Source organism: Camellia sinensis, chromosome 5 (genome assembly GCF_055761805.1).
Source record: "Camellia sinensis isolate YWXY chromosome 5, ASM5576180v1, whole genome shotgun sequence".
Classification (NCBI taxonomy): Eukaryota; Viridiplantae; Streptophyta; class Magnoliopsida; order Ericales; family Theaceae; genus Camellia; species Camellia sinensis.
In genome coordinates, this window is record NC_138965.1 from 149,625,034 (window position 1) to 149,697,122 (window position 72,089).

Here is a 72,089-nt window from a genome sequence, read left to right on the forward strand (position 1 = left end):
TGGACAGCCATGTCGGGTAGTGAACTTCTCGGATGGCCCTGGCCTCCAGAAGTTTGTCTACTTCTTCTTCTACTGCTTCGACGTGCATCAACGTCAGTCTTCTGGCTCGTTGAATCACAGGTTTTACTGACCTGTCGACATTCAGTCTGTGGCAAGTGACCTCAGGGTCAATGCCAGGCATTTTATAAGGTACCAGGCGAACACCTCAATGTTGGCTCTCAAAAAATCTTCCAGTTCTCTTTCCTCTTCTTCGGCTAAGCCTGAATTGAGAAGAAAGAAGCGTTCTTCGTCGCCCTCCTGGACAAGGATTTTCTTTAGTGTCTCTTCACTCTTTTCGGTTGGCTTTTTGCCGACATCATCTAGGACCTCCATGTCCTCGTCTTCAATCTCTGCCTCTTTTGGCTCTCGAATGCTGCAAGTAGACTTCGTTGTTGCCATGGAGCAACTTTTTGCCTGCAGTTGATCTCCTTAAACTTCCTCAATCCCATGCTCTGTGGGGAACCGTAGTAGTTAATGCAATGTTGAGGGAACTGCCCCCATTGCATGCAACCATGGTCTTCCCAAGATGATGTTATATGGCGAGGGTGTGTCAATCACCATAAATTCTGTCTTGATCTTCTTAGTTCCAGCTTGTACTTCCACGCTTGCTGCGCCCAGTGGCCATGTCGGCGTTCCATTGAAGCCGACCATAGGGTTGCTGGATTGTTCTAGGTCGTCAGGATGAAGGCCTAGCTCTTTGTAACATCTGACGTACATGATGTCACAAGAGCTGCCTTGATCTATTAGGATGCGTTTTACTTGGCACTCCCCAACCTGGAGGGATACTACCAAGGCATCATTATGTGGATGCTGGACCATCTCTAGGTCGGCTTCAGTGAAGGTTATCATCGGTCCTTGGCTTTCTTCAGGCCGAGGTCTTTTGTGTCCGACCTGGTTTACGTGCTGCATGTGTTTTACTCTTTGGGTTTCTCCCCGAATGTCATTTTCGCTCACTCTTGAGTGGATGACATTAACCACCCGTGGTCCCACTGCCTGTGGTTGTTGTGCTAGGGGAGGCGGAGCTGCAGTTGCTTGAGGTAATCTTGCCTGTTCTTCTCTTGTCCTGGCCTCATCAACAAGGTCCCTCAGATGGCCTTGCCTTACTAGATCTTCTAAGTGTGCTTTTAAGGCTCTGCAGCCCTGAGTTGGGTGTCCTTCTTCATTGTGGTAAGCACAGTGCCTACCAACGTTTCTTCCTATAAATTCCCCTGGTGCTCTTGCTGGTGTCCTGAAATAGGGCTGGTTTCATATTTGATCCAGGACTTTATGGATAGGGATTCGAAACACCGTCGTCACTGCTTGTTTACCCTTCAATTCTGTTTCATGTTTGGTCGGCCCGTTTCCTCGGCTCTGGCGTACTTCTCGATTCTCGCCATGAGTTCTTCCATGCTTTTTGGCAATGTTTTTGCCAAAGACTTCCGTAGTGGGCAGTCATCTTTCAGGCCATTCTTGAAAGACACGACCGCCACTTCTTGGTTGCATTCGGGTATTCGATTGAATACCTCGTAGTACCTCTTCGCGTAGGACCTAAGGCCTTCTTCCTTGGTGATTCTTAAAGCCATCAGGGCGTCAACCCTCAAGGGCTGTAGTTTGTTCGTCACAAACCTGGCCACAAACAACTCGGCCAGGCCTTCCCACGTCTTTACGCTTCCCTTCGGTAGTTTATGGAACCAATCGGATGCAATTTCCCCAAAGGATGAGGGGAATACTTTGCAGAGCAATGGCTCGTTCCCACTATATAACGCCATTGAATTTAGGTATAGTCCAACATGAAAGTTGGGATCTGACTTACCATCATAAATTTGGAATCTCGACATACAAAATCTCTTTGATGCTTCAAATTTGTCCAGTTCCACCGAGAATGGTGTTCTCGGCTTAACTGTGGAAGTCACCTCGGCTTCAACATTCTGCTGCCTCCTTTTGAGGTAATCCCTCAAATCTTCTTTACTCCTACCTGGAGCTCGGCTATCTCTGGACTTCAATCTTTTTGGCACACTACTTTCGGCCTCGTGGTGGGCCCGTTTCGATCTTTCTCCATGGGTTGTGTCAAAGCTGAGTGCTTGCCCTTGAACATGGCGATGTTCTTTGGGCTCTGGATCCTTCGTGTGATACGTCCTTCGGGACTCTTCTTGTCTCGGCTCCTCTCGTCCGCCTTCCCTAGAAGGTCGGTGAGAATGCCTTCTGCTCCTGGTGTGCTGAGGGACTTCAGGGATTGTTGTTCTTCTTCCCTTCTGGGCACTGGTTGCTGGCATCGGTGTGTTCTGCAGCGGGTATGGTGGCTGCATGACATTATTTTGCATCATGAAGTTGACGACCGACTGTAAGTCCACCAACTTGTTTGCCAAGTCTTTTACTTCCTCATCCCTCCGTAGGCACCTATCCCTCCATACCTGAAGGTTATCTTTGTTATAGTACTTGCCTTGGTCTGTCTTCTTTGAAGTGTTGCCCTCCTGGCCGACGTCTTTCTCTCCGTGGCCCTGGCCATGAGTTTCTGTGTTGTGGTTGTCTCCTTCAAAGTCAAGATCAATTGGTCTGCCACTCCCAGCAGGAGTGTCGCCCCCAATGTTTTCCCTCTGTCCGTCACTGGCCATCTATTCTTCTAAGTTCCCACAAACGGCGCCAAATTGTGTGAGTAATTTTCTGATCACACTGCCCGCCTAGTAACCAGCTGGAAAAGCACTGGCAGAATAGATGGCCTCTAGCTAACCTGCAACAGAAAGAGAAGTCTCCGGCGGTGGTTTAACCACCCGGGGGCACTCCGACGATCAAGTCAGTATATCTCTCAAAGATAATCAAGTGCTAAACTCACAAGGTTAAGCATAAAAAGCATACCTTAGACTCATGGGGGTGCCTCTCTTTTATAGCCAACATAAACCTAGTCCCAATAGAAGCCTAACTTCTATGGACTCAAGATTACTACTAATCTTGGACTCTCAGTAAGATTAGGATAAACTCTCTAAGAGTCTTATCTTAATACAAATTGAAGTCTTTTCTCATTCTAGGACTCTTGTCCCTTATCCGCTTGTCTCGGATTCCGATATCTTCGGAGATAACCTCGGCCTTGCCGAGATCACCTCGGCATCACGACCAGGACACGTGGCACCTCGGCTGACACGTCGGCGTCATCTTGCCATGTGTTGGTGCTCAGAAAATATATCCCCACAATTATGATTTTTCATTCACTCTTATATGCTATACCAATTGATTACACAATTAATTGTGTTTGAAATTTTAAAAGTTATGATGTTTTGTTAATGTTGTTATGATTTTTGGAACAAAATTACAATCAACGTGCTATGTTATGATTTATTGATAAAAGTTATGATATTTTGTTAATGGTGTTATGATTGTGGGAAAAAAGTTACAATCAATGTGTTATGGTTATGATTCATTAGTAAAAGTTATGATTTGTTATGGTGAATCATAATAAAAAATGTTACGATTCAAATGTTACGATAATGTGTTGGAAATAATTACATTTGTTATGAGTTGTTGTCATATTGTTATGATTGATAGTGTCTTTGTTATGACACCGTAGTGTATATTATGACATTGTTATGATTTATTATAAAAATTGTTATGATGTTCAAAAAAAGTTATGATTCTTTTATGTCACCTATTAAATAATCTGTTGAGCACGTTATTTTTTATGATGTGGCACAATATAGACCATACAATAAGTGCATATCATATGCCCTTTTAGAAGGTGCACATTGTAGACTTTTCCAATAATATTCTTCCATTGTTGCGATGAAGCTTTGTATTCCTCCATTGTCACTTGTGTTTGAAGTTCTGTATTCGTCCATTGTTACTCTGTATTCGAAGCTCTATATTTTTCTATTGTTGCAAGTCGAAACTCTGTTTATGTTCAGTCAATTTTGTTACAAAATATTCTTCAAAGGTGGGTTTGGTTTGATTTAGATTGGTAGAATGGTGAAATTACATAGATTGTTAATGATAATGATAATGAGAAAGATAGTAATGACAATGAGGATGTGAATGTGGTGATATTTTTTTTGTTTATGTGATTGAGTTTTTTTTTTTTTTTTGTGATTTCTAATTTTATTACTGTCATTGTTTCTATTTTTTTGTTAATCAGTGTGAATGTTCACATTTCACATTGTTTGACAATTTGAAAAATAAGTGTTGGAATACAAATATGGACATAATTTTATATTTTGCGAGATGTGAATGTTCACATATCATTGATTATTTGTTGCTATACTTGTTGTTTGAACAATCATTTTTTTGTTACCATTAAGGTCTCGCTTGGGAACAAACTATTTTAGTAACTTTTTGATTTTTTACGAAAATATGTGTAAAAAAGTAGACAAAGTGATGCGACAATTTATAGTAATTTTTTGACTTTTTGTCCAAAATAATTACTCCCCAAATGAGGCCTAAACAATTGAAATAGTCTTTTTTTTTTTCTTCTTTCAATTTTTTTTCATGTTGCAGTGTGAATGTTAACATTGACATGAATTTAGTTTTTCTAAGATTAGTTGTATGTTAATTATAAATTGTGGACATTCACATTGTTTTTTGATGAGTTTTTTTTTATGTTTTTTTTTAAAGTTTTTTTTAACAGTTAGCTATATTTTGTTATTTTTTTTATTGTGCTTGCTGGTTGAACAATCATTTTTGTTAGTATTGAATAATTAAAATAGTCGATTTTCATTTTTTTAAATTTTTAGTTTATATTTTCACGTTGCAATGTGAATGTTCACATTAGTATGAGTTTATTTTTTTTTTTTTAAAACTAGTTATATATTATTTGTAAATTTTGAACATTCACATTATATTTTGGTATAAATTTCATTTTTTTGAATATTAATTGTATGTTTGTTATTTTTGTTACTATGCTTGTTAGTTGAACAATTATTTTTATTACCATTAAACAATTGAAATAGTCGATTTTTATTTTTTTCAAAATTTTTTTAAATTTTCACGTTGTAGTGTAAATGTTCACATTTGTATGAGTTCTGTTTTTTTAAGGCTAATTGTATATTAATTATAAATTGTGAACATTTACATTATATTTTGGTATGAATTTTATTTTGCGAATATAGTTGTATGTTTGTTGTTTATTGTGAACATTCATATTGTACTTTAGTATGTGTGTGTGTGTGTTTTTTTTTCATAAGTTAGTTGTATGTTTGTTATTTACTGTGAACATTCACATTATATTTTGATTTTTCATTCAAATTTTTTGTTGCATTATTTTTAAAATTTTCAAATTATAAAAAGGTTCAAAGTTTATAATTTGAGATTTTCTACATGAAATGTGTGAGAGATTTTCTACTTAGAATAAAAGACAAATTTTCTCTATGAAATAAGAGAAAGATTAATTTTCTCTTAGGGAGAGATTTTTTTTTTCATAAAATGAGAGACTTTTGTTATGTATTAGTTTTAAATTAGAAACAAGTACAAAAAATTAGAAAGGATGATTTGATCATATTACATCAAACAGGGCTTAATAGAATATTCAAAAAGAATATGAATTAGATAGAATAAAATATTTAGAAAGAAAATTTATCAAAAAATGATTTTTTTGTTTTTTTTTTTTTTTTGGGTTTAGTACATTTTTAAGTTGACACTAATACCCTTAGGTCACGTGTTAAAATATGATAAAAATTTAAAATCTAAACCTTGTGATTCTTCGAAACCAAATCATTTATGGAAGGGAAAATTATGCAAATAATCCCTATAGTTTACACAATGTGTCAATTTGGTCCCTATACTTTTAATTTGCTCAACTTTGCCCCTTAATTTAATGGATTATGTCATTTTAGTCCAATAAATAACAGTTATTAGGTTAATTTAACGGAAAGTCAAACAATGTGTCAATTTGGTCCATGTATTTTTCACAAATTGTCAATTTAGTCCTTGTCAAAATCGAGAAAATTGAAACTACATGGACCAAATTGACACATCGTGTAAAGTACATGGACTAAATTGACACATTGTTTGACCTTCCATTAAATTAACTTGACAGTCGTTATTTATTAGACTAAAATGACACAATCAGTTAAATTAAGGGGCAAAATCGAGTAAATTGAAATTACAATGACCAAATTGACACATCGTGTAAACTACAGCTACTATTTGCATAATTTATCCTTTATGGAAAGTTAAAAGTTAGTTTTGAACTCCCAAGTGAGAAAAAAAAATATGATTTTAGTTTTTCATCATTTTATTTGAATGAACTGGAAGAAAAAAAAAATTATATGTATCTGTGGATGTTGATTAATGACCACACAACCAAACAGAGAACTTAGCTGGAGAGCACTAGCCGAATAGATTAAGCCCAACAACTTGTACAAGAAGGTAAGAATCCGGCAGTGGTTCGTCCACCTTGGGGCACTCAAACGATCAAGTTAATAATCAATATCTCTCAAAGATAGAAAATTGTGCTTAAACTCACAAGAAAAGAACTTACCCCAGACCCACGAGGATGTCTTGTTTTTATAACCAGCAATGACCTAATCCCATTAGAAGCCTCACTTCAACGGACTCAAGCTCAATGTTCATCCTGAACCGTCATCTAGATAGAGATAAACTCTTCTTAAGCCTTATTTTTATCCAGACTAAGATCCTCCTCTGTTTTAGGACTCTTGTCCCTTATCCACTCATCTCGAATTTCGGTATCTCCGCAGATAACCTCAGCCTAGCCGAGATCACCTTGGTGCACGATCAAGCCACGTGGCACCTTGGATGACACTTCGACATCACCTTAGCCATTTGCTGTCACTTACAAAATACGTCTCCATAACTGCCCCCTAAGTTCTATTACCTCGGCAATCTGAGGTGATGGAACCTACATAGCATGTCGGCTAACAATCCATTCTTTTCTTCGACCAAAAAAATTTGTGTTAACTTCAAGTACCCAGGACTTAAATGTCTACTTTACCAAGGATCAAGAACCAAGAATCAAGTTCTTTAAACTTCCCAGCCGAGGTCGTTCTTATAGCCGAGGTTATTGCCTCATTACTTCAAGAATTTCAAGAGTCTTAACTACGTATGAGCTGTCACGCATGGCTCGTTTCAACCGTGTCTTCCACATGTCCCATAGCTATTGGTTCGTACTTGACACACGCTATCAAGTCGCGTCGTTTCTGTCCACGCCGCTTGACAAGTATGTCGTCCTAGGCATTTCATTATGGTTTGCCGCCTTTTCGAATTTTTAACAAAACTCCCCATTCTCTCTCTTCATCTTTTCACTTCTGTCACGACCCAAACTCGTCCCTATAGGTTTAGCATCATAATCGACCAGTAATCATAGATTACCTACGGCCTCTACACAAATAAACCTTTAATGTAGTGTACGGGGCATAATGGAAGTCTAAAATGTCATAGAATTCATCCATTGAGCCGTGCATATATGAGGAGAGTGAATATGTTAAGCAAGGTTTTGTTTCAAAGTTACATCCAACATAAGTACAAATTTATGTCTTACAAAATACAACCCCAACTATATACAAATACAAAACCATTAAACAACACAAAAGGGGGTTCGACAAGCATGGCTCCACCCGAGCCTGATTACTTCACTTGGAAGCTCCACAAAAGGCTGACTTGGGTAAACTCGAGGCTATCTAACTCTGATGTTCAGCTTGCCCACCTACATTTACATATATGAATAAATAGTGAGCTAGAGTCCAATGAGTAATAACAGAATAAAGAGGTTAAATAAATGAAGTTCGACAATAATACAAAAACATGCCTTACAATTTCGAAATGAATCTTAAATCATTTTCAAAGGGAGGCATTTTCCATATTAGATCAAATTCACAACAAAACATTTTGATTAGCAATAATAGCATCTCGTACAGTAACAAAAGCCATTCGTAACATTATATGTGGTACATCCATAAAGTGACAATAATATCCCAATGATAACGGATCATACTAGCCATGGTATTGTTACCCCCAGGTAAGGGCCTAGCCATGGTATTATTACCCCCTGGCAAGGGCCTAGCCTCAATGGATGCCATAACTACATTTCGAAAGTGAACTTCATTCATCATTATAAAACAACTTATCGATGTTCATCCAATCATTCACATGTTGATTTCCAGAATAATAACAATTTCAAAATTAATATTACTTGAACATATCTTTATAAAGTTACTACTCACAGTTGTTTGTGTCGTCTCTAAGCTTCGAATGCCCACCTAAACAAAACATATAATAAGGCACACTTGAAATCGCATTTCATTTTGATTTAATTCTCTTTATGTGTCCCTAACTTATTGTATGATTATATGAGTCCAACAGGTGCCTATGAATGCTTGGAGAGTGGCATAGGGATGCAAATATGCACTTAAAAGAGTTTCTTAAGATTTGCTAAAAACAAGGTCTCCGCTCGAGCGTGCCTTCCTACGCTCGAGCGGGGGTTCAAAAACAAAGGTGGTCGCTCAAGCGTAACTTCTGTCACTCGAGCGGTCTGTAAAAGTACTGGTTACATGAAATTCCTGCTCAATGGTCGTTCGAGCGGAAGATTGAGAAAAAGGGTCCTCGCCTGGGCACCACTTTGGTCGCTCGAGCGGACTGTAAAATTTCAGAAACTTCTGGGAGCCCGATTTCTACGCTCGAGCGTGGCTTCCCTCACTCGAGCAGACAACACGAATTCTGGAATTTTCAGAACTGTGTTTGAAGTTCAAACATGGTACTCAAAGCTTCAAATCTTATGTTTTTGGTATAAAAACATGGAGAATCACTATATAACATGAAAACACTTCCAATTTGAACCCATTTATTCAAAATCATGGTAATTTCCCAACCAATGACTCCAACCTCAATTTATAAAATAAGTTTAACTCAATTTGAGTGTACATTTCTTCAAAACATGTTCAAAATAGGATCAAGTGACATGAGAAGTATGAAAACATGAAGGATTCTCCAAATTAAGGCGTAAATGTGCCATGCATGTACATGTTTAATTCTTAACTTCCAAATTCAAGGTGATAGAAGCTTTTATTTAACAATTCCATGCAAATGAACTCAAAACGTTGATGAATACAATTTCTCCATGACTTGATTCCAAGAATTTAGAATGAATTACATACCTAATGTGTGAATTCAAGTGTATTATGGCTCCAATCTTTGAATCTTCCACCAATTCTCTACAAATCTCCCATTTCTCTCTCTAGATGTTGAATTCTCCTCTCCTCTTTCTCAATTCTCAGCTAAGTGTTATGAAAATGAGCCTATAAGCTTAATTAGAGTCTTATATAGGGAGTGATTAAGTTAACCTAATCAAATGTGGTTCAGATTAATTAATTCTAACTAATTCAATCAGTTTATTCTAATTATTTTGATCTAAATCAAATTTCAATTAAAGTTGCCATAAAATTCTAAATATTTTCATTAGCCTATTAGGTTAGTCAATACCAGTTTCTGAAGTCGTTTAGGCTCTCAATTTTCGACTCTAAGTTGTCAATTTAAACAGATATTCCATATATCAACAGATAATTATAGAATTAAACATGTAATCACATAATTAAGCACATAATCATACAATTAAACTCATTTAAATTATATAATGTACTAGTTTGGAGGTCAGGGTCGTCACAATTTCGCATCCTCGCATTCTTTCTTTTGCTCAAGATTTTCTCTCTCTACATTCCCAAAAACCTCCATTGTTGCGTTCATGAGCTCTCTGTACCCATTCCGTTCACTGCTTTCGGCAAGGCATTCCCTATTCTGATTCTTTTATCGTCGTCATCAAACTTCGGCGATTATTGCTTCATCGTCGTTTCCCCAACTTCACTCGGTAAGTTCTTTGATTTTCTCATTTCTTCTTTCAATTTTTCGTTGTTCTTGAGTGTGACATTATTATGAATCTTGTTTTGCATATCTCTTGCTGCTTGAATTTTTTTTATCCATTCCCTAACTCCAATTGCCATTTTTAGATATTGCAAATCAATTTTGGTTCTTAAGTTTGTTTTACCGTTCTTCGTTACTTTGGCTTTATATTGTATATGTGTGTTGCCATTTGAATCAGTGTTGCCTCTATACACTTTCTATGTTCTTGCATCTTTGTTTCTTTCTTGATTCTGAATCATGTTTTTTTCTTTCTATTGTTTTTGCTTTGTTTCCAGATTCTTGCCATTTGAATCTTATTTTGATAGATTTAGGTTTGAGATTTGCTAGAAATTATATTCTTAGGAAAACTGAAACAAATTCTCCTTAGATCTTCAAAACCCTTGCCCCAGTGCCCATTTAGGGTTTAGCCGAGGTCTTCAAGTCAATACCACTCACTTTTTACTGAAATCTTGCACTAACTTCATTAATTCGACATCATGGGTATGTTTAGGTGGAGAGTAGACACCTTGACCAAACTAGAGTACTTCCGACAAGCGTTCTCTATCCCAGCCGACGTTCAACTCAGGTTGGCTGGAGAAGAGGACTCTATCATAGCTGATGGACATTCCATGCCCTTCCCAGTAGTTACCTTCATAGAGTGTGGACTCAGGTTTCCCTTAGACACCCTCTTTAGGGAAGTCCTCCACTACTACAAACTCAACCCTATGCAGCTAGCCATTAGTTCCTATTGGGTTATCAACGGTATAATCGCCCTAGCACGCTGAGAAAAGGCTAGGATTACACTAGCCGACATCTAATTCTGTTACACAATGTGCGGTCTTAAATCTAAAAAAGACTACATATATTACTTCAAGCCCAGCTCCACTACCTATAAACTCATAGCCAACCTCCCAAACTCCAACAAGGGTGTTGGAGAAAATTACTTGATTGTCTCGGGCAACTGGGAGTTTGCGATTGATGATGATCTTCATCTCTTTCTTCTGCGTCGAGTAGTGTTTAAAGAAGGTGACGGTAAGAACTAGGTCACCTCATAACTCACCTTTACTAAGACTGGCTAGTTCATCTATCTGTACTAATGTCTTCTTTTTGTTTCTGTTTTGCAGCTCTTCCCCAGCCATTAAAGGATTTCTGCCAAATCTTCCGCCCCAGTCCCGATCTGAAAAGGCTTCTAGGTTTGGATATTAATAAGCGCAAAGCCCTTTTGCTGCTTGATTATATCTCGACCTACAAGTCTGTTTTGCCTGACACTCCCCGTTGAAGTAAGACTCCCCCATCAGTAACCACCCCACCAGTTGCCTCATCGCCAAGGCCAGGCCAGGCCTTTTCTTCAGATCCAGTTGAGCTGCCATCCACCTTTGCCCCCCAAGTTATCCCGACATCCCAGCTTTGACGTTGACGTCGTGCCCCAGCAAACGCACCAGCTGGTAGAACTCAGAGTCCAAGACGCTGAGAATCAGAGACATTAGCCTACGATCCAGCTAACCCTCCTATAGCCTTTCTTGCTATCCACTTCGGCACCAAGGTTACCGTCGCTGCCACTGCCGAAGACATGGACTGCAACAAAGCCGTTGTTGAAGACCTCCTGGCCGATTTGCCAGGAGTTGTTACAGTTCAATCCTCTTCTCCGTCTCAATCCCAACCCAATCCAAAACCAAAAAGGGTGAAAAGGACTAAGGTAAAAGCCTCTGTCACCCAAATTGACACTGAAGACACTGTACCGATCTCGAGATTGGCAGAGGCTGAGAAGATCGCCTCTACCGCAGAGAAGAGACCTATCGAGGCCGAGCCATCCAATACTGCTTAGCTGAAGAAGTCGAGGTCCAAAGCCACAGCAAGCGCAAGTGCTTTCAAAGTCGATGAACCCTAGGCCCCTGCCATCATGATTGGTGACAAGCTAATGAAGGTCGGTGACAGTGCCATCGATAGTATCAAGGTCGGTGCCGCCCTTTCCACTGCCGTGCTCCTGCCAACCGATCTGAACTGTATGGCCGAAATCAATGAATATGAAAACTTGGCATTGATGATGCAGCATTTCGTCTTGGTAAGTTTTCAACACATGTCATTATTTCACTTCAGTTTCCTGCCCTTACTTAACTAATTCTAATTTGTTTGTTTCTATCTTTTAAGGCCATCCAGCATGTTCACTCCTTTACGATGAAAGTTGAGGACATCAAAAAGGAGTTGGTTCAAAAGACCAAGGAAGCTACTGGCTTCCTCTCTTCCCTCAACAATGCCGATGCCAAGATCAGAGCCCTGATAGATTTGGCTAAGGCTGCCAAAGCTGCTCAAGACAAAGCTGAAAAAAGAGCTAATGCGGTGGAGGCTGTGGCAAAGGTATTTAAAGTCGATGCAAAGGAAGCTGAGGCAAAAATCACCGAGGTCAAGATGGAACTCCAGGAGGCCTTTGGTGACTAAGGAAGCCGAGATCAAGGTGGCAGACGAGAAGGCATTTTCAGAGGAGCAGGTCGTCGTTTGCGATGCCTACAAAGCCCAAGTTAATCAAGCCTGTAACAGAGGCTTTTATCTCAGCTAGACAGCCGCTCTCAATAAACTCTCTGTCTCAATGGATTCCCCCCTCAAAGATATCAGCCAACTCCAAGTGTCTTTTCCCCCGTCTCTCAACGAGTCCGAGGACGAGGACACCGAGGCTGATGATGTTGATAAAGAAGAGGCTGCTACTACGGCCATGTCTCCCATTCTGAACGAGTAAGTCATGGACTTAATGCAAGATGAAGAGGACGAGGTCTCCAAGAGTGCCTCACCTGAGGAGATAGCATCTGAGGCTGAGGTCCACATAACTAAGAAAAGCCTGGATGAGGCCTTGTTGGAAATTCATGCCGAGATAGCCATAGAGAAGGAGGCATTAATGCCAATTGAGGCCAACACAATGCTAATAGTTGAGGTTCAACAATCAGAGATCAATACCAATCTTTTATTCTGAACAGTTGTAATCTTTTTTTGAACAATGTTAGTTTTTGTTTGGCCGATTTGTCCTTGACTGTAAACCAAAACTTCATTTTTGAATGCAAGTCTTCTTTTTCTCTAAGTGTTGGATGTTCCTCTTCATGTATGCTTACTTCTTTGCTTCTATGCCTTGCATGTTTCCATACTTAGAACATTATTTCAATCCTTCCAAGTGCACCTTAATTGTGTAATGACTTCGGGTTAGAACATATCTAACATGTATTATCTCAGATATTCTTCATCTCAGGTGCAACCTTAGTTGGTCACCTCGGACCAACTTACCTCGGAGTTCACATTTCACTTTGATCTCGGGTAAACAACAATAAAAAATATGTTATTTTACAATTGTTTTCTCTTTACTTGTACCTGCTGTCTTCTAGTAAGACCTCACCCTTCTAGGTCCAGCACCTTGGCTGGGTATCTTGGTCAATTATACTTCGGGCATAAAAGTAGTATTCGTATCTCGGATTAACTTATCTCGGATAGTTCCATCTGTCGACGACCTTAGACCAACTTTTAAAAAATTTCTCACGTGTTATTCATAACTTCAACTTCAAATTTCTGAAAATTTCACAAGTGTTATGCTTTTATTTCATTCCCACTTCCTGCCCCCTAATGTGAACCTGAGTACAACTTATGTTCACATTAAGCATGCAACTCCAATTCTTGTCGAGGTTTGGTTCATACGAAAATTTGTCGAGGTTTCTATCGAGGTTTCTATGTTAATCTATATAGATTAAACTGAGTTTAACTCTACTGTCGTGGCAAGTCTAAGTTATTTATCGTGTTTTATTCGAAAATATTTTCAACTTAGTTCAACTCTATCGTATGGCAAGTATAATTGACCTCTACCATATGATAAGTCTAAGTTATTCGTTATGTTTCAATCGGAAACATCGCAAACTTAGTTTAACTCTATTGTATGGCAAGTATAATTGAACTCTACCATATGATAAGTCTAAGTTATTCGTCATGTTTCAATCGGAAACATCGCAAACTTAGTTCAATTCTATCGTATGGCAAGTATAATTCAACTCTACCATATGATAAGTCTAAGTTATGCGTCATGTTTCAATCGGAAACATTGCAAACTTAGTTCAACTCTATCGTATGGCAAGCATAATTCAACTCTACCATATGATAAGTCTAAGTTATTCGTCATGTTTCATTCAGAAATATCGTCATAAGACTACTTCAATCCTATCGCACAAATATCACCAACAGTAAAAACCAAATCAAGCTAGTGTTTTATTAAAACTTCGGCTAATATTGCATAATTCTCAAAAAATAAAAACTAATGATAAAAAAACTTTAGATTGCAAGTGTTCTAGGGTCGTGGCAACTCTTTGCCATCAGTGTCTTCAAGCCGATATGCCCCATTGTCGGCAGCCGAGATGATTCTATAAGTCCCCTCCCAGTTTGGGCCAAGTTTGCCCTTCTTAGGATTCTTCTTGTTGCCAACAACTTTTCTCAAGACGAGGTCCCCAACCTTGAGTTCTCTTGGGTTAACCTTCTTGTTGTAAGCCCTAGCGAGCTACTGCTGGTATGCCTCCAGTCGAATTGCTGCTCTCTCCATTTTTTCTTCTAACAGGTCCAGATCTCGAGCCAAGAATGCCTCGTTAGTTCTATTCTCCACTCCATGGGTTCTAATTCTAGGGATGCCGACTTCTAGTGGGATGATTGCTTTAGTGCCATAATCTATGACAAAATGAGAGTTCCCAATTGATCTTCTCAGCGTAGTCCGATATGCCCACAAAACATTGGGCAATTCTTCCACCCACTTTCCCTTGGCTGCTTTCAGCCTCCTCTTGATCCCATCCAAAATAGTCTTGTTGGATGCTTTTGCTTGACCATTACTATGATAACCCTGTTCTGTGTTATGTTAATTAATCTTATTTATGATTGTGATTATGTGTTTGATATGATTTTGAGTGCCATTTATATAATTATATGTGTTTTTAAATTTCTATATGTTCACCGTGGAAAAATCTGTTTGATCTTCTGCTATGAAATTTAATTAAAGGCCGTAGAATTGACAGAAACTGAAATTGACTGTATTTTTGCACTTAGCATGATTTTAGAGCCTACGGTGAAATTTAATTAAAAATCAATTCGGATCAAAATAATTAGATTAAATCAATTAAATTATGTGCAATTGGTTAACCTTAATTGAGATGGATTAGTTTAAGTTAATCACTTAGTATATATATGGGTTAAACACAGTTAGGCTCCTCATTTTGACCTCACGAATCTAAAAATACACTCTAGAGGGAGAGAGTGAGCTGAATTAGAGAGAGAGTGAGCCAAATTAGAGAGAGAGGGAGCTTAACCTTGGGGATTTGCAAGTGAATTCAAGAAAATAGGAGGATTAGTGCAAGAATTGGCTATAATTGGAAGAGTTGAAGCTCCTAGGTGAGTAATTGAGCTCAAATTCATGAGTTTAAGTTTATAACGAAGTGAATCCAAGCATGATATGTGACTAAGAACAAGAATTGAGTTGAATGTAAAGAAATTAGAGTTATACATACATGCATGTTTGCATTCACCATGATTATGTTCATTTGAGCATGAAACATGAAGAATTGAGTACCAAATCATACATGCAAACATAGTTTTGTTGAGCATCATGATTATAAGCAACATTTGTATCATTTGAAATGGAATTAGAGTCAATGAGTTACATGCATGCATGATTCATGAAGGTATGTGACTTGATTGCATGAGTTTTGAAGAACTTGAAATATTTTGAGAAATTTGGGAAATGGACCATGATTTTGGGACAATTGGTTTCAAATTATCTAAGTTTTTATGTCACATAATGTTTTTCTACGTTTTGGCATCTATTGCAAACTTTGGAGCCTTTGGGGTTGTGTTTTGAAGCTGAAATATCTTGCTGGAAAACACAGAATTCGGCCTATCCACTCGAGCGAGGAAAGTGTCACTCGAGCGTGAAAGTCAAACTTTCAAAAGTTTTGCAGAGATTTCTACTGTAGCTCGAGCGACAAAGCGTGCGCTCGAGCGAACCCTACTTTGCAAGGCTCCTCGCTCGTGCGTCAAAAGTCTCGCTCGAGCGTAAAATGCGTGCAACTAGTACTTTTACAGAGTTTTGCAGGCCGCTCGAGCGACCAAAGCTGTGCTTGAGCTGAGGACCCTGTTTCAGAAATTGTGAAAAGTCGTTTTATGTTTCGTTTTCTATTCTCTTTCATTTCTAAGCACTCTTAGGCATGCATTGAACATTGTAAATGAACTAAAGGGATAAAAAAGAGACCTAAGAGAAATAAACAAATTAAGAAAGAATTAAATCGCTTGTGACCCAATATGTTATGAAATGTGTAGGGTCAAGTGCAAGAGCAAATCCATCGGCAGAACACTGTGAATAATATCTTAGTAAAGATATTTTCAAGTATGTTACTTTCCAACTATTACTTCCGTATGAACTCCATGGATTTGTTGGTTTGAATTATGAATGAGAATTCTATATGCCAAATTCTTGTATAAGGTATGCGAAGAACATGAATTGGCCCCAAGGCCGTTTGATATAATTTAATTGGGCCTAAGGCCGTTTGTCATACTTGGGCCTAAGGCCGTTTGATATATTTATATTTGATAAGGATGTGAATAGGCCTAAGGCCGTTTGAATACAAATATGTTGGGCCTAAGGCTATTTGACTATGAATATGATTATGATTGCAAATATGAAATGTGCATAAATATGAAAGTGAAATTAATGGGCCCAAGGCCATATGATATGATTGGGCCCGAAGCCGTCTGACATGAATACATTGGGCCCAAGGCTTTTTGATATGAATGAATTAGGCCCGAGGCCATTTGACATGAATGAATTGGGCCCGAGGCTGTCTGACATGAATGAATTAGGCCTGAGGCCATCCGACATGAATGAATTGGGCTCGAGGTCATTTGATATATTTGGGCCTGAGGCCGTTTGAGGTATTGGATAGAAATATGAATGGGCCTAAGGCCGTTTGATATGTTTGTTAAGAATTTCATTTATGTAACTTCTTTATTTTGATATTATTCACTAGGCTTTCGCTCACTCTCATTTATATATATGTAGGTAAGCAAAGAGATGTTCAAACCCAGCCTTAGTAAAGGGTGTGAGAGGAAGTCAAGTTTGTGGAGTCAGCCTAAACATCTCATGCACGAAACTTTGTTTCTTGTACTTGTCATTCTGTTTTGCACCTTACTATCTTGGTGGTTCCGTTGGATCAGTTATGCATATAAACTTTTGGTTTGGCTGACTATGAGTTTGAATGATCTTGTATGTACAAGATTCTAAGTTTGTTTTTCAGTGTGAGTTATTAATAAATATATGTGAGATGTTTTGATATGCCATGTAAGTGCAACTCTTTGGGAAAAAATTTTAAGTTTGCTTCCGTTTTGGCCCATATATTTCTATTGAATCATGTTTAATCAGGTTTGAGGCAGTAGGCAATCTCATGATTACTGGCCGGTTATGACCTTAATCCATAGGGGCAGGTTCGGGTCATGACAATTATTCTGGAGGAAACTAGGAGTAAAATAATAATTCTTAATTTTGCAAAGAAGCTCTTGATCAGCTTACTGTCAAACTGAGTGCCATTGTCTGCTATAATGGCCCTCGAGATCCCGAATCTAGTTATTATGTTTTTTTAAATGACGTTCTTCACATCGATATCTCGAATCTTTGCGAGGGGTTCAGCCTCTACCTATTTTGTAAAGTACTCTGTGGCTACTAAAAAGAACCTTCTTTGTCCGGTTGCCTGTGGTAGTGGTCCCACTAGGTCCATGCCCCATTGGGCAAATGGCCAAGGGCTGGACACTGGGTTCAGATCTGCTGTTGGTAAAGGTGCGAACCTTTGACACTTCTCACACTTTTTGACATATGCTTCAGTATCTTTTTGCATGTAAGGCCACCAGTATCCCTAGGTTATGGCTCTATGGGCAAGTGACTCCCAGCATGGCTTCCACATACTCCTTTATGTATTTCATACAAGAAATCCTCAACCTGGGATGGATGTACACATCTTAAAAGGGGCCTAGTGAAGGATCTTCTGTAGATATTGCCATCTGCTGACAAACAGGACCTGGCCGACTTCAACCTAGTCTTATGCGCCTCTCTTCGGTCATTCGGAAACTTGCAATCCCTTAAAAACATTACTATTACATCCATCCAACTTGAACCCATCTTCACACACATTGCTTCGTATTCTGTGATCAATGGTTTTACAATTGGGCCTGACAAATAATCAACCATTATTGTTCTTACCTTTCCTAATTTCATTGCACTAGCCAAGTTAGCCAAGGCATCGGCATGATTATTATTTTATTGGCTAACCTGCTGCAGTCGGCAATTCTAGAACAATGCTAGTAATTTGAGAACCTCTTTGACATAGGCTATCATTCGTTCATTTCGGGCTGCATACTCGCTCGTTGCCTGATTCACAATAAGTTGGGAGTCGTAAAAGACTACTACCTCATCGGCTTCCATTGTTACTGCTAACTTCAACCCTGCAATCAGTGCCTCGTACTCTGTTTTATTGTTTGAGGCCTTGAATCCCAAACAAATAGATTTCTCCAACATTCGCCCTTCTGGCGACACTAACACTTCTCCTACCCCCGCTCCTTGACGGTTTGAACTTCCTCAACAAACAGGCGGAAAGAGTCGCCGATGTAGATGTAGTAAGGCTTTGGTTTCTCTTCTTTCTTCTGTTTTGCTAGAGTGGGATTATTGGGCCCCAATTGGGTTTCTTCCGGCTTCCCTGGGCATCCCAAGCTGTGGCTTACCAGACTCCAAAGTGAGATGGCGCCAAGGGTGAACTCGGCCACAAAGTTGGCCAGAACTTGGCCCTTAATTGTTGTTCTGTGCCTAAACTCCAAGTCATATTGGCCCAACACTATTGCCCATCTGGCTATCCTACTTGTCAGATCTCCTTGCTACAACTAGGACTTCAAAGGATGCTCAGTTAGCACCACAATCTTGTGGGCTTGGAAGTAGCGATTCAGTTTTTTCGAAACCATCACCAAGGCTAGTGTCAATTTTTCTAAGGGCAGGTACCTGGTTTCTACATCTGCTAAGGTCTTACTTACATAGTATACTGCCGTTTGTTCTCCTTCCTCTTCATGGATTACTATCGCGCTTACTGCGTGTTCTAAAACTGTCAAGTATAAGAACAATTCTTCTCTAGGTACTTGATTCGACAAGACTTGAGCTATTTTCAGGTACTTTTTTAAGTCGGCCAAGGCGATTTCGCACTCTTTTGTCCACAAAAAATCTGTGGCCTTCTTTAACAAACAAAAAAATTGTTCTGAGCTTCGGCTAATGAACCTGTTCAGGGCTGCTACCTTGCCGATCAAAATCTAGACCTGCTTGGCTGATGCCAGGCTCTTTAAGTCAAGAATGGCCTTGATTTGATCCAGGCTTGCCTCAATGCCCCTTCTGGTAACCAAGTATCCCAGGAACTTACCAGATCTGACTTCAAACACACATTTCAAAGTATTGAGTCGGAGCTGATGTGTTCTTAGGATATCAAAAACTGCCTTCAAGTCGGCTAGATGATTGCCAAGTTCTTTGGTCTTCACGACCATGTCATTAATGTACACTTCTACTGTCTTACCAATCATATGTCTGAACATCTTGGTCACTAAACTTTGGTAGGTTGCTCCTGTATTTTTCAACCTGAAAGGCATCATTTTGTAGTAGTACAGCCCTTTTGGGGTGATGAATGTGGTCTTCTCCTCATCAGAGGGATACATTGCTATCTGGTGGTATCACTTGTAAGCGTCTAGGAAATCCTTCTCTGCCTTGAAGTGGCATCTACTAGCTGATCAATTTTGGGGAGAGGGAAGCTGTTTTTAGGACAAGCCTTATTCAGGCTTGTGAAGTCCACGCAGACCCTCCACTTCCCATTCTTTTTTTTCACAACTACTGTGTTGGACAGCCAGGTTGGGTAGTTCACTTCCTGAATAGCCTTGGCTTCTAACAGCTTGTCCACTTCATCCTCTACTCCCTCTACATAAATCAACGTCGGCCTCCTTGCCCATTGAATGATAGGTTTAGTTGACCTGTCTACATCGAGCCTATGGAAAATGACCTCGAGGTCAATGCCAGGCATCTCATATGGTATCCAGGAAAATACTTCTATGTTTGCTCGCAAGAAAGCCTCCAACTCCCTTTCCTCCTCCTCGGCTAAACCTGAGTTGAGGAAGAAGAAGCGCTCTTCATCATCTGCTTTTACTAGAATCTTCTTCAAGGCTTCCTCACTCTTGTCGGCCGACTCTTTGTTGACGTCATCCAGGACCTCTATGTCCTCATCTTTAATTTCTACTGTTTCTACCTCTTGCACATTGCAGGTGGATTTTATTGCTTCCATGGAGCAATATTTTGCCTGCACCTGGTCTCCTCTGACCTCCTCAATTCCATGCTTCGTTGGGAATTACAACAGTTGGTGCAGCATTGAGGGAACAGCCCTCATTACGTGCAATCTCGGTCTTTCCAAGATAACATTGTAAGGGAAGGGAGTGTTAATTACTGTAAACTCTGTGCTTACCTTCTTCGTGCCTGCCTGTACCTCCAAATTCGTGGCTCCTAGAGGTCACGTCGGCGTTCCGTTGAATCCAACCATCAAGCTGTTGGATTGTTCCAGATCATTTGAGTAAAGGCCAAGCTCCTTGTAACATCTAACATACATGATATCACACGAACTGCCTTGATCAACTAGTGTGCGCCTTACCCGACACTCGTCAATCTTCAGCGTTATCACCAAGGCATCATTATGTAGATGCTGTACCATATCTAAGTCTGCCTTAGTAAAAGAGACCATTGGTCCCTAGTACTCATCGGTTCTAGGCTTCTTTTGTTGGACCTGGTACACATGTTGCAGATGCTTCACTCTCTAAGTCTCCCTACGTACCTCATTCTCATTGACCTTTAAGTGAATCACATTGATCACCTGAGGTCCATCTGCTTGTTGTGATGGTAGTGGTGGAGGTGGTGTTACCGGTACCTAAGGCAGCCTTGTCTACTCTTCCCTTGTTCTGGCCTCATCTACTAGGTCTCACAGATGACCCTGTCTGACCAGATCCTCCAAGTGTGTCTTTAAAGCCCTGCACTCTTGAGTCAAGTGCCCATTCTCGTTATGGTAGGCACAGTGCTTCCCAAGGCTCCTTCCTATAAACTCGCCAGGGACCTTCTCTGGCACTCTATAATACGGCTGGTTCTTGATTCTTTCTAGAACTTTGTAAATCGGGATTCGAAACATAGTGGTGACTGCCTACACAGCCTTCACCCTTGTCTCCTGCCTGTTAAAACCAGTGTTACCTCGGCCTCGCTTCAGCAAGTTGTTTCTCTTATCTTGCTTTGGCGCATTTGTTTCCGGCGTATCCTCTGCTGTTCTAGCATATTTTTCAATTCGAGCCATAAGCTCTTCCATACTTTTTGGAAGAGTTTTCACCAGTGACTTTCGAAGAGGCCATTTATCCTCCAGGATGTTCTTAAAGGACACGACCGTCAGCTCCTGGTTGCATCTCGGTATTCGGTTGAACACCTCATAATACCTTTTGTCATATGCCCTGAGGCTTTCACCCTCGCCAATTTTCAGAGCCATTAGGGAGTCTACACTTAATGATTGTAACTTGTTCGTAACAAACCTGGCCACAAATATCTCGGCCAGGCATTCCTAACTCTTCACAGTTTCTTTTGGCAACTTGTGAAACCAATCTGATACAATTTTCCCAAAGGATGAGGGGAACACCTTGCACAACAACTACTCGTTCCCGGTATATAGAGCCATTGAATTCAGATATAAGCTGACGTAAAAGTTTGGATCGAACTTACCGTCATAAATTTGGAACCTCGGCATATGGAACCTCAAACCTATCTAACTCCACTGAGAACAACATTCTCAGCTTGACGGGGGATGTGACCTCGGTGTTTTTTCGCTTCCTTTGGAGGTAGTCCTTCAAATCCTCCTTCGTTCGTCCAAGAGCTCGACTATCAACAGATTTTAGCCTTTTTGTCCCGGCGTCATGGTGTGTCCTCTTGGATTTTTCTTTGTTCACCGTATTAAAGCAAAGTCCATTTCCCTGGACATGCCGATGTTCTTTGACAGAAGTTCTCTTAGTATAAGGTGTCCTCTAAGACTCACCTCTCAATGACTCTGCTCGCCCAACATCCCGTGAAGGCCGATGTGAACGTTCCTTCTTCTTGTCAGGCTGAGGGACTGTTGGGATTGCTTTCTGCCCTCTTTTCTGGGGGTCGGTCTTGGCCACTAATATCAGCGTGTCTTGCAACGGGTACAGTGGTTGCATTATGTTATTCTGCATCATAAAGTTAACAACTGATTGTAGGTCTGCCAACTTGTTTGCCATCCACTTCATCTCGCCATCTCTTCTCAGGCGTCTATTCTTCCATACCTGAAGGTCGCTTTCGTTGTAATACTCATCTCGGCTTGCTTTCTTTGGGACATCTCCCTCTTTGCCGACATCCTTATCCCCGAGATTCTGATCCCGTGCTCTTTCATTATGGTTTTTTTCCTTGATGTTAGGATCTGCATATTTACCACTCCTGCCTAGAACATCATCTTCGATCTTTTCTCCATGTTTGTTGTTGGCCATCTATTCTCCTTAAGTTCCCATACACGGCGCCAAATTGTCGGTATTGATTTTTGACTACACAACCAAACAGGGAACTCAGCTGGAGAGTACCGGCAGAATAAATTAAGCCCAACAACCTACACAAGAAGATGAGAATCAGACGGTGGTTCGTCCACCTGGGGGCACTCCGACGATCAAGTCAGTAATCAATATATATCTCAAAGATAGCAAATTGTACTTAAACTCACAAGAAAAGAACTTACACCAGACCCACGAGGGTACCTTGCTTTTATAACCAGCAATGACTTGATCCCATTAAAAGCCTCACTTTAATGGACTCAAGCTCAATGCTCATCCTAGGCCTTCATCTAGATAGAGATGAACTCTTCTTGAGCCTTATCTTTATCCAGACTAAGATCCCTCCTGTTCCAGAACTCTTGTCCCTTATCCGCTCATCTCAGATTCCGGTATCTCTGCAGATAACCTCAACCTAGTTGAGATCACCTCGGCGTACAATCAAGCCATGTGGCACCTTGAATGACATTTCGACGTCACCTTAACAACATGTTGTCACTCACAAAAATATGTCCCCATGGTATCTTTTTATTTTCTTGTAATTAACGGACAATTTAGGTATTATGAAAATTTAATATACATTCATTTTGTTTTTTTTATATATCAAATCTCACAATTTTTTGTAAGAAACAAAATTATATTTTATTGATAAATAATATAAAAAAATAAGATACATAGAGATCATGTTGAGACACGAACATATCTTATTATTATTATTATTATTATTATTATTATTATTATTATTATAAGGAGATCAAGCCCACTATTGTGGGAAGAACTCAAACACCGATGCACCAGCCACTAAATTTCAACTTGTCTCCTCCAGAATACAACAGCCCAACCACTTTTCGTATGGTTTAGGCCACCTCTGCATAAGATAGTGAATCCAAAACTCCACCAAGAAAAAACACTCTTCTTTGGCTAATAATCTTTCAAGTGTAAAAAGAGTTGGAGGTAGAAATGAGTAGATGAGAGGAACAAGTCATTGGATGTTACAAGAGGGTGGCCAGTGGGCCGAGATGGTGGATGGCAGTGGTTAGTTAGGGGTGGGTGGTGGTTGGAGATGATGAGAATGGATGAGAAAATAAAAACTTGTTTTGAAAGCAATTTTGAAAAATATTCTGTGTGTTTAGTTTTAGTTTTTTGAATTCAGTTTTTTTAAATTAAGTTTTTTTATTTTTTGTATTTTTTTTATTTTTAGTGAATATTTTTAAAATTTTAAGCAATTTTTTTTTTTACTTTTTTAGATGCACCTTACTTATATGTATCTAAATAGTAAAATATTTGTGAAAAAATATTTTAAAAAATTAATAAATATACAAAAATATGAAAAATATATTGAATTTTCATATATTTTTTTAGTATTTTTAGTATTTAGTGAATTTAATTTTTTTTTTTATACAAATATTGTACTTTTTAAGTATATTTATGTTAGGCGTGTCTAAAAATTAAAAATTACTTAAAATATTAAAAAAATTCAATGGAAACAAAAAATATATATATTAAAAATGAAAAAATAAAATTATTTGAAAAGTAAATTGTGAAAATTATAACTAAAGAGAGTGGTTGGTCCTTTTGCCAAAAAGAAGAAACAATCACGAAGGGTGTTTTTATTTTTAAAAATGAAAACAAACAACAAAAATACAAAAATGTTAAGTCACATCAAACTTTGCCTCCCCCTTATTGCCAATAATAAAAAAGAGGAAAATATTGTAAAAGTTGGAACCCTTTAAATTAAAAAAATTTAGATTTTGTAAAAAAAATAGCAAAATTCATTCTGGTTTATAACTAAAGGGTGAAACGTTTTCTATTCAATAATCCTTTTGAAGTGAAAATGTACGATCGAATAATCAATTTTAATTATTTTTCACTTTCCATGTAAAAGTAGTGCAATTGTTTCTATGGTCACTCAACTCAAAATTTACTTTCAATGAAAAGCAATATGGTCATAAAACAAATTGTTAGAAAAGAGTTAATTTCACTTTTTTCTCTTAAACTATTAACTTTTATTTATTTAATTTTAAAATTTATGATCTCATCTCATGTGGATTAATTAGAGATAGTTATCCAAATCATTTCATGAACAAAAATGTTGTTTCAAAATTTAAACAAGTTAAGTAAGGGTAGGGAGATGGGTGAAGAAGAAGAAGATCGATATTTGGTTGTAACATATGTTATTTATTATAGTGTAATTAAGAATATGAGCATTATAGGTAACATAATTCAGGTTGTCTAAATTGTAAAAATATCCTTTTGTCCATTAGGTTATTCTTTCAACATTATTAAATGGATGACGTCTCCAATTGAATCTTATGAATAAATAAATAAATAAAATTCTAAGGACTAAATAGATGGAATTGATAATTTAAGGGTAAAACTAAAAGAAAAATAATAATAATAATAATAATTTAAGGAAATAAAAGTAAAGTTAAACCTTTTAAAAAAGAAAGTTTTAGGAGTGTGAGTTTCTTAAGTTCTGTTTGGGAATAGACTATTTTAGTTAATTTTTTAATTTTTTAACTATTTTAACTTAGCTAAAAGAATTGTGTTTATGATGATAGTTGACTTTATTTTTTTTGTAGTTGATTTGATGATTGTAAAAGAAAAAGTGAAATATTTATTGTTTGGATGTGATATTTTATTTTATTAATTATTTTAACCTATTTTATCTTTATTGATTTTTTTAGCCTAAACCCAACTTCCCAAACACTCCCTAACTGTTGCCAATAGAAAATTTTGGATTATAATCATCTACATTATAAAATTGTAATGGACGATATCTATTCTATTATCCAAAAGTTTTTAATTATTTTTTTAAAAATTTAAAATAGTAATGAATTTTTATTATTATTTCATAATTCTTAAATGATATAACAAAGATTCTCTGTTACACTTATGTAATAGAGATGATCTCAATCTAAAAATTTCCACTTAATTTACTTGTAAAAGTAAAAGAATAGAGATTTTCTATAAAGAAAATATAAATTCAATTATATGAAATTTGGTTCAGCTAGTTCATTGCCCTGATTGGTAGAACTTCCAAACATGGCATTAGTTGTCAATTGTCCTTTCAAAAAATTTTTGTCCCATACTTTATTTCTCTTTTACTCATCACTAGCAAATTAACTTTTGCCTTGGGATGGGATATTGAATGTCCTACAACTTATTGGGCCATCATTGTCAATGAGATTTTGATTTGAATTATTTATTTATTAAAAAAAGTTCGGGTCGTCTCATGTTAGGATTAAAATTAGATTCATCTAGTCTGACTTATGAGTTCATTTTTAGATCTCATTTTTATAATTTGAATTATTTAATATGTAAAACTTGTTGAATATTATATTTTTATAAAAAATTATGTTGATCGGATATAAATAACTATTTAATCGGATCAAAATTCTACCAACCGTTTATTTTTGCACCAATCATTTTTTTAATACAAATCTGATCCAAGCAAATAGCTATCGATATCTAATTAATATAATTTTTTACAGAGGTGTAGTACTCGATAAATTTTATACATTAAACAGTTCGAATTATCGAAACAGGACCCAAAAATAAACCCATGGACTGGACTAAACGAGTCCAATCTTGATTTCAATATGAAACAAACTGAACCCATTAAAAAATATTTGATATCATATTTATAAATGTATAAAAGTATTAAAATAATGGAACCAAAGTGGACAATATTACTCAAGTATATAGGACTCACAACGGCCCTTAAATCTGTGATTCAAATTGTGTATTTTTAAAGTTTGAGTGTGTACATTATTTATATAAAAAATTAAGTTGATCGGATAATAATAATTATTTTTAGTTTATTATATTTCTCTTCAAAAAATAAATAATATTTATTGTTTATTTTTCTTACAAATAAATGTCCTAAACTAACATATTACATACACATCCATATTTTTATAACTATTTTTACTTATTCCCCCTATAAATAAATAAATATATATATATATATATATTGAAATTAATGACTATTTGTTGGACTATTACTAATATTTTCCTATATAAATAATTAATTTCCATTTTATGCACAAGAAATTGAAAACAAATTAATCATATCTATATTTTGAAAATAATTTACAAATAAAATTTATATATAAAAAATACCTTTAGAAGGATCTGGCTCAATTATGAGTCACAATCAGCCGGGGATGTACGTAGGAGCAAGGGGTCACATGCCACCTGGGTTTTGAATTATATATATATATATATATATATATATTTACATATGTATTTGAAAAAATATTTAAAATAAAAAATTTATACAAAAATAATATTTAGATTAAAATGTCAATGTCATTTTAAAATTATGAAAAAATAGTGGTTATTTTTATTAAAAGTAAAGGGATCATAACAAGTCACATTATTATATGTATGAAAATTATATGAAAAAATTTCAAAAGAACGGTAATACCTATCATTATTGACATACAAACATATTTAATCTCACTATGCATATGTGGAAGTTACTGGATTGTTAATTATATTTGGCATGTAGGGTTCACCCTTCATGTGTTAGTTTATTATTAGTTGGTAATATTACATGTCAATGATGACATGTATCACCATTATATTAAAATTTTACTCAAATTTTGTACAAAAAATATATTTTATCATTTTATAATTTATTTTAAGACTTGCATATATGACTTTTTCGTATTGTATATGATATACTAGTTACAAGTAACATAATATTTTCGATCTTTCTTGAAATTAATTGTAAAATTTAATGTGAAATATGCTTATAATAATTTATTTAAGTTGTTGTACTTAATATTAATTAAAAAATTATTATTATCTTATTATTGTTGGTAACAAAAAAATTTTCAACTTAAAATTAATAAGTGTCTCTTTTAACTTAATTTTCTATCTCCAACATTGCTCACAATAATGGACGTTATAACTTGAAATAACAGACTAAAAATAACATGACATTTTGTATGAAATTTGTGTATAAAAATTTTATTTGTACAATATTTTTCAATTGTTTTTCGATTATTTTAAATTGGTCTTGTGAATCATGTAAAAGTACATGTTTTGTGATGGTAGTATATAGGTAGATAGATACAGAGAGAAAGCTTTCAAAGCTGTTCTTTTGCAGCCTTCTCACTGTTCTTTGGACTTCATATAGAGGGGGAGGTAGGGGTAGATAGCTCATATGGCTCTCCTTTAAAGAACCTTTTTGATATCAAAATCTTGATTCTCACGACAATCTTGTGGCTACCATAAACATGCAACCCCAAATAATTGACGCTTCATGGAATGCAAAATAATTGCGGGGGTAATGCTTAGATAATAAGAATTCAGACACAACACATGTCTAAAGAAAAATAATACATATCTTATAACATTTTTTTTAGTATATTTTTGTAGTTGAATTCTCGATATCTCGCATTATTAATGTGTTTGATTTGAGTTTTTTGAATTAAGTTTTTTAGTTTTCGTGTTTTTTTATTTTTAGTAAATATTTTTTAAATTTTAAACATTTTTTTTAATTTTTTAGATGCACCTTACTTAGATGTATCTAAAAAGTAAAAAAATAGTGAAAAAATATTTTAAAAAATTAATAAATACATAAAAATACAAAAAATGTACTGAATTCTCATATTTTTTTTTATATTTTGGATATTTAGTGAATTTTTAAAAGGTTTTCTTCACAAATTTTTTACTTTTTAGATACATGTAAGTTAGGTATGTCTAAAAATTTTAAAAATTACTTAAAATATTAAAAAAACAGTAAAAACAAAAAAATATAAAAAATAAGAAAGTAGAATTTTTTAAAAAGTATTTTTTGAAAATGAAACCAAGCATAGTTGTATGTACGATGTTTATTTATAAAATTTTGTACGGACTGATAGGATACATTATATTGTTGTGAGTCCTTATAGTCTGCAATGTGTCATTTTAGTTTTTGTTGTTTTAATATCATCTATTTAAATTTCACACTTTTAATTGTATTTCAATATAATCCCTTTAGAATAAATGAAAAAAAATACCATATGCAACTCATGTGTCCATTTTAGCAAATCTCGTTCAAGAAAGAAAAATAAATATATTACATGGATGATTCTTATAATTTATTTCAAAATTTATTATAATTCCTCTAATTTTATACATGTCTTTTTTTTTTTATATCTAAAATATTAACAATAACCGGTGAAGATCAAAGTGAAATATTATAATTTATTCTTAGAAAATGAAAAAGAAAAAATATATATGTGCAGATCTTGAATCAAAACCCTAGCCATGCCTTATTATTGCTGATCATTTGGAGTTTTTTTTAAAAATATTTTTGGCCATAGCTCATGAGCATAACCATTAACTGCTCATGATTGAGGGTTGAACTTCAAAGAAAACCCAACACCAACAAATTCAAATTCCTTTCAACAATCCTACCTTTGTATTAAAAAAGAAAAAAAAAAGAGAGAGCTCAAAATTTGATATATATTTAATTGTAAACAACTTTTAAATAATTTGTTTTAGATATATGGCATTTCCTAACTAGGCATCAATACTCAGACTAAATGTACACAGAAAGAGAGAGAGAGAGAGAGAGAGAGAGAGAGAGTGAAGATTGCTAAATAAAAGAAAGAAGATAACACAGTATTGCATTGCATATATCTTGTAAATGAAGGTGAAATGAAAATTAGAAACAGTGAAAAAAAAAACTTAAAATGCAAATATTAAGATTTAATTAATTGTTTAGAAGCAACACAGCCTCATGGTGAATCCTACTTAGCATCTCATTCACAGCAGTTGCTATTTCATCCACTGCGGTCAGCTTGCAGTCATCTTCTACCTGCAACACCATCACCACAAAAAATAAAAAAATTGCTAAATTCATTCATTTTATTATATTTTTTTCTTCTTCTTCTCTTTTCTTCTTATCTTTTGAAGATTGGATTGTGTTATTGTTTTCTTCAATTTTGTTTCCCCTTTTTATGGAAACAAAATTATTATAAAGTTCAAAGGCACGCAACATTTACTCTTTTTTTTTTTTTTTTGATCGACAAAAAAAATCTTTATTGATGAACAAAGAAATCATTACATCAAGAAAGGAAAAAAGATGAATAGAAAAAGTATCATAGCGAGACATACCAATCCCAACTAAGTTGACACCGAAATGCCCACCCAATCCCTTACTAGCACGTCATCAAGAGTTGGTAAACAACCAACCAAAACCAAGAAAAACAACAATACAGAACAAAACAACAGTAAAACCAGAACACCTTGCTACATTTACTTATCGTATTTATTTTGCGTGAAAACAGTTCTTGAAATTTAAAAACAATAAAAAATCAAAAACACCCGGCATTTTCCTATTGTTTGTTTAATTTATTTATTTTTCAATTTTTGAAAGTTGAAAATTAATTTTAATTCAACATTTTTTTTGTTTTTCCTATGTTTTTTTTTTTTGGGGGGGGGGGGATTAATGAAAATTTTGAAAATTGTTTTCATTTTGTGTGAAAACAATTTTCAAAAATTTAAATATAATTTTTCAATGTTTCCTGAAAATGGATTGTTTCGTAAAGTTTTTTTCAAAATCATTTCTCCCTATTAGTTGTGTTTTCGTTTTGACAAACAAACTTCTACATAAATTTTTTTCGGAAACAACTTTTCAGGAATCACCACTAAGTTGGTTTCCAAATTTTGAAAACTGTTCTCGCACAATAATGAAAAAACAATATGAAAACAATTGGCGTTTTGGATCTTTTCGTTGTTTTATTTTCGAAAATACTTAGAATGAAAATACAACAAAACAAACAAAGACAAAAAAAAAAACACAAGAAATTGACACTGAGAGCATAAAAAAATAAAAGAATTCCACAAAAAAATAAAAACAGAATAAAAAAGGCAACTGCTTGTTTAACTAACCTTGACACTGATAGAATAAAGAACAACTTGAGCAACTGTAGAAACATTCAAATGGAGGATAGTGAGCCTGAGGCATTGCAACCCACAAACTATCTTCATGAGCTGCTTCGGCCGCTTTTTCGATCTTATTTTAAGGTTGGCATGGCTCTCCACCATCGTCACTTCGATATCCGCCATGGCCGGTGACTGGTTGTCAACACCGGCCTTGTCGATCACCATTATTGAATTTTGGGAGCAATCCGAGCTCATCGAGTACTGTGGAAAGGTAAAGAACTCAGAAAATGGCTTAGATGAAGAAGATGATGAAGATCCAGACTCAAACTTTTGGTTCATGTGCTTTCGTCCTCCAAGGGATTGTAGCTTTTGCTCGAGCTCCTTTACATAGTTGATGGCACCACCTATGATTGATGCTTGATCACCCTGATGATCGTAGTAACAAAAACCCAGATGGCAGACAATCATATTTTTGTATATATCTACTTATGTATATGTGTGTTAACGAGAGAGCTCACGACCATAGTTCTAAACATCGACCGATATGCAATACGTATCGGAAAAATAGAATACCGTGACGGATATAGGCCGATATACCACTGAGATTGAAAATCGCAAGAGTATCGGCCGAGTCCCAATACATATCGGCCTGTAAACGTTACACAAGCCGTTACACAAACTGCGACAGGTCGATACTCACCGGTTACAACCGGTACGGGAAAGAAAAAGTTGAAAAATGTTTGAAATAATTTTTAAAATTTCACCACTGCGACATCTGATTCCCAATACGTACCGATCGATACTACCGATACCGATACTCCGTGATCGATACCATTACGTTACCCGATACCGCGATTTAGAACCTTGCGCATGACTTTAAAGAACGGTATCAAGAGATAAATCAATATGTGTTGCAATTTAATATATTGAGTGGACACGGTCGTAATTAATTTCTAAAAATTAATCTTGCGTGAAAGAGTTTCATAATAGTTGAACCCACTGTATTGACTATGAATTGTGTATAAATCAGTTATAAACTGATACTTCTCATGAACCAATGAATATGTATGTGATTTTCATTCAAATCAGTATAGGCATCAAAAGGCTTTAAAAGAAAAACGTATCAGATACATGATTATGAATTTTTAAAAGTCTTTCTCTATGATTTTTTTATTCTATTTTGTATATAGAAGTCAAACTGGTTATATTAACAATGAATCGGCCATGAATCAGGTGATTTTCGTTCTGACCAGTATCAATATTGAGAGGTCAAAAAAATTGTATAGTGATTGATGTATCGACTGACATTTAAAATGAAGAGAGAGAGAGAGAGAGGGAAAGAGAGAGTACTCTTTGAACATATGATTCCGGCATTAGTCCCCGGAGCACAGAGAGATACTCATTCATTTGCTTTCTCCGATTTCGCTCAACTGCAATGTGGGTCATTCTCTGGTTCTCAATCTCTTCCTTGTTCTTCTTGCTCTTCGATCGCCTTCTCTTGGGTCGGGTTGACCCGGTAGTTGAGATATCCAGCTGTGGGAGTTCTTGAGGAGCTATAGAGCTTGTGATGTCGGGTTCGGATGATGAATTGGGTACCCATTGGGGCACTATTGATGATGGAGGAGGAGGAGGAGGTGGGGAACTCCAATTCTGAGGGTGAAAATTTTCTGTTTGGTTCTCGAGAACGTCGAAGCAGGAGACATAACACTCTTCTTCCTTTTCATAGCTCCAATTTCCTAGTAATAAGTTGTAGAGATCTTTGGTGGTGTTGTAGTTAAACAAGTCTTGCTGAACTGCAACTGCCTCTAAGGCCATTCTCTCTCTCTCTCTCTCTCTCTCTCTCTCTCTCTCGCTCTCCCTCTGTCTCTCTGAGTTTCTCTCTCTAAAATGTGAGAGGTGTCTGTGTGTAAAGGCAACACATATCAAGAAGTCTGATTAAGTGAACATTGCTAGCCTTGGGTGAAATATTTGGGCTTTTAAAGACACAATAAATTGCATCTACAGCATATTGCACGTGAAATTGTTTTGATTTTTTGATCCTGTTCGATTTAACTTGAAAATTGATTAAATTATTTTAAAAAATCACTAAAATCACAAAAATACGAATTGAAAATTCAAAAAATTAAGGTAGCATTTCGCAAAGTTTTCTAAATATGATGTGAGAATAGAGTTATATTTGAGTTTATGAGTTTTGGAATTACGATTTGAGCGTGAAAAATTTGTTTGGTGAATGAGTTTGAAAAGAATTTTAAATTAAGTGAGAAATTTTTTATGTGACATATGATATCTGATAAAAAAATTTACAACTCAAAACAAAACTAAACACATAACTCAAAAATCTATTAAAAATTCATAAATTTTTTTTTTTAAAATCCGAAAATATTGTTTTATTAAACATATAAAAAAAAGTGCCATTTACAAAAAAAAAATAAAAAAAAAAAAAATTGCCATGTTCAGATTGACTGGCCGGTCAACCGGCAGGAAGACAGGTTAAGCCAAATTTCAAAAAAAAAAAAAATTGAAAATCCCGCTTGACACAAAGTTTTCCGCAGAGTTTTCTGTTTGTTGTGGAAATATAATTTGAAAATCCTATCCAAATATGGTATTAGAATGTGTGGGTAGAATTATAATTTGTAATTCAATTTCGTTAGATTTTTTTTTATAGTAAATTCAAGTGTACAATTTTTATTTGTTTTTTTATTTTTTACAAAATGACATCAAATATGAAAAATAAATAAAAACAAAATAGATTTTTGTTTTTGAGAAAATTTTAAATAAGCCTGAAAATGAGATTATTCTCCCATTGTCCAACTAAAATGCAATTTTTTCTCTCCTGTGCATAGACAATTTTTACTGCATAAAATACAATTATAAAATAATTGTTAGGTTTTTTTTTTTTTGATCGGCAAAAAAAATCTTTATTGATGAACCATACAAAGTTTGGAAGATTACATCAATAAAGAGGAGCTTGGGGCTAGAAAAGCACCAAGCGCCAGTTGGTGAGAAACCAACAAAAAAAGAGAAAGAGAAAGAGAAAGGACAACAAACAGAAGCAAAAACACAGAGCCAATCCCAAGCAGAATCCTCATTAAACACAGAGCCATATCCTCACACAGAAGTAGACATTTCCCATTTTTGATCAATTCAATCCTCACTAAACCAGCCATCCATTTCTGATCAAGTTCAGAGCCACAGCCTACCTATACAATTCAATCCATTTTCCTTCAGATGATCGCAAAAACAGAACAAAACGAGTGACACAGAACAGCCTTCTCATTTCTGAAGCAGAAGCAATTAACCAGATGAAACAATTGACCAGCCTTCCCATTTCCAGGTGAAGACAATTAGCCAGCCTACCCATTTGCATTCCAAATGAAAACATCAGATATACTTCAGATTGCAGAATAAGCAGACTACACAACAGATATAGCACACCAAAACCCAGAATACACAGACTACAAGCAGATTCAACACTACAACACACATCAGTTCCTCACACAGATGCAAATCTTCTCAGAACATCACATAACAAAACACTTGCCTCTTACCATGCAAGCCATTCGGCCAGAGCAAACATATGCAGCAGAAGGACTCCAAACATAGCAGAATAACAGATTCAACAGATGAACACCAAGAACACCCAACAGTAATCAAGCTCACTATGGAGACCCACCAAAGCACCCAACAAATGCAACCCAGCAAAAAGCACCCAGCAGCAACCAATCTCACCCAACACAAAACACCCCACAGAGAAGCAGACTAGCAGATTAGAGCAGAAGTAAATAGACTAGCAAATCAAAAGGTAAAGACCAACTGTGGATTCAGGAATGAAAATTGATTTGATTCCATTTGAAAACTAAATCATCAATAGAGAATGAGAAGTTCTTAATATATGCTTTCAACCAAAAAGCTGCCCTGATTTTGATTAATTCACACAGTCCTAATAAATTGGGTTGAATCTCAGAGAAGGCACATTCATTCCTGTGCTTCCAAAGAGACCACAGAATAATAAGGGGAAAGGCTCTTCAAATAAGCCTAACAAAGCTCTTCAATCTAACACCCAACCACCAATTGAGAAGGCCTTCCACAGAGTTATTGATGCACCAGTAGAACCCCCAATCAAGAATAAAAGAAGACCAGATCCGCCAAGAAAAGGGGCAAAGAAGCAAAACATGAACTGCAGATTCAGTTCTGCAGAAAGGGCAAAGAATGGAAGCACTTCTGTCCAGAATGCTAATTCTCTGCAAAAATTCTGCAGATTTGACTTTGTTTTTCCATGCCATCCAACAAAAAAATGAAACCTTGGGGGGAGTGGTTCTATTCCAAATGGATTTACAAATTCTGAGATTGGGGCCGAAATTAGAGCTACTAAGGGAGTAAAGAGAGGACACAGAGAACTCACTGTTACTTGTAGATGCGCAAGCCCAGGACAAACAATCTGCTCTATCAAGACTCAGAGAAGGAACTGAGGAAAGGACACCAAGCAATCTAGCTTCTTCAGCCAATTCCCATACATATAACACTCTTCTATGGGGTAAAATCCAATCACTTGAGCTGATTTTTCTTGCAAAGAATTGGTAAAGAGAACCTTCTTTATCAGTTGAGAGATTAAAGAGATGCGAAAATCGATCTTAAGATAAGAGTTACCACACCACCTATCATGCCAAAATTTGTTTCTATTTCCATTTCCCACTTTAATAATGCAGTTGCCCAAGTAGAAGTTGTAAATAATACTGCTATGAGACCCAATGGAGATGATGTCCTTCCACAGTCTGGAATGTTTGTAAGAGGACTTCATTGGTGGAAACCAACACAGCTTATTAATCTTATATTTACAACAAATAGCTCTCCTCCAAAGAGCATTGATTTGAGTTCCAAATTTCCACAACCATTTGAGTAGCAAGCAAGCATTGACATCTCTGATCCTTTGGATACCCAGCCCCCCTTGATCTGTGCTTCTTGTGACCTCCACTCATTTCACAAGGTGAACGTTCCTTTTAATGGCATTACCACCCCATAAAAAGTTAGCCTCAATCTTTTCAATATCTCTAGCCACACCTTTAGGCATCTTGAATAAAGAAAGAAAGTACACTGGTTGACTGGATAAAGTAGACTTGATCAAAGTTAGTCTTCCTGCAAATGACAACATTTTCCTCTTCCACCCGGAAAATCTACCTTTAAATTTGTCAATCACAGGCTTCCAAGTAGATTTCCTACTAGGGTTAGCACCAAGGGGCAGCCCCAAAAATTTGATAGGAAGGTTATGCACTTTACAATTTAAAAGCCTTGCAAAAGAGAGCAGAAGTGCATTATCCACACCAACACCACACACCATACTTTTGTGGAAATTAATTCTGAGACCAGAGAGAACTTCAAAGCATCTGAGAATTCTTTTGACCAAGATCATTTGATCCCAATTTGCTTTAGAAAAGAGAATTGAGTCATCGGCAAACTGTAAGTGAGATAAGAGAACATCATTAGCCCCAACTAACACACCTTTGAGAATGCCAAGATTAAGTGCTCTGCCCAAAAATATATTAAGCCCTTCAGTTACTATATTGAACATGAAAGGTGAAAGTGAATCACCCTGCCTAAGACCTCGTTAAGGTGAGAATTCCTTTGTTGGTGATCCACTCACAAGAATCGAAATTCTAGCTGTAGAGACACACGCTTTCATCCAGGAAGTCCATTGAGATCCAAAACCAAAACTAGACAACAATGAGAATAGGAATTCCCAATTTACAGAGTCGAAGGCTTTCTCAAAATCCAACTTTAAAATCAGACCTTGTTTCTTGGCTTTCTTCCATCCATCCACCACTTCATTGGCAATGAATACCCCATCAATGATATTTCTCCCACCTATAAAAGCTGTTTGAGTTTCACCAATAATAGTGGGTAACACTGGCTTCAATCTATGTGTTAGCACTTTTGCCAAAATTTTGTATAAAGAACTCACAAGGCTAATGGGTCGATAACCAGACAGATTAATGGGATTTTCCAACTTAGGGATGAGAGTAATAAACATACTATTAATACCATATGTGAGCCTACTATTCTGATGGAATTCTTTAAAAAATTGCATAATCTCAAGCTTCAAGATCTTCCAAAATTTCTGATAGCACAACAGATTGAACCCATCAGGGCCTGGGGCTTTGTTGCTATTGCAATCTTTAATTGTAGCTAATACCTCAACTTCAGTGAACTCTGGAACAAGGAAATGAGAAACAAAATCTGCCTCTATAGTCTTGAACACCCCTCCTAAAACAAGTCTTTTAATCCAATCTTCAGTAAAATGAGTCTTGAAATGTTAAAAAACCTCATGCTTGACCCTGCTAGGCTCCTCATGGGACACTCCATTGATAGTAATAGAGTTAAGCAGATTTCTACTCTGTCTGAGATTGGCAGAGACATGAAAGAACCTAGTATTCCTATCCCCATTCAGAGTCCAGTTCAGTCTAGACTTTTGATGCCATAACCACTCCACCATTCTGTAAAGCTTCCACACTTCTTGTCTAACCATTTTTCTTCGTATCTTTTCTGAATCTAGCAGTGCTCTATCCTCTGCCATAATATCCAATGTATGCAACTCCTCCTCTAAAGCCTTAAGTTTGGGTGTGACATTACCAAACACCTCAATATTCGACTTTTTTAATTCCATCTTTAGGTGCTTGAATTTTTTAAGAAGCCTGAATCCTGCCCACCCAAAGAAAGAACTGTTGTTCCAGCAATTAATAAAGAGGTTTGAGAAGCTTGGGTGTAAGGTCCAAGCATTTAAAAATCTGAAAAAACAAGGCCCTCAATCTCTTTCATCTTCTATCATCAACAAGGGGCAGTGATCTGAGATTAATCTAGGCAAGCCCCAAAGCTTCATTCTAAAGTTGACCATCCACTCCGGACTGAGTAAGACTCTATCAATTCGGCTCCACTTCTCAGAATCCTGGGCATTACACCAAGTGAATTTCCTTCCATACAGAGGTAGATCATTGAGCTCACATTTCCCAATAAAATCATTCAGTTGTTTCATCCCCCTGTCTCTTCTGGAACAACCTACCCTCTCCCCAATTTGTTTGATCTCATTGAAGTCACCTCCCATGCACCAAGGATCAGGAAAAAAGGCCTTGAGCTTTAATATATCTTTCCAAAAATTGGCTCTAGCACTAACATCATTGGGTGCATATATGTTCAACAAAACACAATTAAAGGAGTTGTATAGAGAGCCAGAGAGTAATATGTACCTCCTATTACAGCAGCAGCCAGATAGTTGGAAAACAGCAGGATCCCAAATGCATAGGAGCCCACCCGCAGATCCATCAGGGTCTACAGACATATATTCCATGTTTCTGCTTCCCCAAAGCCCCCTTACAACATTTTCTGAAACCACGGTTTTCTTGGTCTCTTGAAAGAAAACAATATCAATAAGTCTATCCTTTAGAAGCCATTTGATTCTACCATTTTTCTCAGGTTTTCCCAAACCCCTAATATTCCAGGAGAGTAGCTTCATCAAGAAACAAAGAAATACACTCAAGGCACCCATCTACGGCATATTACTGCTGAGCCTTCCATCCTTGATAATTCTCTCCTGGTCTTGAAACTCTAGATCAATGATCTTGCTTAGAACAACATCTTCCATCCCATTAAAGTTGATTCCTAGGGATTTCCCCAGATGCATTGTGTCTTTAGCTTCTTGGAGGAGACAATGGTTGAAAGATGAAAAACTTCCAGACAGATCCGAATGTGCAAGAGTAGATGTAGCTGGTCTGAAAATGGCATTCTTGGAGGATTGCTTATAAACTGTAGCAGCCCTGTAGCCATGAATTCTAGCAAAGCTAGAAAATCCTTCAAGCTGAGATTTCTTTTTTCCCCTTTTCTTTGTAAATTGCTAGAGTTTTGAATTGGGGTAAGGGGTCAAAAAACTCTTTCTAGTAGAGAGATTAGGCCCAACAGATTGCATGTGAGGAATGGATGATGCCAAAGTAACAAAATTGCCATGTTTGGTACTAACCACTTCCTTGGGCCTATTAGAAGGACCACAATCTGAGAACTTATTTAATGAACGGGCCAAAACCACTTCCAAATTAATACCAGACCCAAAGTCTTTTCTGGACTCCATTTCCGATAACTCTTCCAAATTAATGCCATGTACAGGCCCATCACCATCTTCATTGAAGTTTTTGATAAACCCGGGTGTATAGACTTGAGGGATACACCTAAGATTGTCATCATTGCTTTTTGAATTGCGATCTGACCCTTCCAACAGAGGCTCCTAAACGTTTGCTTTCTTCTCTCTGTTGTAACCTCTTACAGCTAGTGTCTCCTCAACAGCAGTATCCACTACCTCACCTATGTGACTGACAGAGAGCCCCTACGGTTGAGCTACCGCCCCATCACCGACGTTTTTAATTCTGACATCTGCCCCTGAAACATTTCTACTCTCCTTACTGTAGCAATTTCCGATGGAGTTGAACTCCTCCAAACCGTTGTGGTCCAAGCAATCGGAGAAAGCTGGATGATCTTCACAGATTAGAACGAGATGTGAACTTCTATTACACTTCAAATTGACAGTTCTATTGATATATTCCACACACCCAGTGACCACTCTAATTCTAGCATGAGAGAATGACTTTGGTTGACATAAGTCACCCTCTAAACTAAGAACAAAGCCCCATGTGCGCCCAATGTTATTTAGAGTATTTCTATTCCATAGATTCAGTGGTATGCCAAAGCATCTCAGCCATACACATCTCTCAGGTTGTAGATGAAAGCCAGGCTTCCATTCCGACACGGAAAGACTCCAGTCCTTGAACCAATCTTTAAGCTGGCCGATGTTTGAATGCAGTTCCGCTTGAGATTTAAAAGATAATATTATATCACGACCTCCCCCTTTTTCTGACCATTACCTGCTCCAACCCTTTTTCCTTCAGGGCTTTTGAAATAATGTGAGTGGGATATTCTGTATTGAATCTGATGATTGCACTGTCATATAGCCAACCGTTGCCTTCTTCAAAGGCTTGAATCTCCATGCTTTCTTCCCCAGCCATTGAAGGAATGTCCCCTTTTAGTACCTCTGCGTAAGATTTATGACCCACTAATGCAGCTTTTCCACTAAAGTTGTTTGTGTGAGGGGCCCTTCTGGAATGCTGAGGCTTCCCCCTTCCCTGTTCACCTCTGTTATTTCTATAATATGCAGCAACTTTGACCTCCAACACCTTATCATCCACCAAAAGGCCGTTACCTTTACCTTTTTGAATGGCAACAGCTACTGCTACCTGACAGTCATATCTCACAAACCCAAAGCGTGAGTTTGTCGCTTGCCTCCTTTTGTATGGGATAAATGCTTCCTTCACAATCCCAAAATTTGAAAATAGTTTGAACAGAGCCTTTGCAGCCATTGCTGAGGGTATGTTGTCCACGAAAACAGTAACAACTCCATGCCTTGCTTCATTACCTTGTGCTCCACCTCCTCTCCTTTGTCTCAGCACCGGGATCCAACCCCCACCTCTCTCTCCGACGAGTGTATACATTCTGTAAATGAGATTTTCTTCTTTCTTTATATCTTCTTTATAATCTCTTATTATTTGGGTTCAAAATAATTGTTAGGTTGGTGGATCCTATATGTGAAATCCATCGTTTGTCTCACATTTGGGTTCTATTTTGTTAAAATCTTTTATATTAATAGCACAATAATAATTTTATTTCATTTTATATTAAAAGTTTATTTTCAAATATTTAGTATAGGATCTGTTTATAACTTATAAGATAAAAACTTAAATAAAATAGAAAGAGGTTATAAAAACTTTCTCCATTTTTATTGTTAATTTTCATTTTTCCATTACAATATATAAGAGTTTTAGGGACCAAATTTTTTGGTCTTTAAAACTGAAAATTTTGTTGTAAAAGACATTTAGGGGCTAATTTCTATCGTCGTGAGGATAGTTGCTAAAAGGTCGTTTCGAAAAATAAAAAATAAGACTTTTAGCGACAAAATTTTGAAAATGTCACTAATAACTACACTTTTAAGGACAAAATATTTTGGTCTCAAAATAGTTTATTTTTTGAGACAAAAAATTTGGTCTTAAAAAGATAATAATTTATCACTAATGTCCAATTTTCGTTTCTAAAAATATAATAACGACACTTTTTGCAACAAAAATATTTAGTTCCTAAAAAATAATTTTGTCCTTAAATTTTAGTTTCTAAAATTTTAATTTTTTGTACTGTACAAAAACTATATCCAACAGGTCCATACACTTCACTAATAGGTCAAAAGTACAACTTTCATCTACGTATGTATAATTTTGTGGGGAAATTACCCCTCAGAGACACCCTAAAAAATTAATTACAAACACATGATAAAATTTATGATTCTACTTCTTAATGTTTATAAAATTATTATTAATTTGAAATAATTTTTCAGATATGTACTGGTGTGAAATTATCCCTAGTTTTTTTCTCCGTTGTATTCATTTGGAAATTTTCTTGTATGATTTATTATTAGACTTTTTACCATAGTTTTATATTTAGTCTAATATAATTATATTTATAAATTATCTCCTACTAATTGATATAAAGAAAATGAAGTTTATGATTTTACATCTAAAATATAAGATTTTATTAGCAAACAAAGTTAAGATAATTATATAACCTTTGCAAAAACATGTGCCTTAAAATCAAGTTCAATCATTATAAGGGTTTCAGGGGCAATTTATTTTTTATTTTTTCATATTCTTTTTAAAGGTGAAAAACTTGTTGCAAAAAATATTTGGGACAAATTTTTGTCATCACAAAGGTCATCGCTAAAAAGGTTATCCCCGAAAAGTTTTAAAAAAAAATATTTTAGTGATAAGTTAAAAAATATGATTGATAAATGCATTTTTAGAGACAACAATTTTGTGCCAAAAGATTTAATTTTGAAACAAAAATATAAGTCCTAAATGTTCAATTGCGTCACTAAAAGTACGACGACACTTTTGACAACTAAAATGATTTTGTCCCTAAATTTTTGTCTCTAAAACTTTAATTTGTTGTAATAATATGTGTATTTGTGAAGTATTATGATGAAATTATTATACTCGCTGTTTCACAGAGAGATTAAGGTAATCTGACTCATAGACCAGAATGGCCCATTTGGACAACATTGGCTTGTCTTTATAGTGTATCTGTTCCAATATGTCTATCTCTATGGATATGTTATCATCACAGATCATGAAAATTGCTAGGAACACAACGAATAATAGAATGATTCATAAAGAACATGTAATAAAAGGTTGAGATTAAATTCAATTATGTTGTATAGTTCACATTTTAAATAAATTTCAACTTTTTCATTGTATTTTTTTGTCCATCTCACCGTTTTTTTTAAAATGTTAGTCTGATTAAGAATAAATCTTCTTACGATGACCCTTTCTGTCTCCTAAAGTTTAGGGCCTAAACTAAACATAGATGGGTAGCCAAAGGTAATTTGAATTGGGTTAATAGTAGTGGACTAGTAAATGATAAAAACGAGTTATGAATTGTAAGATTTTTCAGATATATTAAATCCGTCGTTAATGAACTTTAAAAAAATATAATATATCATAATTAATATATTATAAAATTTATCTTATAATTATTATTATATATGTTTATATAGAGGAGAGAGCTACTCTTTTATTCAATCAATAATATCTAAACCTTTTGTATTTCCCAAAGGACTACCATTGTGAACACCTGCACGTAGTACACGTACCATGGTACTCAACTTTAATAATGCAAATACTTTTCCCAACAATTTTCCTTGCATACAAAATCAATGTCTGATTGTATGTTTTCAGTTTGGGTTTCAACTGGATTGATTTGCAAAATAAAATAAATAAATCAAAATCAAAATAAATGTGAATAAAATATAAGTTAATTTCTTTTTTATTTATCTCACATTTTTATTTTTTTTAAATTTTTATTCAAATTCATTATCAAAATACAATATTACATTATCAACATATTTCACATCAATCCACTACAAGAAAAAGCATTTTTGGAGACTAAATTTTTAGTCGCCAAAAGTCCATTTTCAGTCGCCGAAAGTCGAGTTTTTACTTTCAGCGACAAATTTTTTTAGTCACTCCTTTTGTCGCGTATATATGGTCGCCGGAGGTATTGGCGACTAAACATTTTTTAGTCTGCAAAAAATAGCTCTTTAGCGACCAACTTTTTAGTTGCCAATAGTGATTTACACTTTTTAAAATCACACATTTGGCGACTAATCTTTTAGTCGCCAATAGTCCATGAATCGCCGACTAAAGGGTTTAGTCGCCCAAAATAAACACTTTTAGTGACTAAAATTTTCGTCGCCAAAGGTCCTTCCGTGAAAAAAAAAAAAAACCAATTTCTTTGCTTTTTCTGAGATTCAAACCGCCAACCTCTCCCACATTCGAACCGCCAACACCTTTAGCAACACACTCCCTCCACTATGCCACTTCAACATCACATGAATATATATGCAATATATATTATTTATATAGTATATTGACCGGTATTAATACAAAACTATATATATAAATATAATTATTTTTATTCAAAATATATTTATGTAAAAAATAAATTATTTATTAAAAAAAAATTTAGGCCACTTTTGGCGACTAAATCCATTATTTAGTCGCCAATTCTATTATTTTGGGCTACTAATTAATTTTTTGTCTCTAAAAAAATAAGTTCAAATTAAAAATAAGCAGTTTTGGCGACTAAATCTGTTTTTAGTCTCCGAAAACGTTCTCTTTTGGCTACTAAACTGAATTTTAGTCGCCAATTGACTGTTTTTAGCTACTAATTTTTTTTTTGTAGCCAAAAAGCTTCATTTTCAGCAACCAATATAGTTTTAGTCGGCAAAACGCCTATAATAGGCAACGAAAATGTTTTTTAGTCGCCAAAACCATCACTTTTGGCTACTGAATTATTTTAGTCGCCAAAAGTCGTCACTTTTGGCTACTAAACAACCTTTAGTTGCTAAAACCCCTACATTCGACGACTAAACTGCCTTTTAGTCACTAAAACCCCTGTATTCGGCGACAAAACTCTTTTAGTCGGCAAAAGTGTTCAATTTTGGCGACTGATTCCATTTTAGTAGCCAATTCTACTACTTTCAGCGACAAAAAATGAAGTTTTAGTCGCCAAAAACGCTTTTTCTTGTAGTGATCTATTCTATGCCGACCTAATGTATGGTGTGTGAATGGCTAGACAAATTTGAGTCCTTCTTTGTTGTAAAAATACTGAGGCATCACAATTATAGTATTTGAACTGTATTGAACTACAAACAAACTGTTTTCTATCACAGATAATTTTTATTTTTATTTTCTGCTCATGTAATTTTATAGTATTGCTTGTTCCAATTTATTCATCTAGCCTTCTATTTTGACAAATAAAATAAATAATAAAAAAATACTATAAGTTGGCCCGAACACCATATTGTAAAATATAAAAATATATATGTATATATATTGTTGAAAATAAAGCATGCACCCCTTCCCCTTTTTGCATTTACATAATAGATTTACTTTGAATTTTTTTTACTTTTATTTAAATATTTAAATAAATTTTCTTTTTCAAGTTGAATTGTTTTTTGTCCAACAAAATGTTAATAGTAAAAGTTGAATTTACTTTTGACCAAACAAATAAAAGCTCTAGATCATTCCAGTCCATGAACTCAACTCCACACACACTATGTTTCAATATAAATTAACAAATCACTAGAACATTTAAGAGTTTTAGAAAGGAAAAATTAATCTAAAGTTCCTATTCTATTTTTAGTAATGTAAAAGATCTACAATATTATTTTATGATATTTAAAGTCCCTCAATCCACACCTATATTTCACAGACAAATTTGACTCTCTCAACCATTGCACTCAATCTCCGACGAAGACAGACTGGTATTTCTCTCTTTCTCTCTCTCTAGATCTATCAATCTAATTTTGTTGATATTCATTCATTCATACATGACTTTGATTTGCAAAATGCACAACTCGAATGTTGAATTTGAACCAACCGGTGAATTCAAGTGGAACAAAGAATGAAGAACCTTACAAGTTCTTGATCTACGACAAGTTCTGCCAAGACATTCTCTCTCCTCTCATCCACGTCAAGGACCTCCGCAAGCACGGTGTAACCCTATACTTCCTCATCGACAAGGACTACAAGCCTATCCATGATGTCCCCAGCGTCTACTTCGTCTAACCCACTGACCTCAACGTTCAGCGAATTGTCTCCGATGCCTTCTAATCTCTCTACGATTCCTCCCACCTCAATTTCTCATCTTCGATTCCTCACCCTGTCCTTGAAGATCTCATATCGGGGACTCTTAATTCCGACTCCATCAATCGAATTTCCAAGGTACACGATTAGTACTTGGAGTTTGTAACCTTAGAGAATAATTTGTTTTCTCTTGCGAATAAGTCTTGTTATGTCCAATTGATTGTAGAATTATGTGCTGGATGATCAGCATTGAGGTGAGATTAAGGTTTCTAATAGAATTGAAAATGCTATGGGTGTATATATATATATACAAATTTTGAAAGATTTGTATATATAGATATGGCGATGATAAAATAGAACTGAGGTGTGAGAATGAAAGCTCAGAGGAGTTGCATTACATTACAATAGTAGAGAGACAAAGAGAGAAAGAGATAGAGAAATTTCAATTCTTTGTGAATAAAGGCAAAGAAATTTGTGAACAAAGCTAGATAAATTTCAAATTTCTCCGAATCCCTAAATTTCTCTGGTTTAAACTCAGAGGAATTTCAATTTTCTCTAGTTTGAACCTAGAGAAATTCTTTGCACGAAAAATTTCTAGATCGAATTTCTCTGAAAAAATATTAAGGGACCTTAGCCATTATGAAAATATTTCTCCAGTATTACCATCTTGTGATATTTGGTTCATTTTTTAGAACTTGTTTTTTGACTTTTTTTTTTTTTTTTGAAAAATTAGTAACTAGTTTGAGATTCTTTCTGTTGTTAATGCTGAGGTTCTTTCTCTAGAAAGAAATTGTCTAAAAACATATTCCCGAAATTTCTCTGGAGAGAAATTCTTTGTTCAATCCAAAATTTTCTTTGGAGAATGGAAGTCCAGAGAAATTCTCTGGATCGAATTTTTTCTGAATCGATGTTGAGGGACCTTAAACATTATGAAAATATTAGATGTCCTTTATGTTATAAAATCTTAATACCAGAGATCTTAAAAAAAAAAAAAATCCCCTTTTAGAAAACAAGTTTTTTTTATCTCTAAAATTATAAATTGTGTTGTAAAAAATATTTATGGATTAATTTCAGTTGTCGCGAGCACAATTGCTAAAAGGTCGTCTTGAAAAATTTTTAAAAAAGAAAATTTTGAAAATGTTACTAATAAATGTACTTTTAGAGACAAAATAACTTGGTCCCCAAAAGGTTTTTTTTAGACAAAACTTTTGATCCTAAAATGTTAGTAATTCATCACTAAATGTCCAATTTTGTCGCTAAAAATAAAATAATAACACTTTTGATGATAAAAATATTTTGTTCCTAAAAAGTAGTTGTTCTAAATTTTTACCTCTAAAGCTTTAGGCTGTGTTTGGAAGGGTTCTGGAATCATAGCTCTACCTCTATATTTTAGTATGATGTTTGGTTTGAGTTTTGAAAAATTAATTCGACCCCTCGTTTTGAAAACTCGTTCTAGGTGGGTTTTTAAATTTTGAAATTTGGCCCACCAGTTGTCTCCCCGGACGTTTGGCCAGTCGTTCAGTCGGTTGACCAACCAGTTGACTTGAACAGTGCAATTTTTTTTTTAATTTTATATAGCACTTGTTTATATATATATATATATATATATTTAATAAAACAATATTTTTGAAATTTTAAAAAAAAATTTATGAGCTTTTAATAAATTTTTGAGTTGTGTGTTTGGTTATTAGTTGTAAATTTTTATATCAAATATCATATGTCACATCAAAAAAATTTCACTCAATTCAAAATTCTTTTCAAAACTCATTCACTAAACAAATTTTCTAAACTCAAATCATAATTCCAAAACTCACAAACTCAAAATACAATTCCTATCCTCAAATCATAGTTAGAAAACTATATCAAACGCTGCTCTACTGCATTATGGTTCTTATTCCCTAATTTTGGAGTAATTATTCTATATTTCAGGTATACTATGTCGATTGTATCTTCGTCCAATAACAAAACACCATTGAACGGATACACCACCATGATGTATTGAATCCATGTGATAATCTCTCCTAATTTTGAATTGATAATCCCAATGGGTTAGCCACATTTTAGGAACACATATTTTTGTTGTTAAAATTGTCATTATTATATTTTTAATGATAAAATTAGATATTTAGTAATAATTATTTTTTTGAGATCAAATTATTTTGTCTCTAAATGTGTTAGTCACATTTTTAAAATTGTCACTAAAATTTTTTTTTTATTATTATTTTGAGGTGATTTTTTAGTAATCAAAATTGTCTCCAAATATTCATGTAAGTATTATTTTAAAAGAAATGCTAACGACATCTTAATGGATGTTGAGTTGTCTCAACGTACATATATATATATATATAAATTTTATAAAATATTTAAGAATATGTGAAAAGTATATTAAAATCTCAATTATTTCGACCTTATCCTTAAGACGATCAATAAAACTATTATCAATAGGAACTTCTTTTAATTATACTACTTTCTCATTATAGCATCGCCTTTTTAACCAATTAGATTGATTGAGTTGACCATTTCTCAAAACTTCCAATTGTGAGGTGATTTAATTTTTGTCCAGAGTAAAAAATTGATTATTTTTTTACCAGACTCTTTCTTCTATGAAGTTAAAGTAAGAAACATGTGTTATGCACGAGATATGAAGAATACATTTAAAATAGAAATTTTACAAAAACCAATGAATTGATTTTTCAACTATAAGAAAAGGGCAACAATTCTAGTCCATTTGTAAAAGAATTGAAAGTTGAATTTTTATTTTTATTATTTATTTTTTTGGGTAGGTTAAGGTTGGTGCCGGTTCCCACATGGTCGAAGTTGTTAGGGCTACACCCATTTTTAACTTTGCATTAGGCCACAGCTACCTTCTAGATGGCCTACAAAAGAAGCCTTAACTCTACCAAAAACATGCACAAGGGGACCAAACTAGGACCTTTTTTCTTGCGCTCTATCTTTAGTAGAAGTAGAAGAATAATGTTTGAGGGTTTTAATACAATTTTAATAATGTAAAAAGTATTTATATTAGGATGGAACTTACATTTTTCTCTTTATCTCTTTTTACTTTTTTTCTCTTTTATATCGTTAGAGCTCTATTTAGAGTAGTATTAAAGTTATGTATAATTATTGTTATTAAAAAAATGATATTGTACATTTGATCACATGAGTCATGATGATCAAAATCTTTTTTTTCTCAAAATAAACTTAATGAATAAAACATCATTGATTAATAATGCCCATCTCATGAAGGATGAACAAAGTAACATTTTTCTTAAAAAAACTAGTGACTAATATGAATGAGGTATTACTAGGTTGCAAATGAACTGTGCCGAACTGGATTTTAATATATTTGGATTTGTTTATTAAGATTTTAACGAACTCGAATTCGAGCTTGAACTCAATAAAAATTTAACAAACTGAGTTCGAGCTGAGTTAGCTTAGATTTGATTCGAGCTCGAGTTTGTTCACAAGTTTTAATGAACCAAAAAATTTATAAATTCATATTTATGTATGAGACTAAAGTTACAATTAAAATTTTGATTAAACAATTATATATACAATATATATAAATATACTAAAAAAAATCAATATTTTACTAAAATAATAATATCTACTACCACTATTATATAAATGTACTATCTATAGTTAATTATTATTTACATTTATATTTTTTAAATATATAAATAACATATTTATCTTATTTTTCATACATGTTTTTACATTATTTAATATATAAATAATAAATAATAAACGAGGCAGTTTACGAGCCGAGCTTACGAGCCGGATTTTAGAATGTTTGGCTTGTTTATTAAAAATTTAACGAGCTCGAGCTCGAAAGCAAAAAAAAATTAACTAACCGAGTTCGAACAAGCTCTTACCGAGATGAACTCGAACTTGTTCATAAACGGCTCTGTTTATTTACAACCTAGGTACTACATTCCCTTCTCATTCTTCATGCATTTCTACGGAAATTTCAAATAATGCCCTTCTCATTTAATTTGCATAGTGTGTATCAAGTGGCAAAATTGCAAATAAATTAAGTTTTTTTATGAATAATTCAAGCCCATCTTGTTTAAAAATCTCAAGTCAAACTTTTAGACTCGTTTAGTAATTGAACCGAGCATGAGTGAATTCAATCTTGGCTCAAATAGGCTCTTGAACGAAATGATATATAATTGAATATGTATTTTAATAACATATCATATATATTTTCATGAATTTATTTTAGTTTTTTTGTCTATGTTTGGTGTAAGGGAAAAATTTCATTAATATTATGAATATTATTTTATATTTTGCTCATAATCTTATATTTTCTTTTAGTATGCATGCCAATTTTGGTTTGTTTTTTCTTTCTTAGCTCAGACTTGACTCGATTATGTAATTGAGTTAAGTCGAGTCAAGCTCTCAAATACTAGACAAGCAAACTTGAGCATGAGCTCAACTAATTTTAACAAGACAAACTCAAGCACCAAGAAAAAGATAGTTTAGCTCAGCTCATTTATAGCCATATGTTGAGGAGTGGGTGAGACACAAAACAAGTAGGTAATTTCATTGGTGGCTTAGGTTTGAAGAGTTGTGGAGGTTTGGTTCAATTTGCATTCACTCAATATGGATACAAATTTTTTTTTTGTCAGTATCGAGGAATTGTCATAGTAAAAAACAAAACAATTTCAAGGATTTGGATATTCATGCTTCCCACGGAGGAGCAAACACTATGTTCCCCCTCCTCCTCTTGGCTATACGTGTTAGGGCTTGTACCTGCTCATAATCAATTCTCAAAAGGAAATGGAGTGACATTTGTGAATTACAGCTCACCACTTTATGAGTTGAAGATGGGAATATTTATGCAGTGATTACATTACCATGCTTGTAATAACTCTCTGCAAGTCAACGGGCAACCTTGAATAATAAATCTAAATCTCTGTGGTATAAATGGTTTCAAACAATGGGACACAATGTTCATTTGTGTCCCAAATGGTGAAATTAGTTTGTACTCCTAACACAATTGGGAAAGGTTTAGGTTGTGTTTGGATCATAAATTTGGATAAGAATTTAAAAAGAAAAAAGGAAAAAAAAATGGATGAAATGTATGAATAAAGAGACATATACATAAATTTAATTCAGAAAGAGTAATGTTGCATAGCAATGTTGCATTCATCAACGAGTAATGTTGTATAAATAAAAATATATACACATAAATTTAATTTAGAATAGAGTGATGCTAATAGTCATCATCAAATTTTGTGATGGGCGGGGAGGGTGGCAGCCGAAGCTGATGGTGGTAGTTGGGGTAAAGTTAGGGTTAAGATTTAGAAGTTAGAAATGGGAATAAAATAAAAAAAAAATAGATTGATGGGATAAAATTATAATATATATATATATATGGTGGGGGGGGTTAAAAAAAAGTAAAGTGAGATAATAATGTGAGCCTTGAGTAAAAGTCCATTAATGTGATATTTTAAAGTTTACCATTACTGCATCATTTTGGTATAAAATTCTGTATAAATTTTATATGTTTGGATCATTTTCCTTCATGAAATAAGAAACATGAATTACATGAACCATAAAATTTTTCAAAAAAATCTCAATTGTTATGGTGACACTGCAATTATTCTTTATGAGGCCACACTCCACTAGGACTTATGGATAGTCTTCTGTGAAGGTTTTTTTTTTTTTTTTTTTTTTTGGCTGATCTATAGAATAACTGTAATTGAGTTGAGAATGGTACACACCATGAGAGCATCATTCTATAGGTCACAAGAGTTGAAGGGCATTGAGTTGACCTCTTACTTGGGCTTTGACACTTGATGATAGTGATAGAAGAATCGGCACCACCTAGCTGGTAATAATTGTTGGGTATACTTCTTGAGTAGAATATGAGACTTATTTGGTTTATTATAATATTTAGTTTGATTTTGGTGTTGGTTATAATATATTTTTAATATATTATAGGAGGTGCAATGCATATTTTATAATTAATTTGGTATAACTAGGATTTTGATATAAAACCTAAAAATTAACAATATTTGATAGGTATTGATTTGCTTTTCCCGTGGTGTGTTGCGGGAGCTTCAGTGGATGCTTTGGTTTTGATTAATGCTTGGAAGTTTATTTGGACGCAGTGGCAGTGTGTGAATTATTTGGGTTTATTATTTTGGGTCGTTTATATTTTGTTTTGAAGATTTTTATTTATTTATTTGGTGAGATCTTTTCTTTTGATTATTTGTGATTATTTGAAATTTATCTAAGAGTGATTTGTACCATTCGTGTCTCGTTTGTAATTATTTGGAAATTTTTTGGCTGATAGCAAAATTGGATTTCGATCCCGTGGACGTACCTCACATTGAGGGAACCACGTAAAATTTTTATGTTACTTTTGATTTAATTTTTCTGCATTAGTTTTTATTTTCATTGATTGATTTACTTGTGAGGAATCATATATTTTCCCTAACAACTGGTTTCAGAACTTACGGTTTATTTGGGTTTATTTATTTGTGTAAATCAATGGAGGAAAATATGGATCGTATGTCTAACTTCAACGGAAGCAATTGGGTAACTTGGAAAATCAAAATGGAGGATCTATTATTTTGTAAAAATTTGTATGGGCCTATAAAGGGTGACAGTGGCAAACCCGAGGGTATTTAAGATGATGAATGGATGAGGTTTAATCGCAAAGCTGTTGGTGTTATCCGTCAATGGATTGATGACAGTGTGTTTCATCATAGTACTACTGAAATTTCAGCACATGATTTATGGAAAAAAATTAGAAGGCTTTTATGACAGAAAATCAGCCACAAATAAACCTTTTTTCGTTTCGTAAGTTGGTTAATTTAAAATATAAACATGGCAACCCCATTCCAGAACATTTGAATGAAATAAAGAGTATTGTTAACCAACTTGTCTCTATGAAAATTATTTTTGATGATAAGTTACAGGCTTTGACGCTACTTAGTTCTTTGCCCAAAAGTTGGAAGACTTTGGTTGTGACAGTTAGTAATTCGGTACCTAATGGAGTTGTTATAATGAGCCAAGTCACTAAAAGCCTGTTGAATGAAGAAACTAGAAGAAAATTAGCGGGTTCTCTCATTCGGAAGCATTTGTTGTGAGAGGCCAAATCAAAATAAGAAGGAGGAGTAAGACTCCTCAAGGTCGTAATCAAAGCCATGACAAGTCAAGAGATGGTTCTTTTTTAAAGAAAGACATTGAGTATCATTATTGCCATAAGAAATGACACATGATGCGGGAATGTCGAAAACTCAAGAACAAGTAGAAAAGCCGTGACAAAAGTGTAGATAAGAAGCAATGAGACATAACGGCGGTTACTACCAATGGTGATCTCATGGTCGTTTGTGAAGATGATTATATAAATTTTGTGGGCCAAGAGAGTAATTGGATGATTGATTCCGGTGCTTCTTTTCATGTGACTTATCGAGTTAATTCCTTCACTACCTACACCAAAAGAGATTATGGTTCTGTTCGAATGGGTCATGAAGGTTTGTCCAAGATTATTGGCATAGGTAATGTTTGCTTGGACACAAATTTGGGCTACATGTTGTTGCTTAAAGATGTGAGGCATGTTCCCGACATTCGCCTCAATTAGATCTCTACCGGGAAGCTAGATGATGAAGGCTACAACAACAAATTTGGTGATGGAATATGGAAGCTCACAAAGGGTTCTCTGGTGGTAGCTAAGTGCAAGAAGACTCATGCACATTATTTGATGCAAGAAAAAATTTGTAAAGGTATTGTCAATGCACTTGAAGATAATACTTCTACCGAATTGTGGCACAAGCGACTTGGCCATATGAGTGAAAAGGGACTGCAAGTTTTGTTCAAGAAAAAGTTTCTACCCGGTTTGAAAGGTACACATTTTAAAACTTATATTCATTGTTTGGAGGGTAAACAACATAGAGTTTCTTTTCATAAAAATGTTGCTTCTGGAAAAGAAAATGTTTTGAAACTGATTCATTCGGATATTTATGGACCTTTAAAAGTTAAAACACATAGTGGTGCACTTTATTTTGTTACTTTCATTGATGATTATTCAAGAAAAATTTGAGCTTTATACTAAAAACTAAAGATCAAGTTCTAGATGTATTTAAGCATTTTCAGGCCATGGTTGAAAGAGAAACAGGGCAAAAATTGAAGTACATCCGATCAGACAATGGTTATGAATACATTGGGCCATTTGATGAGTGTTGTCGCAACCAAGGCAGTCGGCACCAAAAGACAGTTAAGAAGACTCCTCAACAAAATGGCATTGCCAAGAAGATGAACCGCACTATTGTAGAAAGAACAAGGTGTCTGTTTTCACATGCTAAATTGCCAAGATCCTTTTGGGGTGAAGCAATGAGGATAACGGTTGAATTGATCAATTTTTCTCCTTCCTATCCTTTGAATGATGATGTTCCAAAAAGAGTTTGGACTGGCAAAAATGTGTTTTATGAGCACTTGAGAGTGTTTGGTTGCCGAACTTTTGTTCACATTCAAAAGGATGAGAGGTTCAAACTTGATAGCAAGTCAATATAATGTATTTTTCTTAGTTATAGGCGTGATGAATTTGGTTATAGATTGTGGGATCCAGTTGACAAGAAAGTCATATGAAGCCGTGATGTTGTTTTTCTTGAAGATCAAACAATTGAAAACTTTGGCAAAAGTGATCAACCGGAGCCAAAAAGTAGTGATCTCATTAACATAGATCTATCTCCTTCATTTTCAGTTAATGATGAAAATGAGGCAGATGTGCTGCCATCTATTGAAGATGTGAAGGGAAAATGTGAAGAATGATACTAATCCAAATGAACTTGAGCTAGAAATTGAGAAAGAGCATCTAACTCAAGGACCGTCACCACAACTTGAGTTGAGGAAATCTATAAGGGACCGACAACCTTCGAAAAAGTATCATTCCAGTGAATTTGTGTTGATTTCTGATCAAGGGGAGTCCGAGAGCTACCAAGAAGCAATTGAGCATATAAAGAAAGATGATTGGAAAAATGCCATGGAAGAGGAGATAAACTCCTTGCTTGAAAATCACACTTAAGATTTAGTGAAATTGCCTAAGTTGAGGAAAATTTTGAAAAATAAGTGTGTTTTCAAATTGAAGAATGATAGCAAGAATCTGAGGTACTGTAACAACCCTCATACTGTTTACTGATTAATGACTGACCGATTACCGATAATCACCGATTACTGTTAAACGAAACTGATAATGACTGATAACTGACTGATAATCGAACTGAATGAAATACTGAACTGACTGACTGAAATTGAAACTGAATTGACTGAGTATATGTTAGTTAATTGCATTCTATCTGTTTGATTGCCTGATTATCTGTTCATGTTTATATGTTTAAACTGCTAATTGAAGGCCTTATCGGCGGCCGAACTAGAAACCAATTGATGTTCCGTGACCCTCATATTTAATGTGATTTTATGGTATAATTATCTGAAAATTGATTAGGTATGATTAAATTAGATTAAATAAGCTAATTGAAGAGTTGGACTTAATTACCGTTCCGCCACTTAGTGGCCACCACATCACACCTCTTGAGCCTTTTACACTCCACGTATGTGATCAAACCAAACATTTCTTCTCCTCTTCTTGCCTCAACCGACCTTAGAGAGAGAGAGACTTGAGGAGTTGGTTTTCATCTTGCATTGCTTGGAACTTGGTAGAATTGCTTGAAGATTGAAGTGTGGATTGTTAATTTGAACCTCTAGACTTGCATTCAAGGAACCTAGGTATGAATTTCATCCTTTTGACTTGTGTTTAAGTTGATTCATGCATGGTTCATGTCCAATTGTCATGAATTGGTTCATTAATGGTGAATTGAAGCCCAATCTTTGCATGCATGGTAGTATTGTTGGATTTTGAGTTGTTTTCATGGCAAAATGTTACATGCATGCTCATATTGTTGTTATAGACCATGCTTTCATCTGGTTTTGGAAAGAAATAAGCTCATTTGAGCAAGCTTTGGAGCTTCAATTTGGTTTAAAACTCATTCATGCATGTTTGAATGTTGTTCTTGAAAATGGGTTTGAATGTGATTTTAATTGACTCACCTTTGGGGCTTGAATTCATAAATTGAGCTTTGAAACTTGTTATACATTGAATTTAGTTATGTTTTCCAGAATTTGGGCCCAAGAGGTCGAGTTTGGAGTGGTAGAATGCTTGGTTTGAGCTTGGGAGGCAGATCTGGAAATTCCAGATTTGGCTTCCTCGCTCGAGCGAAGGATTCCCCGCTCGAGCGAGCACCTTTGTCCAGGGCTCCGCTCGAGCGACCATCGAGCGACCATCGCGCGTAAAATCTCAGCATCCAGTACTTTTACTGTTTTGCAGACCGCTCGAGCGAAGGATTCCTCGCTCGAGCGAAGCCTTTGATTTTGGACTTACGCTCGAGCGGAGAAAGTCTCGCTCGAGCGAAGCCCCTATTTTCAGCAAAGTTTGCGAAATGTTTTCTAAGTGTATCTTTGCATCCTCATCCCATCCTAGGCATTCTTAGGCCTAGTTTAAGACATTTAGATGAGGATATCGTTGTAGAACACACCAAGGCCAATTAGGAATTAAGTTATGATATTTCCCGACTGTGTAGCTTAGTGTGTGTTCAATCTGTTAACTGTGTAGGGTTGGCGACTGGGGAGACACGCTCTAGCATACTGTAGCCCAGAACTCTGCGAGTAACGATTCTGTAAAGATATGTTCATAAATGAATATCTTCTGAACAAATGAACTGTACTGTTTTCTGAACTGATTACTGTTAACTGAATAAATGTATGTCCTATATTCTGAACTGTATTGTGGCATCCTTAGCACCTACTGTTTACTGTTACTGTTACTGTCACAGAGATCTCTGTCGGTTCCCTCGTGGAACCACTACTGTTTACTGACTGATGGCCATCATTACTGTTCGGTCTTTTAAGACCTACTGTTACTGTTATGCTAATGGATGTACCACATATGACTGTTTGCTGTACTGAACAACTGAAATACTGATTGAATTGAACTGTTTTCATTACTGTAAGGACATTCATTCTAAACCCCTTTACGCTTTATGTTATTCACTGGGCTTTAGCTCACTGCTCATATATATATGTAGGTGTACAGGCACCAGACCGCAGCTAGAGGCGTCAGGGTTACTCCAGTTTTGTCAAGCCAGCCTTTGTGCCTCACTGCGAGGTTCCGAGTTGCCATGCAATGGCTTGGGAGTGTTTTGTTTGTTTTTTCCCCTTCTGTACTGTTTTACTGTTCTGTATAGACCGAGTGTTACTGTACTGTTACATAGGGTTGAGTCCCTAGTCTGAATGATTGTAAATATTGTGTATACTGTTCTGTACTGTTTGTATATGTATGAATGCATGAAAAGCCTTTTTGCATACAGAATGTCACAGCTCAATGGACACTATTCATTTACTGTATTGGCTTCCGCCAGGCCCTGTACTCTGCTTTACTGTATTACTGTTCTGCAGGCCTTCGGTAATCTCGGATTACTGGCCGGTTACGGTGCTAAACCCATAGGGCCGGGTTTGGGTCGTGACAGGTACAAAGCACGCCTTATTGTGAAAGGCTTTGGGCAAAAGAAAAGTATTGACTTTGAAGAGATTTTCTTGCCGGCTGTGAAAATGTCTTCTATTCGGATTGTACTTGGCATGGTCGCAAGTATGAACCTTGAAGTTGAGCAACTTGATGTGAAGACCGCATTTCTTCATGGTGACCTTGAAGAGAAAATTTACATGGAGCAACCAGAAGATTTTGTGGAGGAAGGGAAAGAGAAATTTGTTTGCAAATTGAAAAAAAGTTTGTATGGCCTCAAGCAAGCCCCGTGGCAATGGTACAAAAAATTTGACTCTTTCATGATAAATAATGGTTTTTCTGAAACCACTTCAAACCATTGTGTGTTTGTGAAAATGTTTCTGGGTGACAAATTTATTATTCTTTTACTTTATGTTGATGACATGTTAATTGTAGGTCAAGATTACACTATAATTAACAGATTCAAATTTGAGTTGAGCAAGTCCTTTGCTATGAAAGATTTAGGACCGGCAAAACAAATACTTGGTATGAAAATTGTTCGTGATCTTAAAGAGGGACTGATTTAGTTGTCTCAAGAAAGTTACATTAAGAAAGTCCTTGAGAGGTTCAACATGGATAAAACAAAACCGGTTGGTTGTTCACTTGCAGGTCACTTCAAGTTTAGTTTGAATCAATGTCCTACAAGTGAGAAAGACAAGGAAGAGATGCTAAAAATTCCTTATGTTTCAGTTGTTGGTTCTTTGATGTACGCTATGGTTTGTACAAGGTCGGATATTGCTCATTCCGTTGGTGTGATGAGTCATTTTCTCTCTAATCCGGGTAAAGAACATTGGGCAGCGGTAAAATGAATTCTAAGATATCTTCAAGAGACTTCGAAGGTGTGTTTGTGTTTTGGGGATGGTAAGCCGATACTTGATGGGTTCACGGATTCTAACATGGCCGGTGATGTTAATTCTGGGAAATCTACTTTAGGTTATTTGATGACATTTGCAAGGGGAGCTGTGGTATGACAATCTAAATTACAAAAATGTGTTGCTCTCTCCACTACCAAAGTTGAATTTATTGCCATTACGGAAGCTTGCAAAGAAGAGTTATGGTTGAAGAAATTTTTGCAAGAATTGAGTTTGAAGCAAGAAAAGTATGCGATTTATTGTGATAGTCAAAGTGTTGTTCATTTGAGTAAAATTCTACTTTTCATTCGAGATCAAAACACATTAATGTGAGATACCAATGGATTCGTGATGTGTTAGATTCGAAATTGTTGTAACTCAAAAAGGTTTATACGAATGATAATATTTCGGATATGTTGACAAAGACTTTGTCGAAGGACAAACATTTGAAGTGTCGAATTTGGTGAGTATGGTTAATGTCTCCACCTAAATCGATAGGGGGAGAATTGTTAGGTATATCTCTTTAGTGGAGTATGAGACCTAATTGGTTTATTAAAATATTTAATTTGGTTTGGTATTGGTTATAATATATTTTTAATATATTATACCTAACTTTTGAAGGCCCAATAGGTATTTTATAATCAATTCGGTACAACTAAGATTTTGATATAAAACCCAAGAATTCACAATATTTGATAGGTATTGGTTTGGTTTTCCCGTGGTGTGCTGCGGCAGCTAAAACATTGTTTTTCTTCCGGTGGATGCTTTGGTTCTGATTAATGCTTGGAAGTTTATTTGGACGCAGCGGCAGTGTGTAGATTATTTGGGTCTATTATTTTGGGTCTTTTATGCTCTATTTTAAAGATTTTTATTCATCTATTTGGTAAGCTCTTTTCTCTTGAATATTTGAAATTCATCTAAAGGTGGTTTGTGAGATCATTCGTGTTTTATTTGTAATCGTTTGAAATTTTTTTTGTTAATAGTATAATCGGATTTCGATCCTGTACACGTACCTCACGTTGAGGGAACCATGTAAAATTCCTGTGTTACTTTTGATTTAATTTTTCCGCATTAACTTCTATTCCTATTGATTGATTTACTTGTGGGGAATCATATATTTTCCCTAACACTAATACCAATTTGGTCATAATTATGTGGTTGAAAATCTTTGTTGCTTTCGAAAGAGAGCTCTATGTTCATCATTCAGTAATTTTACCTACTACTTTGAAGTCATCATGGGTTAATTACACTATCGATATGTAATTTGTTACACTTTAATTTTTTATAATTTAATTTCTGAAAAATAATGTATAAACAAACAATTTAATACAAAAACACATTGGGAAAAGAATAGAAGGAGAAAAAAAAATATTTTTTAGAAATCCTATGAGTCATCATTTCCTAGTGATACCTATGAATCTTATATCGTTTTATCTTGATACACTCTCAATCATTAAATTATGTGAAAATTTTGAAATATAATTGACGCAATGAGTGAAAATGCATGAAACAGATGAACATATTTGGGAATAGATGCTCCCAGTTGGGTGGATACAATCCTAAAACTTCCATGTAAGAGCATCTCTAACGCTTTATCAAATTTGTGTAAAGATTTGAATAAAAGTTTGATTTGATGTAATGCGCTCCAATTGTTTTATCAAATATGGTCGATTGTCCCGCCGGTCATCCGATTTAGAGTAAAATTTCATCAAATCTTCTCCAATCTGGTCGTCTACCCAGTTATTCTGCCGATCTTTAATCTACTCGTCCATCAACGGTCACCTGCGGAATTTGATAAAATGTTAAACGTTTCCTTTATTTGATGAACGTTTAACCTTTTATCAAATTTTGCAGGTGACCGTTAATGGACAACCGGATAGATGACCGGCCAGTCAACTCGGTGGACGACCTGATTCAAGAAGATTTGATGAAAATTTATTCTAGGTTAGACGACCAGCCAAATTTGATGAAATAATTGGAGCATATCATATTAGATTAAACTTTTTCTCAAATTTAATGAAGCGTTAGAGATGCTCTAAGTTGTAATATTTGGTTCTTTTTTATAAAGAAATATTTCACTTAGAATTGTCTCACCAGTTTAGAGACACAAGTATTCATATATAACAAGCATAAAAAATTACGATTCATGGAATTGTAATTAAAGATGACAGGAAGCAATGAGACAATTGTTTCCATCTAGTAGTACTGCCGGTATTAAAAATGTTATTAATTATGGTGTTGGCCTTTTTAGTTTATGTGAAATTTTATTTTGATTTATATAATTTTAATTTCATTAATTTAAATTTATTCTCACTTCCAATTATTGTTACCATTTTGAAAAGAATACTACGTGTGACTCGTGGGCAAATTTTAACAATTCCCACACAAAAAGAAAAATGGATAAATTACACTGACGATCCTTGTAAATTCTTTTAAATTTCATTTTTTTCCTTTTAATTTCACACCTGTCACTTTTTTTTCTCTCTTCAAAATGCTAATTGCAACTAACAAAAAAAACCATATTAAAATGTAATTAAAAATATATACTTAAAATTACAAGACCTAAAATAAAATTTTATAAAAAGTACGAGGAAGCATAATTTATCCTTAGAATTGTTGTATCATGAATAGATCTTTCATGAGAGTGGAAACATACCTAACCACACATATACATTGACCAAAATAATAATGGCCAACTCAGTTTGTTTCTATCTATTTCAATTCAAACCTAGACTTGAAACCTAGACTTGACAAGTTGTTCACCTGCAAAAAAAATAAATAAATAAAGAAAAAGAAGAAAAAGAAAAAGAAAAAGAAAGAAAAAGAGAAAGAGAAAGAGAAAAGAAAAAAATGAGAACTCCGCCTTTTACGGAATTATTTTCCATGAAAATTTAAACGAAGTTAATGAGAATTGTTACAGTATGAACACTTAGGTCAAGTTTGGGTACAAAGAAAAAAGTGCACTTATTTCATCTTTTTATCTTTTTTGGGTCACATCAATCAATATCTCCTCTCTACTTTTTCTACACATAATACAAAAAAAATCAAAAAGTGCACTTATTTAGTCTTCCCAAACTAGGCCTTAAAATATTGTATCCCCATATCTATAAATAAAATTAAAAAAAATAGATAAGTGAAATTGAGTCTCAAACCTTGACTCTAGGTCTAAGAAATAAAATTCTTATCACTTAAGGCCTCGTTTGGCAAGAGGCTATTTTAGTCAATTAGCCAAAAAGTTACTAAATTAGCCAAAAAGCCAATAATCCATACCAAAAAGTCAAAGATTCTCTTTTCTCTCTACTTTTTGCACATCTTTTCGTAATTAGTCAAAAAGTCATCCCAAACATACAAGTTTTTTTTACCTACTTTTTTAGCCAAATAGCCAAAAAGTTACTAAATTAGCCTGTTCCCAAAGTGAAACATAATATATAGTAAATATTTTATTTTAATTAACTTATTTAAATTGTACACATAATAAATAAAATTCTTATCACTTAAGTGAAACATAATATATAGTAAATATTTTATTTTAATTAACTTATTTAAATTATACACATAATAAATGTGTTAACCGTTAGTATAATATAAAAATAAACCCAACTTGTCATAACAAACATCATAAATGATTGTAGTTTTCTTTTTCATAATTTTTACAAATATTTCATAATATTTACTTTACATCATTCATCATATATAATCATAACGATTCGTAACTTTGACTTGAAGGGTAACTTTGACTTGAAGGGTACACACTATACAAATTTGTTATTAGTAACATTTACTACAATAATCTAGTGCACCAAGGATCCTCTAGAGTGAAATTTTCCTAAAGTTTCCTAGAGTGCTATATTGTGTGGTTGAGATTTACTGGCAAATCACATCAGAAAAATTGATGTGACTTGCCAGTAAATCTCAACCATACACTGTAGCACTTTAGGAAACTTTAGGGAAAAATCACTCTAGAGGATCCTTGCTCAATGTAGTGTAGCATATATTAAAAATATTCATAATTTTTCGGATAAATTACACTCACTCTCTTGAAATTTGAAAAAAAAATCAATTAATCCTAGATTTTTTGTATAATTACACTGATTTCCTTTTTACTATAGCTGAAATGACTAAAACAAATACAGATGATGAGTGGAAATAAAAATAAGCAAAATAAAAATATATTTAAATTGAAAATAGATAATAATATTATTTTTTCATCAATTCAAAAAATATATATTATTTTTTCATACAAACGACTAATAAATTATTAATAGTTTTTTTTTAACTATTATGGAAATTAAAATTTTTAATTAATTGAAAATAGGTCAACACATTTTCCTTCCTTCTAAGCTTCACGTGAAAGCAAGAAAGGTTTTGGAAGTGATGGAGATAAAGAGTCGTTACTTAATTCTTCATGCGAAAATTAAGAGTGTACAACAATTATATTGGTCTGATTTTAGATTAAATTATAAATTGAATCAGTTATTGTAGAAAAATTAAAACCATAATTGAGCCATTAAACTTAGAGGTGCGCATGGTGTGATTCCGGTGGTTTAAAGGTAAAATTAGAAACCAAACTGTGAATGGCAGATTGGTAAATAATCAAACCACGGTTTGGATGGTTTGGCGTGGTTTTAATTTGCTAGTTAATTGAACAATATTGTTAAACAAATATCAAACATTTACATAATATATAACACTAATTTACATACTATTTTTCATATATACAATAACATGGATAGGCCCATAAAGGTTATAGCCCACTATGAACAACCCAAGCCCACCATTTAGGGCCCAATACATAATTCAACTCATGAGGCCCATCATGGCTGGAAGTCAACATGGCATTAAGAACCAATGACACTCAGACACATGGCAGGTGAAGGACAAGCCACATAAGCAAACAAAGATTCTGCAAAGTTATTGCACTGCACATCAGCCATTAATGAAGCCCCTTGCAGCATTTATTGCGATAAGCCCTCTCCGTCGAGACAGAACGGCCTCACCATGAACAAGGCAAGGTAGAGCATAGACTTCCGGTCATGGCGACAGGTCGGAAGAGACAACGAAATGATTACCAGAGGATATAAACAAACGTCGAAGACAAGAAGAAGGTTAAGCTTTCTATCTCTAATCTATCTCTACATTCCACCTCTTTTTCTAACTTGCTCGTCGGAGGATTCGCTGGGGGACTCCCCGTTCCCCGTTGAACTCTTGTGCAGGTTCCTCTGTGTGCTTGGTCACTCGGACACCGGTTTGGGAAGCGTGGATCAGTCCGACCTGTTCCATCTGAAACCCGCAGTATCATCAGTTGGCGCCGTCTGTGGGAAAGCTTTGCTCCGCGCGCCAGTTGTGTTCATTGTCGTCAGAGACCCTGCCCCAATAACCCTTTCCTGCCACCCACCAAGGTGTATGGTCACGACTAGATCCATGGCTTCTCACCACAATGTTGCCGACCACCAAGCCGACCCTCCCAATCCAAATAACCCACTACAGTATTTCATTGAGCTTACCAACAGTATTAACCACCTGGCAGAGCAAAACCAAGCCCTGATTAATGCTCTACTCCAAAGAAACCCTCCTATGCCCCCTCCACCACCTCCAGATATCCCACCCAACCAAGAACGAACCCCGAGCCACACTATCCAACAGCCCTATCCGCCCAACTTGAAAGGCTTACGACCACCTCCCCCAGATATGAACCTACTACACTGGGCTCCACATCCATCGGTCCAGGCACCCACCCTCGAGGGAAAGACCAATAGCGTCCAGCCCCCGTTTCCTTCCGGTGGTGACAACGTCCTTTTCTGGGATGCAGAACTACGAGCCATAAAGCTCCAGCACCAAGGAGTCATGCAGAACATACCGAATAAACCATCCACCACAGCCAACTTACCATTCGTTGCCTCCATCCGGGACAAACCTCTACCGCCTAAATTCAAAATACCCACCATTGACTCTTTTTTGACTGTACAACAGACCCAGTCGATCACTTGGAGACCTACCGGACCCTCATGATCCTCCAAGCATTCCCTGATAAAATCATGTGTCGGGCTTTCCCCGTAACACTCAAGGGGTCGGCTCGACTTTGGTTTAGTCAACTGTCAGCAGACTCTGTCTCCACTTTCTAGTACCTCAGTGACTCCTTCCTCAGTCATTTCATCGAAGCCCAGCGCCAGCGACGTCCGGCAACCCAACTCCTCAAAATTCGTTAGACCGAGGGGAAGTCGCTACGCAGTTTCGTTACCCGCTTCAACACCGAAGCCTTACAGGTAGCGAAAAACGATGACAAGGTCATCCTTACGACTTTCATGGCCGGTCTACGGCCATCTGACTTCCTTTTCTCCCTCTCTAAAAACCCCCCGACCTCTATGGTAACCCTAGTCTCCAAAGCCCAAAAATACATGAACGCCGAAAATTCCCTAGCCACCCGACAAGATCCTATAGCCAAAAACCCAACCCCTAGAGAGAAGAGAAAGGACTTAGAAACCAGAAACAGCTAGTACACTCACCAAACACCTCAGTATACCGACCGACCACCCCGAGCCGACCAGTCGGCGTCAACCCGACCGCCCGGCCGGTTCGAAAGATACACACCCCTCAATTCCCCTATAGAACAAGTCTTGAACCAAATTTAGCGAGATTATCCCCTCAAATGGCCCCAACCGTCGCGGTCTCCTTCTAACCAGCAAGACCAGTCCAAATACTGCCGCTTCTACCAGGACCACGGCCATAACACCAAAGAGTGTGTTAACCTCAAAGACCAGGTTGAGGGCCTGATCCGTCAGGGACGTCTCAGTCGGTTCACCGAAGCTCGCCCCCAGCAGAGGCAAAGGACTGAACCCATCAGAAACAACCGCCGGCGCACCCTTCCACAGCAACCAGCACAACCCAACCAAGGTCATGATCGCCCTTCACAGCAACCCCGGGCACAAGGTAACCCCGCCCCACCTGTTGGAGAAATCATAGTTATTGCTGGCGGGTTTGCTTGTGGAGGACCATCCCGCTCGGCCCAGCGGGCAGAACTCAGAAAAATAAGGCAGGGCTCAGACAAAGAAGTCGCGACATTTGACCGCCCTTCTAAACAGCCCAAACAGTGGATGGAGCCCATCACCTTCACGGAGGCCAACTGCATAGTGTCATGGACTGAGAAATCCTAATGCTGCCCTCACCAAAAAGCGTTGAAAACCAAAGGAGATTGCTAGAACTCTCTAGAGAATGGCTAGAAGATGGGAGGCTAATAGAAGCATCTAGAATTCTCTAGAGTAGTCAAGAGGATGGTGGAACTGGAAAGCCCTGGGAGGTGGTAGAGCATGCTGGAAGCTTCTGGAACTCCCTGGAGCATTGTAGAAACTTGTACATAGTTAGAGGCACTTGTAGAACCTTCTAGACATGTACATACTAGAATAGTCCTAGAATACTCTAGCAAGGGGAAGTGTCTAGAACACTCTCCAACATAGTAGTTCTAAAATAATCTTTGTAAGGCTATATAAAGGGGAGGGCCTCATTTGCCCAAACCATCCAAGAGTTGTAAGCTTTCTCTCAAGTACAATACAAAGCTAACATTCTCCAAGTGTTCTCTCCAAGTCTCTCTTGTGTGTGCAATCCCCTAGCTCCCTTCCACAAAAGGCTTACTTAGGTGCAAGCAAGGTGTGCTACAAGCATCTATGGCCGCACGGTTGTCTTGGAAAGACTGAGGGTTGGTTCAGCATATCCAAGGCTGTGACAGTTGGTATCAGAGCAGGTTGCGAAGGCGTCGTAACTAAGGAAGGAAGGGCACTATGTTGGAAGTAACTCACACTGAAGAGAACCGCGGAAGGGAGACTGCTACAAACTTGGGCAAGAAAGCGAAAGACAAATCACGGGATGTGACGAGTGCTATGGAAACCAGAGTGGTCGGGGTTGAAATGGCTATGGCCGATGTCAAGGAGCATCTTGATCGGTTAGAACAAGGGATGGAGCAACTCGATGGCAACGTGGAAAGCCAAGTCGAGGAATTGCTTGAGTCCGTGTGGGACACCATCCAGATCAACTCTAAAGCGCAGAGGTAGGAAAGCTATGACTTCCAGGAACGGATCCTGAAGGCTATTTGTCAACTCCAAGACCAAGTCCAAGAGCTGAAGGAAGGCTTGGAAGAGACACGAGCGGATTGGGCCATATGCAAGCGCGCTGTGGCTAGTGGCGGTGTTACCACCAATGCGGGATTCACTCCAAGGCTGGAGGCGCCAAAGCCTAAGGAGTTTGATGGTACGCGGGATGAAAAGAGCTAGATGACTACCTTTGGCACTTAGAGAGGTACTTTGAAGCTTTAAACTTAAACGATGAGCTTGCGAAGGTACGCACCGCTTCTCTCTACCTCACTAAGTTAGCTGGAGTTTGGTGGCGTCGTAAGCACGCTGAAATGGAAAGAGGCATTTGCACTATCTCTTCATGGGGACAATTCAAGAATGAGCTAATGAGGCAATTCTATCCGGAAAATGTGGCATATGAAGCACGTTTGAAGATGAGGAAGTTGAAGCACACCCACTCTATTCGGGATTATGTCCAAGAATTCTCCGGGTTAATGCTTCAAATCCCTAACATGAGTGATGATGACTTGCTCTTTAATTTCACAGCTAGGCTTAAGCAGTGGGCACAATTGGAACTACAACGAAGAGGCATCAAAGATATCTCCACTGCACTCACCGTAGCTGAGACATTGGTGGAATACACTAAGCCGAAAGCTTCTAACTTGGAGTCCACCAAGGAGGGTCAAGGCAAAGGTGGGGGAGCCACATGGGCCAAAGAATGGAAGGATTCTAAGGCTTCAAGGTACAGAGAGGGTAGAAGCAAGTCACCAACGGGCAAAGATTGGAAGAAAGAGGCGAATAAAGAAAGCAAGCCCAAAGACAACTGCTTCATCTGCGATGGGCCACATTGGGCGCGCGATTGCCCAAAGAGAAAGAGTCTTAGTGTAATGCTGGAAAGGCAAGAAAGGGAAGAGCAGGCTTGCATGGGATCTCTGCAGCTGCTTGGTGCCATAGAAGCGAAGCCTACTGCATCAACCCAAGGGGATAAGGGTTTGATGTACGTAGAGGGCAAGATCAATGGGAAGGCAACCCAAGTCATGGTAGACACAAGGGCTTCCCACAACTACATCAAGGCGGAAGAGGCCAAGCGGCTTGGTTTAAGACTTGACAGGGGTCAAGTATTAATGAAGACAGTAAACGCCAAGGCAAAGCCTGTGGATGGCATGGCTCGAGGGGTCGAGCTACACCTTGGTAGATGGCGCGGGAAAGTGAACTTCTCAATAGCATCACTCGATGACTATGATGTGGTGCTAGGGATGGAGTTCCTGCGAGAGTTCAACGTGGCAATGTTGCCTCGCGACAACAAAATGTGCATCATGGAGGGTGGGCCTTACATGGTGCCAATGGCGAGTAAGGAGAATACTACACTCCAACTTCTATCTGCTATTGAGTTGGGGGCGGACAAAGGCAAGGTAGAAGGCGCTACCAAAAAGATGATTAGCGGGCAAGCGGCCAAAAAGGTTCTCTCCACACCGCAAGTCAGGGAAGACTCAAAGAAGGGTGAGACTACCTACCAAGCTATCCTCAAAGGCAAAGGAGGAGCGAGACCTAAGAGACTTCCACCAAGGAGAAAGGTGGGTCACAAGAAGAAAAAAAAACAAGGCGCCAAGACACCTTATCAAGCACAAATGGCAAGTGCAAGTCCCTATGGCAGGGAGGCAAGGAAGACTTTGCAAGGAAGGCGCGACGAGGGCGTCGCCGCATTAGGTGGGAGAGAATGTCATGGACTGAGAAATCCTAATGCTGCCCTCACCAAAAAGCGTTGGAAACCAAAGGAGATTGCTAGAACTCTCTAGAGAATGGCTAGAAGATGGGAGGCTAATAGAAGCATCTAGAATTCTCTAGAGCAGTCAAGAAGATGGTGGAACTGGAAAGCGATGGGAGGTGGTAGAGCATGCTGGAAGCTTCTGGAACTCCCTAGAGCATTGTAGAAACTTGTACATAGTTAGAGGCACTTGTAGAACCTTCTAGACATGTACATACTAGAATAGTCCTAGAATACTCTAGTAAGGGGAAGTGTCTAAAACACTCTCCAACATAGTAGTTCTAGAATAATCTTTGTAAAGCTATATAAAGGGGAGGGCCTCATTTGCCCAAACCATCCAAGAGTTGTAAGCTTTCTCTCAAGTACAATACAAAGCTAACATTCTCCAAGTGTTCTCTCCAAGTCTCTCTTGTGTGTGCAATCCCCTAGCTCCCTTCCACAAAAGGCTTACTTAGGTGCAAGCAAGGCGTGCTACAAGCATCTAAGGCCGCACGGTTGGCTTGGAAAGACTGAGGGTTGGTTCAACAAATCCAAGGCCGTGACAATAGGCATCCGTTACCCTCATGACGACCCTCTCGTCATCTCTGCCCTCCTCTCCAACTACAAAGTCAGACGGGTTCTCGTCAACAATGGCAATTCTTCTGACATCATCTTCCTAAATGCCTTTCGCCAACTCAAGATCGAGAAGGAAAGTCTGTCTCCTCTCCAAACCCCGTTGGTCGATTTCACTGGAGGCCGAGTGATCTCCATCGGCTCCATTGATCTTCCCATCACAATTGGCGAATACCCGTGACAGACCACAAAGTTACTCACCTTCCTTGTTGTCGACTGCCCCTCTGCTTACAACATCATCCTTGGCCGCACCACCCTAAATGCCTTCCAAGCTATCACATCCACTTTCTATCTTGCCATCAAGTTCCCCACCAATCTTGGGGTCGGCACAGTGAGGGGAGAGTAGACCGTGGCTAGAGAATGTTATGTCGCCTTACTTAAAGAGGTCAAACTCAAGGAGGCTATGATCATTGAAGGACTCGACGTTAGAGACGAGGACGAGTTGGTCAGAGGGGAACCAGTGGAAGAGCTTGTCGAGGTCCTCATCGATCCCACAAACCCGGCAAAAACTGCCAAGATCGGCAGCCAACTATCCTTCTAGGCCAAGGCCGACCTCACCGCCCTCCTGATTAAGCACAACGATATATTTGCCTGGACCCACTCCGATATGCCGGGTATTGACCCCTCTTTCATCACCCATCATCTCAGCATCGAACCCCATTTCCGACTCTTCCGTCAGAAGCAGCGCATTTTTCATCCGGAGCGCAATACTCTTATCGCTGCTGAAGTAGATAAGCTCATTGAGGCACAATTTATCAAAAACGTGGACTACCCCAGATGGCTGTCAAACATGGTCCTGGTCCGTAAGAACAACGGTAAATGGCGACTCTGTGTCGACTACTCCGACCTCAACCGACCTTGCCCCAAGGACAGCTATCTCCTTCCTCGCATAGATCTGCTTGATGACGCCACGGTCGGCCATCAAATGCTTAGCTTCATGGATGCCTTCTCTGGGTATAACCAAATTCTGATGCACCCGTCTGACCGGGAACACACCTCCTTCATCACTGAACGGGAAACTTATCATTACTGTGTCATGCCATTTGGGTTGAAAAATACTGAAGCCACTTACCAACGGTTGGTCAATGCCGTCTTTCATCATCAGATAGGCCGAAACATGAAAGTACATATCGATGACATGCTAGTAAAAAAAAAACACTCCACTGATCATCTGGCCGACCTACGAGAGACATTCAGTACCCTACGGAAGTATCAAATGAAGCTCAATCCAGAGAAATGCGCCTTCGGCGTAGGATCTGGGAAATTCTTGGGTTTTATGATCAGTCAGCGAGGCATCGAAGCTAACCCCAAAAAGATCAAGGCTCTGATAGAAACGCAGTCACCCTGAACGGTTAAGGAAGTTCAAAGGCTTACTGGCAGAGTCGCTGTCCTCAACCGTTTCATTTCCCGTGCAACAGACAAGTGCCTCCGCTTCTTCAAAGTTCTTCGGCAGACTTTCGAGTGGACGACCGAATCCGAAAAAGCCTTCCAACAATTGAAGCAGTGCATGGCAAACCCGTCCTAACTCTCCCAAGCACTCACAGGCGAGCCTCTTTTTCTTTATCTAGTCGTCTCGAGCACCGCAGTCAGTGCAGTCCTCATCAGGGAGGATGGTTCAGTATATCGCCCGGTTTACTACATTAGCCAGGCTCTCAGAGGCGCCGAACAGAACTATCCATTGCTAGAAAAAAATGTCTTTGGCTTTGGTCACCGCCTTAAGACAACTTCGTCCTTACTTCCAAGCCCACTCCATAGTGGTCCTCATTGATCAACCTTTAAAGAAGGTAATGCAACAGCCCGACCTGTCCAGCAAACTCATGCAATGGTCGGTCGAGATCAGCATCTCCTACCGACCTCGAACGACAATCAAGAGGCAAGTTGTTGCTGATTTCATCCTGAAATTCACTAATCCCACTCTGCCCGTTGTTTCACTGCCCCTCCCAATCCCAGACTGAGGCAGAAGACTCCCATTCTTGGACCCTCAACGTCGACAGATCATCCCGCAAAGAAGGTAGTAGGGCTGGTCTCATCCTCACCGCCCCCGAGGCTGGTTATTTTAAGTGTGCTCTCCGATTCCTGTTCGATGCAAGCAATAATGAGGCCGAATATGAGGCATTGATAACAGGTCTCTGCCTAGCTAGAGACATTGGTGTCAACCATATCCGGGTGTTCAGTGATTCCCAGCTTATTATCGGACAAATTACGGGGAAATTCGATGCCAAGGAAGACACAATGCGGGCTTATAGGGATATTGCACTCCCCCTTGCTCGCCTCTTCAATACTTTCCACATCAAGCACATCCCTCGGGCAGAAAACTCCAAGGCAGATGAGATGGCTCAATTAGCTTCTGCAGACCAGTCAGACCTTAGCCACGATGTCTGCCTCGAGTACCTAACCCACCCTGCCATTTTCCCAAACTAGCAGGAAGTCCACTTCCTCCAAAATGAACCTATCCCATGGGCGGCCGACATCTTTCTATTTTTGACAACGGGGGAACTGCCAGATGACAAACAGCAGGTCGCCAAAGTCAGGGCCCGGTCGTCCAATTACATTCTTGTCAGCGGCCTCTTGTACAAACGTGACTTTTCACGTCCATATCTGTAATGCCTCAATCCAGCTCAAGCGACCTATGTGATGAGGGAAGTCCATGAAGGTCTATGTGGTAATCATTCGGGCGCCAGGTCACTAGCCCACAAAATATTTCGCACTGGTTATTTCTAGCCTACTCTCAACCAAGATGTGACTGACTTGGCGCTTAAATGTGATAAATGTCAACGTTTTGCCAACATCCCTCATGTTCCTCCTACAGAATTGATCACACTTTGCAGTCCTTACCCATTCGCCAAATGGGGGATCGACCTAGTTGGCCCATTGCCCGCTGGACGAGGCCAAACCAAATTCGCAATCGTCTCCATTGATTACTTCACTAAATGGGTGGAGGCAGAACCCCTTGCCACAATCATCAAGCGGAACATAACCAGATTCATCTGGCAGTCAATCGTGTGCCGATTTGGCATCCCTCAAGCCATCGTCTCTGACAACGGCAAACAATTTGACAATGCCAAGTTCAGGAAATTCTGTGCAGAACGTCAAATCCAGCCATGTTTTTCTTCCCTAGGTCATCCCCAAGCCAACGACCAAGTAGAGGTTACCAACCGTTCTCTTCTGAAGATCATCAAAACTAAGCTGAAAGCTGCTAAGGGACTCTGGGCTGAGGAATTACCAAATGTACTCTGGGCCCACCGCACTACCGCTTGAACCCCCACTGGGGAGACCTCTTTTAGCATAACATACGGCGCTGAGGCGGTCATCCCAGTGGAAATCGGTCTCCCTACACCGAGGGTTCTACACCCGAATCAAGAACTAACCGAAGAGCTACGTCGGGCAGACCTAGACCTAATTGAAGAGCTTCGAGAGATCACTGTTGTCAGGCGGGCCTCATACCAACATAGAATGAGAACACACAACAACCACAAAGTCCGACTGAGGGAGTTCGCTGTGAGGGCCGAGACCTCCCCTATCTATGGAACGCCGAGCACTTGAAGTGTTATTTTCAATAAAAGTTCAATTTTTGTATCAATCTTTTATTGTATTTCCTCTTTGAAAATCTATGCACTTGAATGTTCTTATCCTCTTCTCATATGATGTAAATCTCTGATCAAATGGGCTACACTTTAATGACAAACAATCTTATTTCTCAGTTAATCTCTGTGGCATTCCCATAACATCCTGATTGCAACACTCAGCCAGACTGAGTTACTTAAAGCCTCAGCCAGACTAAGCACGAAGGGCTTAGCCAGACTGAGTTACTCAGAGCCTCAGCCAGACTGAGCACGAAAGGCTCAGCCAGACTGAGTTACTCAAAACCTCAGCTAGACTGAGCACGAAAGGCTCAACCAGACTGAGTTACTCAAAGCCTCAGCCAGACTGAGTTACTTAAAGCCTCAGGCAGACTGAGCACGAATGACTCAGCCAGACCGAATTACTTAAAGCCTCAGCTAGCCTGAGCACAAAGGGCTCAGCCAGAATGGGTTAATTATGGCTCACGCATTCTTACCACTTCATGTTTGTAGCATAGTTGCCATACTTGGTCAAGTTCCAGGTCAATGCGTTCACACCTCTTAACATTCTTTACATTTTTTAACTTTCATTTGCCAACGGTTTAACATTTCAAGACTGTCACATTTTGAGACCTTTTCACTCTCACATTTTCTCAACACTTTGACCACATGACTTAACACTTCAAAATTCTCATATTTTAACTCTCATATTTTCAGAATAACCATTCTCATTCTTTTCATCTTTACAAAGACAAAGGCCACAGTGTGACAAACACAACTCATAAATTTATTTATTCACAAACTAATACATAAGTTTACTACAGAAGTCACAAAAAAAAAAAAAAAAAAACCAACAACAACAACAAAAAACAAAGCAACAACAAAAATTTTATTTACAAACAAAGCACAAAAATTTTACATTCATCATTCCTCCTCACTCGAAACAAGATCTTCTTCGTCAACACCTTCATCTAAGGGGGTCTAGGCCACATCGTCTTCCTCTACTCTAACAGTGTTGAAGTCTAAGTCTGGGAACAGCTTTTTATCCTTTCGCTTGAAAGTTTTCCAA

General features: G+C 36.9%; 2 protein-coding genes across 2 annotated transcripts; both read right to left on the reverse strand.

Annotated features, from left to right (window-relative positions):
- Positions 1-29,097: 29,097 nt before the first annotated feature.
- On the reverse strand, positions 29,098-32,330 carry LOC114311557 (transcription factor bHLH94). Its single transcript, XM_028257695.2, has 3 exons — positions 31,735-32,330; positions 30,391-30,810; positions 29,098-29,314 (listed from the first exon to the last, which is right to left on the reverse strand). Exons 1-3 carry the CDS (start codon positions 32,197-32,199, stop codon positions 29,210-29,212), a joined length of 990 nt encoding a protein of 329 aa, XP_028113496.2. The 5' UTR covers positions 32,200-32,330; the 3' UTR covers positions 29,098-29,209.
- Positions 32,331-37,180: 4,850 nt separating this feature from the next.
- Positions 37,181-37,918, reverse strand: LOC114311538 (uncharacterized). Its single transcript, XM_028257682.2, has one exon. It carries the CDS (start codon positions 37,916-37,918, stop codon positions 37,181-37,183), a length of 738 nt encoding a protein of 245 aa, XP_028113483.2.
- Positions 37,919-72,089: the final 34,171 nt, after the last annotated feature.

Coding starts and splice junctions, on each gene's coding strand:
- LOC114311557 (XM_028257695.2), bottom strand. CDS start 32,199: ATGGCCTTAGAGGCAGTTGCAGTTCAGCAAGACTTGTTTAACTACAAC. Junction 30,811..31,734: donor CGGAATCATATGTTCAAAGA/GTACTCTCTCTT, acceptor TACGATCATCAG/GGTGATCAAGCATCAATCAT. Junction 29,315..30,390: donor TTTATTCTATCAGTGTCAAG/GTTAGTTAAACA, acceptor ATGGTGTTGCAG/GTAGAAGATGACTGCAAGCT.
- LOC114311538 (XM_028257682.2), bottom strand. CDS start 37,918: ATGGGTGCCTTGAGTGTATTTCTTTGTTTCTTGATGAAGCTACTCTCC.